Source organism: Petaurus breviceps, unplaced genomic scaffold (genome assembly GCF_028583685.1).
Source record: "Petaurus breviceps papuanus isolate PSGF00001 unplaced genomic scaffold, PetGlider_PUasm1.0 90734, whole genome shotgun sequence".
Lineage (NCBI taxonomy): Eukaryota > Metazoa > Chordata > Mammalia > Diprotodontia > Petauridae > Petaurus > Petaurus breviceps.
In genome coordinates this window covers 6,892,930-6,965,018 of record NW_027187327.1, presented here as the reverse complement: position 1 = coordinate 6,965,018, position 72,089 = coordinate 6,892,930, and positions in this window count along the sequence as shown.

Here is a 72,089-nt window from a genome sequence, read left to right as displayed (position 1 = left end):
ATTCACTAAATTGTGCATACGTATCTTTTGACATTGAGATACCACTAATAGGCATATATTTGAAATAGATCAAAAGAAAAGAGAATGGAACCATATTTTAAAAATATTCATGGCAACAGGTATTTGTTGTTGTTGAAGCAAAGAACTGGAAATTAAGTAGATGTCTCATCAGTTGAGAAATGATTGATAATATGAATGTAATGGAATATTGTTGCACAATAGGACATTGTAAAAATGGATTCATAAAAAAAACTGGTGAAGAATTGTATTAATTCATGCAGAGTGAAGTGGGAAGAACCAGAAAAATTTAGAAAACGACTAAAAGATAAATAACTTTGAAATATTTAAGAATTCTAATCAATGCAAAGATCGGCCATATTACCAGAAGAGTAATAATAGAATATGCTTTCATTCCCTTGGCAGAGAGGTATTAGACTAAAGGTTAAGAGTGAAATGTGGAGCTTTGGAAATAATCTGTTCAATTTGTTTTATAATTTTAAAAAAACTGTGTGAAATAGAAATTAATGGTTTCATATACAATTCTCTCTATTGACAGTGATAAGTTCAGTAACAAAAAAAAAGGAAAAAGAAAAAAGATGAAAAACATTTAGTTTTTCCTGTCATCTTAAATTTCAGACTGGAGTTTTCAGCTGTGATTAGAACAAAACATCTCATTACTTCAAAGTTCATTACTTAAGTCTGCTCATAGGTTTGGAGGTTTTAAGAGAATAATACCATTTTTCTATCCTCATAAGTAGAAGGGAAATAGTGACAAAGTATAGATAAGCATGATTGGGCAGGAGTAGAATAGTGAGAAGTTGATCTAGAATTATAAAATGTCAGAGTGGGAAAAGACTTTAGGTATCTTGTAGTTGGACACATATAAGGGCAGGAAGCCTCTCAATAACATCTTGTACCATTGGTCCTTTTGCCTCTGCTAAGAAAATCCACTTCTTGACGCAGCACATTCAATTTTGAGATAACTGTGATTGCTAGGAAATGTTTTTTCATTGAACTGAAATCTTCATCTTAGCCACTTCCACCTATTTTTCTTAGTCCCTCCTCCCACCCCACCATGGAGCCAAGAACAAGAAATCCAATCCCTCAGCCACATGGTAGACCTTCAAATAGACATCATGTTCTCCCTAAGACTTCTACTGTCCAAGCTAAATAAAAATCCCTATTTTTTTTTTCAACAGATTCTCATAAAGCAGTGTTTCCACTCCTTTGATTAATCCAGACCCTAGGTGCATCCTAGTTTTTCAATATTTTTTTTTCTCAAATGTGACGAAAAGAACTAAACACAAAATTGGAGATGAGTTCTAACCAAAGTGGAATGCAGTGAAATGGTTGCTAGACTTGCTCAGGATGCTCTGCTTCTATCAATAAAGCCAAAGCCATATTCATTTTTTTGACTGCCATGTGACATACATGGCTGATACATAACTACTGTGGTTGTAAGCTTGTAATCCGCTATAATCCTAGGGCTTTTCTCAATTGAATTGCTATCTAGCTCTGTCCTCCCCATCCTATACTTGTACTCCAACCTGTACTTGTTCCTTTTTAACTCAAACATAAAACTTTACATTTATCAATATTAAAATTCATCTTTATAGATTATCTTCTAGATCATCAAGGCTTTTCTGTTTGTTTTGGGTTTTTTTTTTTAGATCCCTTTTGTGTCTTCTGATATATAAACTGCTCCTTATAGCTTTATGCCACTAAAAGTTTTCCATCTGTTCATTCATTGACATCCCCGAGGGATGCCATCTCCAGTCATCCTGGTTCTGTGTCTTGCCACTGGACCCAGATGGTTCCAGAAGAGAAAGTGAGGTTGGTGACTTTGCACAACTCCCTCTCACTTAAATCTATTTCACTTACAAGTGATGGCATCAAGTTCCTGATGTCATGATTCTATTCGAGAATGAAGAACAAGCTATAGGCTGTGAGTAGTCTGAGTTGCCCCACTGGGCAAGTCCTTCCTTCCTTCCTTCCTTCCTTCCTTCCTTCCTTCCTTCCTTCCTTCCTTCCTTCCTTCCTTCCTCTCCCTTCCTTCCTCTCCCTTCCTTCCTTCCTTCCCTTCCCTCTTTCTTTCCCTCTGTTCACATAGGGTATCATATTGTGCTTTGCCCAAAGGATTGTAAATTGTCTCTGTTTTGGCCAGAAACCCTGAGGGTCTTCCCCTCCCAGATTGATTTTTTTTATTAGGTAAAAGAGACCAGAATTTTGAAAGACCTTAGCTTACAAAGGCCAAGATCTCCCACTGCATCAGTGACCATCTCCAGTCATCCTGATCTATATCTTGCCACTGGACCCAGATGACTCTGGAGGAGAAAGTAAAGCAGGTGACTTTGCACAACCCTCCATTAATTAAATTCTATTCACTTGCAAGTCACATTTTTGATGTCATGGTCCTCTTTGAGAACAAAGGACAAACAGCAATGAAATGTCTGATATAAAGTTTAATAGGATAAGGCCAAACACAGAGGCTTGCAATATTATTCTAATGATGCTTTCCTCCAAACTAACATCCCTGTTTTCCACTTCCTTTGGGTCTGGCCATTCAAGTAATTCTGAACATGACAAGCTCGAGCCTTCACTTTAGAAAAATCACTTTGGTGACTGAGTGGAGAATGAACTGGAAAGAGAAGAGACTTGTGGCAAGAAGGCCCATCAGTAAGCTACTCCAGTAGTCTAGAAATGAGGTAATAAAAATGAGCCAGAATGGTAGTGGTATCAGAGGATAGAAGAGGGAATATTGGACAGCTGTTGAAAAGGTAAAATCTATAATTGCTGGCAACAAATTGGATATTGAGGGCAAGGGGTGAGAGACAGTGAGGAATTGAGGATTTCATTTAGGTTGTGAGCTGGGGGAACTGGGAGTATGGTATTACCCTCTATAGGGGTAGGGAAGGTAGGATCAAGGGAAGGTTTAAGGGCAAAGATAATGAATTCAGTTTGAGATATGTTGAGTTTAAGACAGCTGCTGGACAAAGGTTAGTTAGAGATATGAGATTGAAGGTCAGTAGAGAGGTTGGAACTGGATGGGTGGATTTGGTAATTGTCATCATAGAGATAATAATGAATCCACAAGAGTTGATTGAGATCACCAAGTAAAATAGTATAGAAGAAGAAGGCCCAGGACAGTGCCTGTGGGATACTCATGGTTAGTGGGTATGACTGGATGAAGATCCAGCAAAAGAGACTGATATCAGATAAGTAAGAAGAGAACCAGGAGAGAATGATGTCCTGGGAAGAAGAAAGTATCAGGGAGAAGAGTGTGTATGACAGTGTCAAAGGCTGCAGAAAGGTCAAAAAGAATGAGGATTGAGAAAAGGCAAAAAGAAAAGTAATAGACAGTTAAGAGATAGTTGGTAACTTTGGAGAGAGAAATTTCTTAGCATAATGTTTGGCACCATAGTAGCAGGTTTACATGTTTATCGACTGACAGTTTTGGTGCAATAATGAGGTCAGAAGCTAGATTGTAGGGGATTAGGAAGAGAGTGAGATAAGAGGAAGTAGGGACATGTATTGTAAAAACCTTCCAAAGGAGTTTATCCACAAGGGGCAGAAGAGATAAAGGGCAAAACCTAGCAAGAATGGAAGTATTAAATAAGGGTTATTTCAGGACGTGGGATACTATTTTCCATGAAGTTTTGAAAATCATCGATACTGCTTTAAAATTCCTATTAGCAAGTTCTTTCAGCCCTGAAATACCATTTGTTCAGGCCTGGTAACTTGAGCTCATTGAAGTGCTTCTAGGACCCTCTGTACCATTTCCTCTTTTCTTTGGATATTCCTTCATTTGTTAAGAGGCTATGTCGCACCATTGATAGATTATCCTCAAATGTCCTCAAAGCCTGGGAGAGATCAATTTAATCCCTGCCTAATGCACCTTCCGTCTTTGTAACCCTAGGCTGGTCTCTTAAGGTTGTAGTCAGAAAACTTTCTAAAACTATAAGCTATATAGGTGCCATTTCTCATTGTTAGAGAGAGTTGCCTAAGTTGAGAATTCCAAAACCAGGTCTAGTTCTTATGCCTCTTATTCCCTGCAATCATTTTTGTTCATTACTTTCTGGTATATGCAAAGTAAGGGCTGGATGTGATCCTAGCTGTCCACAGGAGGGATCAAAATGACTCTATTTTCAAATATACCTTCATAAATAACATGACTGGCATTCTAGGACTATGAAAGTAATTAGATGTGTGGGTACACAGATAAAGGATTTCATGTAGTCCCTTACAGAAAATGAGAAAGCTCAAAAGCAGAGAAAACCCTAATAAGACAAGCTACACAGCATTCACAACAGAGCTCTTCATCTTAGCAACTATTTTCTTGTATTTCATAAGATCCTAGGATCCTAGATTTAGAGTTGGAAGGGACCTAAGAGGCTGAGTCTAAATCCTTCATTTATGGGAAAACTGATGAGGCCCAAACGTGCTAGTTGAAAATCTGTCTCCTACATGTAACTTGGAAGGTGACTTGAAGGGAGGCAGAATAGGCATTTCTGACCTGTTCTTTCTCTACCCTTCTCAAAGGGAGACCTTAATTCCTTCCAGGAGGGGAGATGAAAGGTTGGGGCCAGAAGCTTGGTCACTCTGCTCTCTTCAAAGAGAAGCAGTACCAGTCGAGGATTATTTTTGTTTCCTTAAATATAATTAGTTTAGGGAATGTGTTTTTTTTTCTGGTTCAAGCTAAACTTCTAATTGCTGTTTCTTAATGGGGGGAGCAGGACCCCAAGCTTCATATACAAAGCTTGAACTCTCTTCCCACTAAATACCAGTTTCATAATGAACATACATAACAATTAACAAAGAAATCCAATTATCCAAATCAATAGGAAAACAGAAGTCAGAGAATGTATAACATGGAATTTGTAATAGACAGTACAGAGTGAAGGAGCTCACCCTTTGCAAGTGAGGTAACTCAGCTCAACCAAGAGAGAGAGTCCCAGATTTTACCCAAGGGAAATTACCCAAAGCATCAAGTATAGCAATATGGGACTAGGGGTGTGATGGAGACTGCCAGTTCCTGCTATTCTGGCTTCTTCCCAGAGTCACATTTTCCCTTCAACAAACTGAACTGGGGTTGACATTATCCATGTTTCTCTCGAAACTGGGACCAAATGAGACTAAAGCCCAAAGTGACTCAAGAGCCTGAAGTAATGGAAGAAACTTCTGAAGAGTCTGACCCTTTCCTCCCCCTTTCATCAATTCCACCCCACCCCTCTTCCAGGTCCAGGATTTTTTCTCCTCCAATGAGAGACGCAGGTTACATTAGAAAGAGTTTGAGTCAAGATTTGAATCAGGTTTTCTTGACTCCAGATACAGTTTCCTATGCTGTGTTTTTTTCAGCAATTTCAATTATACAGAAGCCTTAGATTTTCCAAAGATAATTTAGACATTCTCCCCCTTCCCAGTCTCCTCTGTCTCATCAGGTATGTAGTGCTCTCCCTGGAAAGTCTGCAGGATCAGACATCTGCCAAACATAGGGCTAAGATTGTAGCACTGGCTGTCCTGAGGTCATACGGCTTTTGATCAAGGTTCTGTAACAGAAGGCATCTCAGGACAGCATGGAATGTGTGCATACTGTTTGGCAACAACATTTTTCAAAAATAATAGAAGCTGATTATAATTATCACCTGACCTGTGATTGCAGTGGCATTAGCTACTCCCAATAAGGAGGTCTCCCTCTGCCAACACAGATCAGCAGTTTAGTCTTTGAGTTACTTGGAGATCACTGAGAGGATAAATGACTTGACTAGAGTCACAAGGGCTGTTTAGGTCATGGTGGAAATTTGACTTTAGGTCTTCCTTACTCTGACACTGGCTTTCCATCTACTATGCCACACTGTCTATAACAATAAGCATTTAAGTACCTCTTATACTTTTGTCTATTAGAGATTACTATAAAGCAGTCAACTGATAGGTTGACTAAGTTTGCTTGTTTCAGTTTGGTTAAAATGCTTCAGAGGCATGCAACACCACCACCACCACCACCACCAAGAACAACTAATAATCACATAGTACTTTAAGGTTTTCAGAGTTCTTTATATTAGGAGGCAGCTAGGTGGCATCTATGTGGATAGAGTTTTTTTCTTGGAGGCAGGAATTTCTGAGTTCAAATGGAGCCTCAGTCACTTACTATCCATTTATTTGATTCTGGGAGTCACTTAACCTCTCTCAACCTGTTTCTTTATTCTGTAAAATGGGTATAATAATAACACCTACCTCACAGAGTTTCCATAGGAACCAAAGGAGATAGCATACATATAGTACTTTGTAAACCTTAAAGTGCCATGTAATTGCTAGATATTATTATTATCTTCTTGAAACCCCACAATAACCATTTGAGATAGTTAAAATAGAAAACAAATGTTATTGCCATTTAGCAGATGACAAAAGTGAGGCAGAAAGAAGAGTTAAGTAATTTTCCTGTGGTACATAGTAAGCATCAGGGGTGAGATTTGATGCTATCTTTCTGACTCTGAGTACAATGTTCTATCCAGTCTACCCCAAAATAGATATAATCTATAGTGCTCATCACCTGTGTTTACCAAAACATCTTTCTTACTCTTTTTTTCCCACTGAAGTTATTATAGTCTTAGGTTTTCTCATAGGTTTACAGATAAAGCTAGGTGGGGCCTTGGGTATTTGTTTTACCTAGAGAAGCTAACCCATCTGCCTAAAGTCACAAAAGTGAAAAGTGACAAATCTGTAGTTTAAACCCAGGTCCTTTCATTCTAAATTCGTTGCTTTTTCCATTTTACTGCCCTAAATTCCTCTTTGAATGCCCAAATCACCTAAAATGGAGGCAGCCACTTGGGAAACACCAGGAACCTGCTTCTAGGAAAAGACATATTGTGTTTCCCTACCACATGGGTGATTCTCACTCTTCCTGTCTCTGTCTATCTCTCCTTTCTTTTCCTCTCTTCTCCTTTTGTCTCTATTACTGTCTTCTCTTTCTCTATCTCTCTCTTTGTCTCTTCCCTTTCCATATTTCTCTATCTCTGTCTTATCTCTATTTCCTCTATTTCTATCTGTCTATCTTTTCTCACAGGTTGAGAGAGAATGAAAGTCATATTCATCTACAGTATGGGTATCATGACATGAAGGTGGTGAGGAGGGAAAAGCTAATTACATCCTCCTCCCCATTTTTTACCCTGTGGTCCCAAGAAATGAACTTGTAGTTTTGTTTTGGTTTGTTTCATTTGTACTTTCCAGTTCTAGGTGCAATTAGTGGAATTTCCACTGCATTTAGAATCAAGTGACCTTGGAGTCAGAATTCTAGGCCAGATGTGCAGCCAAAATCAGTAAGGAAGCCCTGAAAAGCCAGGGTACTGGTACTTGAACCCAAGGAGGAACTGTGTTATTATATAGGAACTGAGCTTTAAATTTTTTTCTCTTCTCCCCAGAGTATGTAGTGGTAAAGGAGGAGTATTACCTCCCAGGTGCTGTTGGGAATGTTTGCTTGTTTGTTTTTGCTACACCTTTGAAGTAAATATTACTCTGTAAAAGTTAATCTGACTTCTGAGTGGTTAAATGGAGCCAGAGTTGCAGGAGACCCCTATAATTTGGGGGCCACCATGAATGGGGCCTAGACATTTCCAAATTCCCTTATAGGTACTGTACTGGAGAACCTTGGGGCAGAGTTGCAGTGTAACTTCCCTGGTTGTTAGATGTGGGAACAAGAAAAGTCACTATTACCCAAGTGATGTGTGTTTTGTGGAAATCTGTATAGATTCAGAAAACAACTCAGGTCTTTTCAGAATTTATGGCCCCAGCCAGAAAGAATGAACAATCCTTTATCTAAGTGGTAGGTAGTTTTGCTTCTTTTCTCTGAATTTCAAAATCACTAAAGCAGAGTTTTCAAACCCTGCATATTTCGGAAGTACCTTTTAATGGGTTCATTTTTTCCCTTCTACTTAATATAAACCAGAGACCAGTAGATATTTATTTTATGAGTAGGTCTCTTTCAAAGTGAATTGATATTTCTGTTGAACAAACTTCATTTATCCATTCAAAGCTTGTAGAGCTAGTCTACAACTTGACAGATCTGATCAGGGGTCATAACTGATGAGCCAATTCCCTGGTACTTACAGAAATCCCCAGGGGAGAAACATATATGTGATGTGACCTTGATAATGAATTTTGACTGAAAATAAAAAATGCTTTAATTATGTGTGTGTTTGTGAGACTGCAAAGAAACAGGATGTTTTTATAATCTGAGTAATAGCTGATCTTAGTATTAGTAGTTTTCTGTATTTATATAACATAGGAAGGTTTCTTCTATGATAGATACCTTACAGACAGGAAGCAGACCACACCATTTTCAAAGAACTACAACATTTATTTTAGTGAGCAGACTTGAAGATAGTATCTTTAGCCATTGCATGTACCAAACACAATCGATCTAAGTACTGAGGTATGGAGATAGGGGATAGAAACTAGAACTCTAATTTAATGGGCATAGGGATTTCAAAAGTAGTAAACACCCTCCACCAGTATACTTTAGCACCTTACAGAATTATCTACAGCACTAAGAGGTTCAATGACTGGCCTGAGTTATCACTAGTATACATATCTGAGGAAGAATTTGAAGCCACTCTTTTCTTTCTTCAATGAGAACATCTATACTAGGCCACACTGACTGAGCTATATAGACACATGAATATTGCCACATTTCTTATCTATCAGTGGTAAAAGGCACTATTCAAACTTCTCTGCTTTATGTAATTGAATAAGGGAGAAAGAAATCAAATTATTTATTATGACAATCTTAATAATACATAGTCCAAATTAAAGACATCACTCCAAATTATAAAAAAAGGCTAAAAAGATATCTGAATTCCTGTCACAGTTGGCAGCACCAGATGGTTTAGATCAGAAAAAGCATTAACCTGGGAAGTCAGGATATTTGGTGGTCTTCCTGACCATTTTCCCACTTCTTATTATGAGACCTTGAGCAAGTCACTTCACCAATGGGCATCCAGTTGCTACAGTGGATAGAACACTGCACTTATAATCAGGAAGCCCAAAGTTCAGATCTGGCCTCCAGCACTTATACTTGCTCTGAAACTGTGGGTAAATAACTTTCTTGGCCTTGGTTTCCTAAACTATAAAATGGAGATAATAATAGCACCTACCCCCTTTTCCCCAGCGCTTAGTGCTGTGAGTGCAGAGTGTGTGCTCCGGACCTAGAACACACATTTATTATTTTAAAAAAATACAAAAAAATCTTTTAAAAAACCCACAAAAAAAATCGTAAAAAATCCGTGTCTCCCCCTCCGGAAACTTTTATTTTTTTTCCTCTTTTATAAAATAACCCAGTGAAGCAGCCGAGACCGACCCACAAAATGGAACCTCTGCTTCACTGAAGAAAATATCTAAACATCGAAAAACTTAAATATTGTGAAAAAACGTTGCAAAATATAAAACAAATTAAAAAAGGAAAGGAAACTTTGAACCTGATGTACCGAGTAAATGCCAAGGTCTAGCAAACTTAATGCTAGTCCTAGATTACTTATTGATTTAAAAACAAAAAAACAAGAAAAAAAAACCCAAATAGTAAAATACATAAAAACAAATTAATGTTTTATAGACCCAGGAGGAAAAGAATTTTCAGCAAAGTACAAAAATTTAAAGCATTACTTTCTTTAATTTTGTAATTCTTTACTGTGGAAAAGCTCAGAATATCATCACTGTTGTAGATAACAGAATTGATAGCTGAGCAAGGAAATGTAATTTGGATTATAAAATTCTTGCTTTAATAAAAATTCCTTAAACAATGAAAGAAAAAATAATAGCACCTACCTCCCAGAGTTGTGATGATCAAATGCGGTAGTACTTCTAATGTGCTTAGCAGAAGGCCCAGCACATAGTAGGTGCTAAATAAATACTTGTCGCCTTGCTTTACCCTTATGAACCTGAAGTTTCTAAGGAGCAAAAACTGGTCAGGGTTGAATTAAATGCTTCTTAAAGCCCCTTACAACTCTGTCCTCCGGTTCAATGTTTTGTCACAAAGCAAGAGGGATGTTCAGATGGACTACATAATGGTCCCCAATATACTACTACAGTTAGAAAACAATAAATTGATCCTCTGAAATTATTGAAGCACCCTGATTTTGTAGAACATTGGGACAGTGGCAGAGGGATTAGCATATAAATTCAAGCTGATGAAATTACTTTCTGAGCAGGGTTTTATAGGAATCTAAAATGAGAGGGGATTGGCTGTGAGCAGACGACTCCATCATTTACCATGAAATAAATGCATTCCAGCAAAGTTTACTGTACAGCAATTTCTCTTAAGCAAATACTATTTTCCCTTCTATCTCCATCAAGTCAGAGAGGCCTTGTACTGGCAGGAAAAATGGCCCTGAATATAATGAGATCCCATTGAAGAATATAGGAAACCATTTTTTATATCCCATATTTAAAGGAAAAAACCAGTAATACTTTGACTAAATATCAGCAATAATATCTCAAATCATTATAGTAAAAATATGTTGGACTCCAATTATTTATTCACTTTAACAAGCTCTTATTGTACTTCTCCTGTTTGCAAAGCATTGTGTTATACCCTGGAGTAAATACAAATTTTACATGATATGATCCCTGTTCTCTTGGGGCTTACAGGTTAGGAAGGGACTAAAACACAGTTATATTGCAAATTAAAAAGATCAAAACTAAAAGTATAGGCTGTTATTGAAACACGTATATGTATATTGCATATAGTTTATATGTTGCTGTTCAGTCACTTCAGTCATGTGTTACTGTGACCCTATTTGAGGTTTTCTTGGCAAAGATATTGCAGTGGTTTGCCATTTCCTCCTCCAGATCATTTTACGGATGAGAAAATTGAGGTAAACAGGGTTAAGTGACTTGCCCAGGGTCACACTAGTAAATATCTGAGGTCACATTTTAACTCGGGTCTTCCTGACTCCAGGCCTGGCACTCTATCCACTGCTCCATATAGCTGCCCATTTTATGTACACATATACATATATATATACATACATATATGTACATATGGATACATATACACAAACACACAAGCTACAGGTATCTGTTTTCAGAATTCTAGGGGATTCTGGTCCTTAACAGTTTTCGTTTCATTATTTTTAATAGTTGAAGTATACACGCATGTGCATATATACCTATATAAAGACATATTTATATACAAACACATTAAGTACATACACAATAGGTATATGTGATATGTGTGCAAACATGTATGTGCATACGTACATAAACGTGTATGAATTTCTCAACTTTTATAGTTCCTGGAATTTTCCTGGTTAGTAATTTCTCCCACCTAGGCCCATTTGACTTGAGACGAGGTAAAGAGATAAAAAAAAAAATTAACTAGCGTCAACTAATAAGTACTTGGCAGGTGACTAGCAACTTGCAAAAAAAAAAAAGTTATGGTTGACTCTTCAAGACCCTATTTGGGATTTTCCTTGGCAAAGGTACTAGGGTGGTTTGCCTTTCCTTCTGTAATTCATTTTATAGATGAATCAACGGAGACAGAGTTAAATGACTTGCTCAGGGTCATGCAACTTGTAATTGTCTAAGGTCAGAGTTGAACTCAGGAAAAAAAGTTTGACTCCAGGACTGGTGCTCTATCCACTGCACAACCTAGTTACCCTTAGAATAGGACACACACACACAATACACAGTGCATACATACACATGTTTATCTATTATCTTTCTAGGGTTTTATACAACGTCAGGGCAGGTAGTAAAAGGAACCTGTCAGGTGAGATTGCACAGACACTTTTTTTATTTTAGAGGTTAAGTAGGAACAGGTTATCAGGTGATTTGGGGATGGGGAGTGGGGAATGAACGTCAATTTTAGAGTAACCTTGGTTTCACCCAAGAACAGGTGGTATTGCTCAAGATCAGGTCTGTTCCAGTTGGGGTATTTCCCTATAGTTAATGTCATCAGACTATCTTAATGGAGTAGGTCTTTGGTTAATCTCATCAGAATGACTAAGTGGGACTACATTTCTACTAGGCTACATTTCTTCAACCTGGAAGGCTACTATTTCTAAGGCAATAGTTACTCACAAACTCATTGTACATTTTATTCATTTCCTCCATAATATAGTCATGCAATTTATAGCTCATCCCTATTTTAAAAGTGATATTACCTCAAGCTTTAGCAATTGGGCTGCCACAGTGCCCTGGTAATCCTAAATGCTCACTGAAAGGTTTTAAAAAAAATTTATGCAATTTTCTATTACTTGAAATTTTCAGGCATGTTCATCTAGTAATACTTGAACATTTGATAGCATCCTGTTTGGTAGATTGGAAAGGGAAGATAGCATGTAAAGCTAAGGACTAAAATCCCCAGTTTTTACTTAGCAATTGAGAATCTTCCCATATCTACACATAATTTCTGACAGACAGCTGAGGGACAATAATGATGCCCAATTTACAGTTAGTGTTCTCGAGGGAGCCCGTTAACACATCAAAATAGCTTTTGTTCATCCTTGCAAAATAGATATACAATAACTAGACAGTAGCAGATTGCCTAAGTTTATCCAGAACACATTCAGTAAGGGAAAAGAGGGACCCTATTCTCCTTAAATGCAACATGCAACGGTGTTTGAAGGTTTGCAACATAAGAAATGGGGTATTTTAATAAGAGAATTCTAAAGGATTTCAGAGAAAGTATTCATTGACTTTTCTTTTTTCAAAAAGAGCAGAAATCCCGTAAAATACAAGGCATGGTCTGATTGTAGTAGAATGTTGTATCAACCTAAAAGCATGATCTAAGGCAGGTTATGATTATGATGATGAAGGTGATGATAATGATAATGAGGATAAAATTATTGTTGTTTCAATAGGCATGATTTGACTGCTGGTGTATGTATATATATATATATTATACATGTATATGTATATATATATAAACAAGTTCTATCCTAATAGGGTTCTATGATACATTATTTCTGTTATTTGTCAAAAACAGATTATCCCTGAGCAAGTAATATCTGTCTCAAACTCCAAATTCTCATCTATAAAATTATGGTTTCGAATTGAATGATGTCTAATGTCTCTTCCAGCTCTAAATTCATAATTCTGATGGAATGACTGACTAGAAAAAGCTTTTTTTTTTTTTTAAATAGTGAAAGAAGCTAGAAACTGGAAAGATCGTAGTTATTAGGGGTGTTTTCATTGATGAATTCTCATCCCTTGAACTTTCCTTTCCTCTGCTTGGTTCAATAATGTCCTAGTTTAGTACAGGTCTGGTATAGGATGAATTATTTGAGTGATTAGTATGGTAACTTGAACAAGAAAGACTTGCTAGAAATTGATCTCTACCCCTTCCCCTGCCTCCACCCCTTCTACGTCTAGGCTCCGGGATTTTCCCCTTGCTTACAATTTTTGTTCAGCTTTTATATTTGCCATGTATATCAATATATACTTTATTGTTTATCTTATAGTCTACCCCTATGTTTACTTTATTTCTTTGCTCCATTTAAATGCCACTCGATGCTTATGTGTAAGATTATTTCTTTATAAGCCAGGAGTTGGTTGATTTGTTTTCTTCAAGTAGTAACACACTACAGACATCCATGTCCATTTGGACTAAGAAGTTTAGGAGATTCTGGTCCTTTACAATTTTCTTTTTATTTCTTTTTGAACAGAGAATGGGATGGAAAGATATTGGAGTTCTCTGCTTCTCTATGTTTCCTATATACCAAGTGCTACCGCTAAGTGAGGAGCTTTGGGACAGATCTTTAGGTAGACAGGTATCTTCTGTCTGGACTCCAATTTTCAAAAGGCTTTGGGGGATAAATAGTGCATTTATTGAGAGAAGGAATTGAAAGTGACTTCCCAAAAAGCCATTTTGTGAGATATGCATTTCCATCACTAGGCGCAGAGTTTTAAAGGACGAAAAAAGGAAGACAGAGAATTGGAACTTAATTGGTTGTAGTTCACATGCTGAAAGTATTTTGGGGGTAAAATAGTACAAACTTCAAGACCCCCACCCTATTACTTCTGGATATTCGTTATTGATGTAGCCATACTAATGTAGGAGTTGGACATCTCATCACTTCTGCTGATACCTGGCCTACAAACTCAAGGTATGGGGGAAGAGTAGGGGTGGGGGTGCGAAGTACAGAGTTCCTAGGTGGAGTTAAGTTCACAGTCATGGGTAGTGATTTCCTGGTCTGAAAACTTGTTCTTTCTGTGGTGATAGATAAGTTACTTTCCTAACATCGTGTTCCCCTTCATTGACCATTGACGGTCAGAGCAGGGCACCAGGGCCAGAAACTAGACTCATGCTTCTTTCTTCCTTGTGGAAGAGTGGAAGTGGGGTAGGCTGTTGGAATGGGATAAGGTGGCTTGCTTGGGCAGAAGGTGATATCTTGATATTAGTATGCATTTTTTTAATACTTCAATTGTTTTCTTATATAAAATCTTGTGGTTTGAGTGATCAAAATAACTCAGTCTACCTTAAAAAAAAAAGGAATTCCTGGTAGGCTGGTAAATGACAAGTAATGATTGATAGAGATTCCTAGATCAAAAGCCTAGGTTGTAACAATGAAAGGCAGAATTCTGAGTGACTGATAGTCATCTGTTCCAAGGAATTATGCAAGCAGAGGAAAGCAGATCACTTATAAAATCTATTCCATTCTATTCAATTCAACAAGTATTTATTGAGCATTTATTAATATGTAAGGTACTATGCTAGGTCATAAATATACAAAAAGATAAATGAAATAGTTTTTGTCCTCGAAGAGCTTACAGTCTGCTGTGGGTAGGAAAAAGGACTGCACATTACACTTACTAAAAAACATTGTTTTAATCATAAAACATATACCTGGAAGCCAGTGAATGTTCACATAAATGAATTCAGAGATGACTTCAGTAGCTTAGACTCATAAATTCATAACAGCTTCAATTGAGAAATGATTTTATATATTTAATATAGTTAATAAATTATATTCTGCATTTATCTCTGTGCAACTTCCACTCATTGCTCCTGCTTCTTCCTACAAGGACCAAGAAAAAGTCTAATCTGTTCTCTACATGAGAGCCTTTCAAATATTTAAAAACAGTTATGTCCTATCATGTTTTACTTTCTCCAGATGTTAGTTCCTTCTACTGATCCTCATAGGTCATGAACTTAAGACTGAATCATTCTGGTTGCCATCCCCTAAACAATCTCTAACATAACCATTTCTTTCTTATACCATGCTGCCAAGAATTTTTATTTGATTTAGAACCAAGAGTTACCTTATTGTTCCAACTTAGATCCTTCATTTTACAAATGAAGTCAAAGAACTCAAGCCCAGAGAAGCCAAATGACTTATACAAGGTGAACAACTTATACTAGTTGACATAGCTAGGTAGTGGCTGAGCAGCTTCTTGGACTCCCTTAGGCCCATACCCTCTCCAGGATATCAGTGCTGCTTCTTAAGGTAAGACCAATTATACCTTGAAAGCTGTGTGGTAATTCTACAGTTAAAACCTGTTTCTGTATAAAAGATTTTGATATTTTTTTTCTGGAAATCTACAGGGATCAATGCAATTTATTCTTCAAAAATTCCAGTGGTAAAGAAGCTGACAAAAGAAGAGTAACAAAACTTTTCAAGGAAAATGCAAACAATAAGACAAATCATCTACCAATTCTTCCCCTAGGTCCTAAGCCTAGGGTTTGTGTCAGCCCTGCTTGCTTTGACTTTTAATTTTATTGATCATTTTCAATATCAAGCAAACACATATTGATTACCTCTAATGGAAAATGTTTTATGTCGGGAGCTGAGAAGGAAACAAAGATGGCTAAGACCAGGTGACTTCACTTGAGATATTTACAATCTAGTCTTCAAAGAGCTAGAGGAGCAGCCAGGTAGCACAGCATGTAAGAGCACTGGCCCCAGAGTTGGGATAACCTGGGATTGAATCCAGGGCTCAGACACTTAGCACCCACCCAGAAACACCTGGCCGTGTAACCTTGAGCAAGTTACTTAACCCCAATTGCTTAGGGGTGGTCAGGTGGCACAGTGAGTAAGAGCACCAGACCCAGAGTCGGGATGACCTGGGATTGAATCCAGTCTCTGATACTTAGTACCAACCCAGAAATAGCTGGCTGTGTAACCTTAAACAAGTTACTTAACCCAAATTGCTTTAAAATAAAAAAAAAAGAGCTAGAGAACGATCCAAGCCAGGCCAAGTGTGATCCATTACTGCCATAGGATTTCAGAGAAGGAATATCACTTTTCTTTCAGTTTCCTCAAATGTTAAAAGAGGACAATGACAGTACCTGCCTCTCAAGGCTGCTGTACAGCTCAAACAAGATAATATTTGTAAAGCACTTATTTCAAAGCCTAGCACATTGAAGATGCTATATAAATGCTATTACTTTCCTCTCATCTTCCCTTTTCTCCTTCCCTCATCTGGTCACAGAAGTCTTCTCAGAGTATGTTGCCCTTAAAGATTGGTTCTTGATGATATGCTCTATGCCTGAGACATTAAAAATGAGGTGCTTCTTAGATGTAGCAACCCTGACAGGATTATGTACCTACTGCATGCAGCAAAGCAATCCTCAAACATTATTGATGACCTCTTTCTACTATTCCCTGGCAGCAAGTGTAGTATGGAATATATGATTATGATGCAAATTTAAACCATGCAGGCACTTCTCAATATTTCTTTATGTCTTGCAGATAAGTAAATCCATTGTGTGTAAGCATGTGCACATGTGTGTACATGTATGTATATGTACATGTGGCAAGAAAAAATACTCACAAAATTAATATACCTCAAGTTAAGAATACCTCAATTAGAGAAAAGGCATTTGATATACATATACATACAAATACACACTGTTTATATATATATAAACACACACACATACATGTATATGTATATGTATATATACACATATACATATAACTGATTCCTTTAAATATCATGTTTGAAATGTGAATTTATTCATTTTTACCTCCCAAAATGACATATTTATTCAGGACAATATTTTTTGTGCAAAGTCAGGAAAATCTACTTGCTGTTGTATGAGTTTCAATAATGCAGCAACCAAAGGAGAGCAGGACAAAGAGGAATCACTATGGGTTCTGAGTCAGAGGATCTGGGTTTAAATTGTAGCCATACCAGCAACTATTTGTGTGCCATGGGAAATACACTTAATCTCTGTGGGCCATGGTTTCCTCATGTATAAAATGAGAGAGCTAGATTAACTGAACTCTAAGGTATTTTCTAGCTCTAAACTGATATTTTTAGGTGGGTCATTTTTTCAGCCCTTTCTCCCCAATACATTTCAAGGAATTCATGGATATTTTCCAAAAGCTTTTGCAGATATTTAACCTCTTAGAACCAAATACATATTTCTTTTCTACCTGTAGATTTTTGGCACCAACAAGGATTTAGGAGTTAGATTAAGAAGTTCTAAAAGTGAGAGATGTAACAATTAGCCTGTCTATTGAATCCAGTTAAAATTTTAGGATACAAAAATATACCTTTTTTATTTAAGAAGATTATGAAGCAGATACATACTAAAATATGTTTCTGTGAGAAGAGCAAGTCTGAAGATTACCATTAGTGTTTTGACCATGAATGTGTTATGTACTTAAGAATGACAACCTCCAAAGTAGGGTCATAATATCATAGTTCTAGAGAGCCTCACAGCATGTGTTAGGCACTTATTAAGTGCCTAAGATTTATTGATAGAGCTAGAACAAACCTTAAAGGTTTAACTGAGAATTATCAAGTGTAATAGTCATGGAATATAAAGATCCTCCTGTATTGGCATGGTTTTTGGTTTGATTGTGTTAAAAACCCAGAGCTTGTTAATGCCACCTGTGGGATGGACTTGTTGACTTTAAAAGAGAGTGCTGAACTGGAAGGAGCTGGTGACATAGATTTGGAGAGACACAAGAGAGAGGCAGAAGAACTTTTTCGAAGCAGCACTCTCCTGGAGGCAGAGAGAGACTGAGAGGATTGCTGAGGGCCACTTTGAATTGCCCTGGACTTTTGAGACCTGCCCCTAGAGCTGCCAAGGACTGAGGAGACATGGCTGTTTTGCTGGTACTTTGTCTGTCTGTTTTGATGTTGTTTTGCCAGATTTGTCCACTGGTGAAAGACAGTCCTGTTGTTGCAGAAGTTCTGGAACCTGGCTGTTGGTTAAGAGCTCCTGAGACTGTTCTGCAGAGAGAGAGAGTGAATACTGTCCACTGGTGAAGGACAGTGCTGTTGCTGCAGGGGTCTGGGAACCTTTCTGTTGGTTCAGAAGCCCTGAAGAAGGAATTTCTTGTTGTATGTTTACAGAAATCCTGGGAGAGGGTTTTGCTAATGTTTTCAAGGGTCCTAGGACTGTTCTGCAGACAGAGGATGAATTAATGAAGAGACTGGCAATGTATCTTGTGGCCTTGCTAAGCTTTGTCTCCCCAGGAACAATAATTGCTGAGAACTTGCCTCATGTCAAGATGAAGAAAAGACCTCCATTTGGGTATTAAGTGCTGTGCTTAAACTTGTTGTAACTCTGGGGTAGATTCAATTGTGATCCAGGGGTGGGGAACTTTTGACCTTTTTGTGTTCTATGATTGAACAAATGAATGTACTTTACTTATGATTGGAAACTAATCTTCATTTGAGAAGAGGGGCTTTGTGGTGGACTAAATGAAGGTACAGCCTAGGGGTGGAGTAGTATTTAGAACAGGGACTTTGTAATTGATTGAATGAATGTAAGGTCCTGGGGTGGAGTAGTACTTGGAGATTATTTAATCACACTTAGTAAATGCTGTATTTTGAATGATGTCATATTTTGATTCCCTCTGTTCTTAATTTGTCACTGAATAAAATGGAGAGCACCTATGCTGGTATTCTGAACCTTGGGAAGTTGCCTTTCCTTGGCATTACATTACATCAAGGTGAAATGCCTTCTCCACATTCCCATAGGAAACAAGAGGAAGAGTTAGGATGTGAATTTAGCTTCTTTGACTTCAAATACACTTAGCATAACATTCATATTCCGGCTTTGTGAATGTACAGTTCTATAAAAGAGCACAAAAGTTGCAAAAGATTTCCAATTTGGCCAAATGATAATTACAAGAATGTACAACATCTTTCCAATTAGTCATTTGGAACACAGGGCACTCAAGACAGTATGAATTGTTTCTTGGAACTATTATGCATGTTGAAACAGGTGGGTATTGGGCAATTCTATCCACTACTCATCTCAGTGGTAAATATTATACATGGTATAATGATAAGAGTGCTAGATTTTGAATCAGAAAGACTTGAGTTCAAATCCATCCTCAGACACTGACTAGCCTTGCTACCATGGACAAGTCATTGGACCTTATTACCCTCATCTGTAAAATGGACATGATATTAGCACCCACCTCCTGGGATTGTTGGATTGTCTAAAATAATTTATGTGAAGCTCTTCATAAAACTTTTATTGTTATATAAAGGATTCTTCTTATTATTGTTTTTCCAAGTCTACAAAATAGAATCCAGTCTCTCGTGTAGGGAAATGAAAATGGGCGATTGCTTTCTCATTTTTAATTGGACTGATTTGGAAGTAACATTTTCAGCTGCACAGTGATTTCAATTGGCACAGAAATGAAAAGAAAAAAAACTGTTGAGTGTGAATCAATTCCTTTGACTTCTTATGTTTTATATTAACTATTAGTCAAATTATCTTCTGCTGTTTTTGGCAAAATAAAAATAAAGGCAATACTTTAATCCAAAATGAAATAAAAATCACCAGTGAAGCTTAACAACAGAGTGTTTGTGAACACTGGTGAACCAATTAAGTTCACACTTGCTATTGGATAGCCATAATCTGGATAATGATAAAAGACTGCTGAAAGATCACAAGAGCCACACCTCCATGGAGCATTAAACCAGATATTTTCCCATGAGAATCATTAATTTGTTTATATCTTTCTAGAAAATCAGTGTATGTAGTAACATCATTCATATACTGAAAAGGTCAAATTAGCTTTCTATGGTCTCTTCTGAAATATAGTCTCAAAACAATCCTCTGGAAATAGGATTCACAGAGTCATAGCATTTAGAGTTGACAGGGATCTCAACACCATCGCATCTCAATGTATATCTGAAATTATTCTCTACTATAAATGTAATTGACAAGTGTTCATCAGTCACTACTTGAAGACCTTCAGTGAGGGTGAACCCATTATCTCCTAAGGCAGGACAATCCAGTTTTGGATATCTCCAAATGATAGGAAGTTTTTCCTGATAGCAAGCCTAAATTTGTGTCTGCAATTTTTGCCCATTCTGCCTGGTTCTCCTGTTTGTGGCCAAAGAAAAAAAATTTAATCACTCTCCCAATTACTTTTATATACTTAAAGAAAACTCTGATGTACCTAAAACTCTTTTCTTTTCTAATACAAAAATCCTTACTTCACTCAACTCATTGTCTTATGACACAAACTAAAGGCTCTTTACTAAGTTCCCTTTCTCCTCCAAATCTGTTCAGTCTCCAGCTAATCCGTATTCTTCTTAAACTGTAGTATCCTGGACTGAACAAAATGCTTTTGAGCTGGTTTGTCTAAGGCAGAATACAGAGTGACCACATCCTTATTCTTGGAAACTACGTTATATTTCTCTTATTGCAGTTCAAGATCTCATTAGCTTTTGTAATTGCCACATCATACTGGTGATTCATATTCATACTTCAGAACATCAAAATCTTCAAATATTTTTCAGATATGCTGATGTCTAACCATGTGTCTCCTGTCCTCTATATGTAAAGTGATTTTTTGAACCAATAAATAAAACTTCACATTTATCCCTATTGAAATTAGTCTTCTTAGATTCAGCACAAGGCTCTAGTTTTTAATATCCTTTTAGATCATGATTCAGTCATCCAGTGTGTTAGTTTTCCATTCTAGCTTTTTTTTATTTTCAAATTTGATGTGTCCCTTATGCTTGTATCCAAGCCATTGATAAAAATGTTAAACTGGATGACTAGTAACTTCTCGTGCACATCCCTTTCTCTTTTCCACAAAAATAGTATGATTCTTTACCAAATACATTGCTAAAATTTCTTCAGTATGTGTGATTGGTAGATATTTTCCTTTAAGATTCCTTGCACATCGGGGGCAGCCAGGTAGCACAGCGAGTAAGAGCACCAGCTCCAGTGTTGGAATGACCTGGGGATTGAATCCAGGGCTCAGACACTTAGCACCCACCCAGAATCACCTGGCCGTGTAACCTTGAGCAAGTTACTTAACCCCAATTGCTTAGGGGTGGCCAGGTGGCTCAGCGAGTAAGAGTACCAGCTACAGTGTCAGGATGACCTGGGGATCAAATCTGGCCTGAGATACTCAGCACCACACCCAGAAATAACTGGCCATGTAACCTTGAGCAAGTTAATTAACCCTGATTGCTTAAAAAAAAAAAGATTCCTTGCACATTCTGGGCATCACTGAAACCTAACTTTCTCTTGAAGATACCATATCTTTTGACACTTTTTACAAGGCTCTTTGCTCCCCTCATGCCACCTCTACAACAGAGTAAGATAATCCCTGATTTCAAGAAGTTCTCATTCTAATGGAGGAGACAACACATATGGAAAACACATAAGGATTCAGCTGCAAATCAGATGGAAAAGTCCCATGGTCCTTAGGGTGTAGTGGCAAAGCAGATGTTGATGTCTTTTTTTCATATTATTTCCACCAAAAAAATCATACCAGTTCCCGATATTAAACCATTTGACAGCACCAAAGACTGTTGGCAAGAACTTCCCTTTCTGGATCTTCAATACCTCTGGCTATAGCACCTGCAGGAGTAGCAGCCAGGCTTCATTTCCACAGGGCTGGTTTCTTAGGATGATGTCTGAGAGCACTGAGCTGGAGGCAACACTATTCTTGGGCTCAGGGTCCTGAGCTGTCACCATTTGAATCTGAGGGGAGAGAATATCAAAGTAAATTCCACAATCTACTGTGCCTATCAGTGTGGAAGTATCTGTCAACATAGGGAATATTTGAACCCACCTCTTCCTGGATCCAAGCCCAGCACTTTCTCCATTATGCTAACTGCTTCTTAGTTCAATGGTAACAACCAATTAAAGCTTATTATTCAGCCCTGATGAATGCCTGGCCTAATAAATTCAGGAGAATATATGTTCTATTTTTAAACAGAGTCAAAAAATCTCTACATTAAAAGAAAAGTCCATAGTGTTCCCAACATGTGACAGCATTATTAAAATGGGTGTCACAAAGTTCTTGATGTCCTGTGCTTCCATTCTCTTGTTTCCTGAGATTGTCACTCTAGTATCTGATAGACAGTAGAAGAACAACCTTCTATTTGTGGGATTAGTTCCAGCCTAGGTGGGCAATCTCCTACGTGATCAAAGTGAACAGTATTTGAGGATGAAAAATAATATTCATCAGGCATATTTAGCTTCTGTGGGTTCAGTTATTAGTTCTGTTTATATGATCCTGACATGTTTTTTCAGTCCTAATTTTTCTCTCAACCTATAGAACTGGATGTTCTATAAATACCTAAAGCTCAATGTGTCTAAAACAGAACTAATTTCCCCTCAAACCCTACTCTCTTTGGGGGTCTATATACCAATATTCTCTCAATCACCAGAGTTCACAACTTTGATGCCAACCTTGACTTTTCACTCACACCTCACGTATCAAATCCATTGCCAAGTATTGTTATTTCTACCTCCACACCAATTCTTATATTCTTCCACTTTCCCCACCCTCATGGCTACCCCCCTGAAGTAGACTTTCAACATAACATACCTCAATTATTAAAATAAATTTCTGGTTGCTTTCTCTGACTCACATCTCATCCCCATTTGGTTTATCCTCCAACAGCTTCCAAAGTGATTTTCCTAAATTGCAAGTCTTAACATATCTTCTCCACAGCTTTGATTCATTTCTATTGGATCTATATTACCAGGATCAACTATATAATTCTCTGACTTTTGAAGCTTTCACAATTTAGATTCTTCCTATCTTTCCAGTTTTTTTTTACCTTTAATACCTTTGGCATATCTTCATACTGTCCAGCAAAACTAGCCTGCTTTCTGTTCTTTCCATGTTATATTCCATCTCCCAACTTGGGACTTTCCATTGGCTGTCTTCCATGCCTAGAATATCCTTTCTCTTCACCTCCTGGCTTCTTTGGCTTCCTTTAAGATTCAGCTCAAATACCACCTTCTGCAAGAGGTCTTCTTAGACTCATTTCCTCCCCATTGCTAACACTTTCCCTCTGAAGTTATTTACCATTTACATTGTATAAATCTTGTGTGTAGATAGTTGTTTGCATTCCACCTCTTCCCCCCAGGAGAATGGGATCTCCTTGAGAGCAAGGACTATATATTTGCCTTTTTTTTCATTTCTGCAGCACTTAGCTGAGTACCTAGTATATAGAGTAAGGGCTTGTTCATTGATAGATAAATAGCAACTACAAGAAATTGAGCATGGGCAGGTAGCATCTTATGGTGAAAAAAAGACATGGTCAAGGAATCATGAGTCTTGGGATTTAGGCTCTGCTCTGCTATTCCTAATTAATTGTCTGGTTTCAGGTGACCTATTTTCTGTAATGTCTGTGGATTAGATTAGATAATCACTAGGGTCCAGTCTAGTTCTAAAATTCTAAAATCAATATGAGTACTTTTTAAACTTAAAATATTAAAGTTATGGATTCTCATTTCAGTGTCAACTGGCAAAAGCAAGCAGAGTAGTTATTGGTACGCAGGTTGAATCTTAAATGTTATTGCCTGTCTTCTATTCCTGCGAAGGCATTTGCTCTTTCTCAAATAATTATAGCTCAAATAATTTATAATGAACGTGTTCATTCTCCACTGCCTTTAGAACTTCCTTTTATAAGGTTTTATGATCAACATCAAAATTAGATGCTTTACTCTTTTTTTTCTGCACAAAAGTTAGCTCAGTTATATAGTGAGGACCCATATGAAGTCAGTGTTTAATATAATTTTGATATATAGGTGAATGACAAATAGCTTGCTTGAAGAGAGTGCTTAAAGCAACATTTTGCTCTATCAAATCAAATGCCTTTTTTATAATCTGCAATAAGCATGGTGGGATTTTGTATTCTCTACAGATTTCAGTTAATTTTGTGATTGTAAAGATATGCTCCACAATAGAATACTGCCTGAGAACACCAACCCTAGCTCATGAGAGATGATATAGTTATCCTTTCCAAAGTCCCGAAGGGTTTTATGATGGATTTCATTTTTAACAAAGGATTCTATCCCACTATGAGTAGGGCAGAACCAAAGCTTCATCTTCAGAGGCTGAAATCTTGGTGCAAGGAAATCAAAGAAGAAATAATCCTTAAAGAGATTCAGCCATAGGGGGTGCGTGCATGGCTGCGTGCATGCGTGCCTGTGTGTGTGTGTGTTTCCTTTTGCAGGAAGCCTCTGGAAAAATACAACACAATATGGAACATCTACATAAAATTTTTGTCCTCTCTTTGTACCAGAGAAAAAGTCTGAATTTTTTTTCTCTTTTATGGGCTGTTTACAGTGCCTTATTGTAAATTTGGGTTGATGTTATACAGTACTATACACATAATTTATGCATTTCTGAGTCTTTAAACTTTCTTCTATTTCATCTACTGGCCTTTGCATGTTGTCTGCAGCTTCTGCAAAACTCCCCCCAAATTTCCATTTAATTTCTTATGCTGACCTGTGATTATAGAAACTGTGATGGGGGAAAGCTGTGCTGTGGAAGGGATATCTGTAATTAAATTTTCAGTGTGAGCATTTAAACCCTGGAAATCAGCAAATGCTTCAAATCAGGGATTGATTTATTGTTTTGATTGTATAGAATTAATAAAGTAATGGTTAAAATGTTAATAATGCCAAGTAAACTTAAAAGTGTGCTATATGTAATTTTTATGGGAGTTATTTGTTACATGTTTACCAGAACAACATTAATTCCTAACAATGAGGTTTTATGGCTCTAAATCATGGAATCCCAGTCTATAAAGAATTGAAGTTGATATCACCTAAAGGCAATGATGAAGCACATAGTGGATATAAACAGGCCATAACACATTACAAATGAGTAATTGTGCTGAGAAGTGGGGTAAAGAATGTCATCAAAGAAACATGACCAGAAAAAAAAATGAACCAGACACATAGTAAAAATGAGAGATGACTTAAAAGTAGCCTGCACATTCCTTGTGATGTCAGGTTAATGTAAGGCAAGTTCCTAGCATGAAGGTGATTTTATGAGAGGATATGGACAGAGTTGCACAGGAAAAGCAGATATGGAGGAGTTTTCATTTGCATTTTTAAGATGAAATCACAGATCTGTAGTATCAGAGGTATCAGAGGATTGAAATAACTGTGCTTTTTGACTGACCTTGAAATCAAATTTACTCTTCTATTATTAATCAATAAATACATTTATTAAACATCTACTTTATGCAAGAATTTGAAGGTGAAAACAATTGAAATAATCCTTGCCTTCAAGGGGTTTATAGTGTATTGGGGAGACAAGTACATTATCTTATATACAGAGAAAATATGAAGGAATAAATGAGAACACTGTTTTTACTTTTTCCCTTCTATTAGAATGTCTGAAAAAAAACCTAACTATATTCCTTTTGAGCATTCAAAATATGTCCAGTCATTCCCTAAGAAGCATCATTGTCATCCTGCCTCCCCACCTTGGCTACCTGCTTTTATGCTTCTGCTAGTGCAGAATTTCCAAACTAAAGAAGCCACACATCCCTCTAACCTTCTGCCAAACTTGAGTTTAGGGTGATAATGTAAATGTTGTATTTTTCCAGAGGCTTCCTGAACAAGAACATACACACACACACACATGCACGCATGCACACACTCCTTGTGACTGAATCTTTTAAAGAATTATTTCTTTTTTTTTTATTTCCTTGCACCAAGATCTCAGCTTCTGAAGGTGAAACTTTGGTTCTGGTCTCATAGGTAAGGCAGTATCATTTGTTAAAACTGAATTTTGCATGGAATTAAATGGTCCCTTATTTCTAGGGCATTTGTTTTCTTTTAGTTCAATAGTTTTAATTTGAATTGTCTCTGCTCTATTTCCCCTCCCCTCTCCACCAACTCACTTTTACTTCTGTTTGACAAGCTTCAGGTAGATTTAAAAGTTGGAAACCAATATACTTAAACTTTACAGTAATAAGAAAGGGAAATTGACTTTCTGCAGAATGCATCCTTGAAGCACCTTGCTCAGCATTGCCCTCTCTGTTTCCTATTAAAGTTTAGCAGCAAAGTTAAAGTAGTTGTTTAAGAAGAGAAGACTGAAAAACTGGGTAAATAACCAGAAACAGGCAACTAGGTGACAGAGTGGATAGAGTGCTCTGTCTGGAGTCAGGAAGATTCATCTTCCTGAGTTCAAATCTGGCCTTAGAAATTAACTGTGTGCCCCCTAGGCAAGTCACTTAGTTCTATGTGCCTCAGTTTCCTCATCTGTAAAATGAGCTGGAGAAATGGCACCACTCCAGTATCTTTGCCAAGAAAACCCCAAATGGGGACATGAAGTCACACACAACTGAAATGACTGAATAACAAGAATAATACAAGGAGATCACAAAAGGAAAGGAGGTGTTTTCAAAACAACAAAATGCTAACACACTGCTGGAATGTATCAAGCCAATGTTCCCACTATGATTAGCTTTGATGATCTACTATTAGAGCATAACCTCCAATTTTAGCTTTCACAGTTCAAGAGAGATATAAAGAAATTGGAGAGGATCCACAGAACTACCAAAATAATGAAAGACATAGAAATGTTCCTGTGAGGGAAGGTTAAAGGAGCTGGGATTATTTAACTTGGAGAAGAGCCTGAAGGATTGATTTAATAATGACTTTTTTATACGTGAAGTGGTATTCTAAAGAGGCTGATGACCAGCTGTCCTTCAGACCCACTAAGGACAGGACAAGAGACAATGGGCTGGCATTGCTGTTGCAATCATGCAGTCTAAGTGCTGGGAGAACTTTCCGGTTGGGAAGGGAGATTGTGAATTCTATTTAAATACCCTCACTGGTCTTCCTTGCTTCTTACTTCTCTTTCATTTCTTCTAAATCAATGAACACAATTTTCATTTTCTAAAATATTATGGGATTTATAGTTCAAAGTTCCTGTTTTTGTATACCTCACTCCCCGACACATACTCTTTGATCCAGCGACATGGGCCTCCTTTCTGTTTCATCAGCACCACACTTCATTTCTTGGCTCTGGGCATTTTATGTGGCTGTGCCCCATGCCTGGAACATTTTCCCTCCTCTGCTCTGACTACTGACCTCCCTGACTTCCTTTAAGGCCCAATTAAAATCTTGCCCTCTACAGCAAGCCTTCCTTAATAGTTCTTAATTTCATTGCCTTCCATCTATTAATTATTTCCTATTTAACTCTGTACATTAATTACTTTGTATATATTTGTTTGCATGCTGTCTTCCCTACTGAATTGTAAGCTCTTTGTGGGCAGGGATTGTCTTTTGTCTCTTTTTGCATCCTTAGCACTTAACACAGAGCCTGGTACATAGCAGGAACTTAATAAATGTTCATTGATTGATTGATTGGGAAAAAAAGGTAGTTCAAGCATCTTCTAATCCAACATTTTACAAATAAGGAAATGACCCCTCACAAGCAGAGTTCTAACTAGGTTGAGGAAAATGGGCCTTCTTTCCTCCCCCATAGTTGTTTAAATTTATGGTTGTGATAGTACTTCAAAAGAATGGAAATAACTTAGCTTAGACCTAGTAATCAAGGATAATTAGTTGAAATAGAAAGCTACTGGCAATATGCCTCCTCCTGCCTGATGAAGAGTCTAAATGAGCTCCTTCCATTTGCTCTGCCCACCTTCCCCTATCTACCCCACACCATAGAAGTCTTCTGTTGTTTCAAGGTTTCCATCCCATGTCCAATGGACAATGTCCAGGGATACATATTCTCAGTTTATTAAGTTTTTAAAAATTATTTTGAGGGCATTTTTCCTGTCACTGGCCCAAGCTGTATTCCATATTACTTGTTCCAGGTGCACAAATCACTAGTTATAGCTCTGTCAAGAGAGATTAAGTGATTTGCTCAGGTAACACAGGTAGTAAGTAGCAGCAGAACTATGATCTGAACCTCAGTCCTCTTTACAACGAGTGTGTCTTTTCATTATGGAATTAATCATATTTCTGTTCCAAACAGAAGGAAGGATGAGAGATAGGCAACACAGCATAAAGTTGGTGCTGTTGACATCCTGATCCTTTCATTTCCTTCTCCAGTGCTAAAGAGGGGATACAGCCATTATTGCCTTTTAGGGAACCATGAAAACCATCTCATTTAGTAGAAACCATGTCATGAAAGTGGTGATTCCTGCGTCTAGCTCGTGTTTGTTTACATCTGGAAAGACTAGGTTCTCTAGGTGTGGGAGTACCAGGATATTTATTAACAGTTATAATTCACATTAATATGGTAGTGTTAGTGTAAATGTTATCATCCCTTAGTCAGCTGTTATTCTTCCCTCTTGAAGAAGACCAAAATGACATCACTATGTTAGAATCAAGTTATAGTGTATACATTGTGGTTGACCAGACTCATATGAACTCAGAATGCTTTATCACAGGTGGGGCACAAATAGTCCATGTGAACATTTGGGGTGGATTCTCTAAATTCACAAATCTCTCATTTCGTTTTTGAGCAACTTCATTTCTTCTTTGCTCATAGAACACAGCAACTTTTCTGATGAGGACACTCCATGCTGAGTAGGCCTGTGCCTGTGTCTCCCATGTCACACAGTTAATTCCATAGTTCTTAAGAAAGACCTTGAGAGTGTCCTTATATCACTTTTTCCAATCATGTGAGCTCTTGCTCCAAGTGAGTTCTCCTTAAAGACTCTTTTTGGCAATTATATGTTTGGCATTTGAACAAGGTGGCAAAGAAGCAGTGAAGCAATGAATGATAGCTGACCTCAGAGTCAGGAAGTGAGGTCTGAATCCTACTTCTGATTCAAACTGGTCTATGTGTCCCTGAGCCACTTAAACTCTCAGTGCCAAAGGCAAGTCTCTAGGTGCCAGTCTGCATGGCTATGGGTCCCTCTTCACCCAGAGAGCCTTTGTTGATGAAATCACAGATCTTGTCAAACAAACAAACAAAAACTCCTCTATATTACAGATAAACAAACTGAATCTCAAGGAGCTAAATTGGCATACTCTAGCTATTTCATTTGGCCAAAGTCTTACAGCTTGTAAGTAGCACAACTGAAATCTCATCCCAGGAACTTTTTTGTCCTATCCAGAACTCTTTCCCTTTTACTAAATTGCTTCCAATTTGTATGTTTAATACAAGCAACCACCTATTCTGGTGATTTAGGAATAGTCCTGCCTGATAGCTGGAGGCAGTGAACAGAAGCAAAGTTGACAGTCACATGAGTCAACAAATAAAGTATCATAAATAGAGTAGATTCTGCCCTGATATTTAGGGCAGAAATACACTTTTTAAATGACCATTTGAAGGCTATCCTTTCTCCATCCCTAATGATTACTGTTCCCTTAAAAACTCTATGTTTGATTTCAATTTTCTAGTTCACTAAATATATCCTGGCATTTGTTATTCACTACCATCACCAGAGATGAAAAGCTTTATGTGTTGTCTGAGATATCTTTAGAGAACTAAAGTGAGTGCCAAGAAATTGCAGGGATAGGAAGAATAAATAGCAAGGGAGAAAAAAAAATGGCCTTAAATAAATTAATTGGAAACTTGGGGGACAGAGGGGAGAAAAGAAGGGAGTTTATTTTTGCATACTAATTACACTGTTTTGTAGGAATTATAAGACCATTCATTCCCCTGTGTCATCCTATTCCTGTTTCCCCCCCTCAGCATTTCTACTCTTACTCCAGAAAAAAAAATGACAATAAATGAAGTTTCATTTCCTGTTTTGTTACATGTGAACATGGGTCTTTTGAATGGGCTATTCCATCCTATGTCCTGCCTGCTATTGGTGATTAAAACAAAGCTCTCATCTATTAGAGAAATGAGGAGAAGCCAAATGAATGAAAAGCTTAATCATAAGTAAGTTTTTTTTTTCCCCCACTCCTGTACCCAGGGTAAAAACACTTGAGTGGGAAAAGGAAACAGAGACAGAGAGCAGGTGTCTGTGGTAAGGACCATCCAACCACAGGTACAGTCACTAGAGGGCTCACAGGCGAAGGAGGACTCCAAGAGATGGGCATCATAGGAATTTCTTATCTAAAGGGAATAGTAGAGCAGGATGACAGATGACTTTGTGAAAATAAAGGGTGCTGTGGGGAGAAGTATGTCATAGCTTGTGCTCTGCCTCAAGTAAATAACTCAACAAATGTTTGTGAAAGACTTATTATGCTTTCTCTTGATGATGCTTCTTCTACTATATATGTATTACCTTTGTTTTATCTATTCTAGGGAACATGACTAATACATGCTAGTTAAAGACACAAAGCACACCTTTGTCTAGTAACCTCTGGAGCATACTCAACTTTCTTCCATCTAGGCACTGAACTCTTTTTAAATACACAAAATCCACAGAAATATGAGGGTTCAGTACCTTGCTGTGATCGTGCAGGCAGAAGTACAATTGGCAAAAGTCTAGAGGAAGAAGGGATTTCTGAATAAGAGAGAGAAAATTAAGCACATCGATAGATCATTGGAATCTAGAGCAGAAAAGTATTTTAAAGATTATCTTCTGTAAATCTCTCCTTTAGTAGAAGGGGAAACAGAAGCTTAGGAATGTTCTATGACTTCCCTGAGGTCACAAGAAGTTACAGATCTGGGGTTTAAATTTAGGCCTTCTGACTCTGGACCAAGTGTCTTTTCTGTAATCTGCCTTCCATCCAAGCCTGGGGCAACCCAATTCTTTACTCTCTCAATATGGAGGGAAATATGACACACCCAATTAATTGCTGAATACAATGATACATACTTGCCTTAAGCATCTTAGTTCATTTGGTTCCAAACATTCTTCAAAAACAGACATGAACCCTCATGGGAATCAGTGGAGTGATAAAGACTTGTCTATGGCAGACTGGATTCTCCCTGAGCACTCCTTGAACATTGAGAGCTGGCTTCAACATTTTATTTGACCTTCAAAGCTTGTTTTATAATCAGGTTGCATTTTTATTGAACTAAATAGCAATGGTATTTCATTGTTATTCTGCTGAACAATTTTTTATGGATTGATTTTGAGTCCCAAGTATATTAAGCTGCCAGATTCCATGAAGTAACTTAGAATAGGACCAGAATTCTTCTGAGAGTGACTGTCCCAAGGTTTGTGGTTTCCAAATGTGGCTGTTATCAAAAAGTGGACATTCTTTTGCTAGGCTCTTCCATATTGAAACCTCCCTTGTGACAAAAGAAAGTAATTACTGAAAATCATCTGATGCAGAAATCTTGTCATATAATGCACATAATATTATGTTTTAGTATTCTTCCACCTCTCTACTGCTGGGGGAGAAGGAGGTGGTATTTTTTGTTATGTCATCTTTGGGACATTCACTAATTTTTCTATTACCCAAAATACAATTATCATTTCACTGACATAATTTTAGTCATTGTGTTTGTATTCTTTTTGGTTCTTCTGAATTTACTCTATGGCATTGTAAACAATTCTTCCCTTATTTCTCTGAATTCCTTTTGTCCATCATTTCTTGGGAGTACAATAATATTCCATTATTTTTGTATGTCAGCGAGGACTTTTTCCATAATATACTTTTTGCTAACATTACCAAGGGAGCCTGGCAACAATAGACAGGACCTCTCACCTCTAAGATGATGTTCTCACACTTGTTCAGCCTTTTCTTGGAAATAAATCTCCCTCCAATTCTCAAGCATGAGAAAGTAAACCTAGAAAAGAAATCCTTATTCCATAGCACATAAATGTTTGACTCCTCCTGACTTTTTTATTGGCATAAAATGTTTTTATGTGAAAATGGATTTTTTTGCCAACTGAAATCATTTCCACCAGACCACAATTCTACTTACAAAGTGTAGCCCACTTTACCAAAGGCATCTGAGTACAACACAGACAGATGCCTGCCAGGAAGGAAAGAAATCAACAGGGTTATTATTATCCAAGGATCATTGGGTCTCCTAGCTGCCCCAGTAAAAGGACAGTCCCCCTCTCCTTTCTTTATGAAGGGGAGACATAGCTAAAATATCTCCAGAGATCCAAAATGTTCAAGTACTAGAACCCCAGAGCCTTACATGGGGCAGTGGCAGTGTCAGCAGTGGCAACAACAGAGTTGGTGCTGAACATCAGCCAGTCTGTCATGGTCTTTCTTTCATGCTATTTTTCTTGTTAGTGCTGTAGCAGCATTGAATTGGCTCTTGACTACTCTTTTTAAAAAAATATTTTATTTTTAATTTATGGATTAAACAAGCATTTCTATAATATAATAAGAATGACTGTTATGTACAATTTGCTATTCCTTTTAAATATAAACTAAAGTTATCATGTCAATTTATTTTTTTTACTATTCTTTAGTATGCTTGAATATTTCTTGCTTTCAAAGATCTCAGCTATCCCCTCCTTTAGGAAGTGGGAAAAGGGTGATTTTACTAAGAGAGTCAGAGCCCCCAAAGGTCCTTGAATTAGAATATTAGTACTTTCCATCCTATCCTATTGATGACCATCTTAGCTGTACTATAACTCCTCTGGTATAGGAGGACATAAAGTAAAGAGGGATGTGAAAATAGTGAAATAGGAAGTGGGTGCTAAGAATTGTATTATTTTTAACCTATCCCAACTCTAAATGGGACCAGTTAACCAATACAATAGGTTACCCAAAAGACAATGGAGAAATATTTGGTGAGTATAAGTAGGTTATAATATATTACCAAAAAAGTAGTAATAATGGTAGTGATAATAATAAATAATATTTATGTGGCACTTACTATGTGTCAGGCACCATGCTAAATGTTTTACACCTATTACCTCATTTGGTCCTTAGGATTTGATACTTGCTTAGGATCAAATAACTTACTTAGAGGTAGGTACTTTTATTATCCCCATTTTACAGAAGAAGAAACTAAGGCAAACAGATTAAGTAACTTATTCAGGGTAACCCAGATAGTAAATGTCTGAGGCTGAATTTGACTGATCAGGTCTTCTTGACTACAGGCTTGATACTCTATTCACTATGCCACCAAGATGCCTCATTACACAAAAAAATAATAATAACAATAGTTAACATTTATATAGTCCTTACTATGTTCCAGGCACTGTGCCAAGTGCTTTACAAATATTATCTTATTTGGTTCTCACAACAACTCTGGGAGTTAGATGCTATTATTTTTTTTTAGTGGATGGGAATTTTTTTATTTGTTTAGTAATTTATTTTCCATAGTTACATGTAAAAACAATTTTTTAAATTTGTTTTTAAAATTTTGAGTTTCAAATTTTCTCTCTTTTTCCCTCCCCAACAATGAGAAGGCAAGCAATTCTATATAGGTCAGATATGTGTAGTCATGCAAAGCATTTCCTTAACAGTCATGTTGTGGAAGAAAACAGAGACCAAAAGAACAAAACAAAAATAAAACTCCAAACAAAAAATCCTCAAGAAAAACAAAGAAAGCAAATAAAGAATTCTTCAATCTGTTTTCAGGCATCATCAATTCCTTCTCTAGGGATGGATAATAGTATTTTCAAGGTAAGTCCTTCAGAGTTGTCTTGGATCATTGTTAGATGCTATTATTATCCCCATTTTACAGGTTAGAAAGCTAGAGGAAACAAAGATTAAATGACTTGCCTGTGTCACACAGCCAATAAATGTCTGAGGCAAGATTTGAACTCAGGTTACTGGAGAGATGTAGGTGCAGAAAAGGAGGTGGACTAGTTATCTATTGAGAAGAAGAAGCAACTGAAGGATGGTCTGCAAGTTTTTATTTTACTTTAAGAGTTCCAGAAGGCCTTTAGCAGATTGTGGACTGCCCATAGAAGATTTTTGGGAAGACAAGGATGAGAGACACCAAGAATAGGAATAGTTGTGGTTGCATAGTTAGAAGGCATATTCATATCAGTGAGCTCATTGAGCCATCAACATACCAAAGAAATGAAAAGAACTATGGGAAAGGTCTTAGGAACCTTGGGTTTCTATGCCAGATATGTTGTGTACAAGCTGTGTGACCACAGAAAAGACAATTCCATTCTCTGAGCCTCTATTTCTAGGTTCACACAACCTGCCTCTCAGGGATATTTTAAAGAAGGCACATTGAAAATGTCAAAGTGCTAAATAAATGTGAGTTGTTATTAATAATAACAGTGGATGGAATGTAGTAGAGCAAGGCAAAGCTCTTTTTCCCCCTAATACAGGTGTAGAGTACCCTTGAACTCCTTCCATTGAAGACTTTTCATTTTGTCAGAGACTGGGGACTTGGAACTTCCATGACTATTTCCCTGGAAGTACTTTGCATTTCACTCCATTTGAAAGGAAAAATAGCATGAAAGACATTTAGTCAATTTGGGCAAAGTTAATTCCTGCCTCCCTACCCCTGAGGAGTTTAATAGAGATTAGAAGATACTACAGTAGGAAGGACAAATGTAGAATGATTCTGACCCCAAATTGGGGAAGAAATATGAGAATATGAGAAAAGTCTTTCTCAGATTTATAAACTTACATTTGTTTTTGCACTTAAAATATTTTGACATCTTGGTAACAGCATGGGAATAAATCCAAACAGTTTCAATTTGCCAACTAACAGTTTCTCGGGAAATTTCCATGGGTCTCATTGACCTTGGCAGGATGTTAGGGATCATATTTTCATTGTTACCACTGTTTTTAAATAACATGATCATGGTGATGGTCATGATGATGATGATAATCACTACCTACCATGTAGCATTTGTCTGTAACAAGTACAAAGATTATTCATTTTTAAACAGATTTGTTTTATTTGTTTAGTAATTTATTTTCCATCGTTACATGTAAAAACAATTTTTACATGTAACAAGGAGGGCATTTCTCTGTTTGGCTTTTTAATAAAGCAATTTGAATTTGTCATTCTCTTACCCTCTTCAACAAAGCACAATTTGTGACAATTAGAATTTAGATAGCAGGAAGGGAGGAATGTAAGGCTGTTACATAGTGCAGGTTAGAATCTGCTATGTACAAATGCAGCTTTCAGTAAGCAGTGAGGTGGAAACTTATACAGAGGGTAAGATAATGAATTGAGCCCATGTGTAGAAATCAGAAGAAGCCAATTCATTATTTTTTTTGTGTGTTCTTTGGCATTAATTGAAGCTAAAATTGAGATAGGGATAATAGAAAGGAGAAAGGGTTTTGATGGAGACTGATTTAAAAGAGGAGGAAGGAACTTGGAAGACAGGCACTAAATTTAACCATCTGTCTTTTCTCAGCATGTAGATTACCTTTTTAAAAAAAGACTTTTATTATATACTCAAAGTAGGTACTTCTTACATTTTAAAATGTTTTCTTTTTTTTAAAAAACAAAAATCCTTCTATCATCTATTTGGCAAGGAATGTTTCCTTCTATTTTAATCACTTCATATGAGCTTATTCATTTATTAATGAAAAATATATTTAGCACCTGTTAGCATGCAGAGCAATGCACTAGGCCCTCTGAGGGAGTCAGGAAAAGATATTTTCTCAGAGTCACAGAATCTTAGAGTTGGAAGGGAATTTAGACATCTGTCTAATCCAGCCCCCACATTTTACAAATGAAGAGACTAAGTGGGGAAGTGAATTTACATACACAACAGTGAAAGAGCTAGGAGGCTGTGGGAAATAGTAGATAGGACACTGAACTTGAAATCAGCAGGACTTGAGTTCCAACCCAACATTTAAAGGTTGTCACCCTGGGTGAATCACTTTGCTTTCAGTTTCTTCATCTGTAAAATGAGAGGATTGAACTCCATGCCCTCTGGGTCCCTTCTAACTTTAAATATATATATATATATATATATATATATATATATATTTTTAATTAAATTTGAATTGAATATATATATATGTATATATATGTTGAATTCAAGTCTTCCAAATAAGATAAACAGTAGCTAAAGCTACAATCCTTTCACTTGAGGAACTTGAAGTTTAGTCTGACATATCCATCTATAATTCTCTGTCTCTCTCTGTTTCTGTCTCTATCTCTGTTTCTCTCTGTCTCTGTCTCTCTGTCTGTCTGTCTCCCTCCCTCTCTCTCTCTCTCTCTTTCCCTATCTAGAAATAGTATTGAATAATTCCAAGGCAACATAGAATCAAGTGTATGTCTAGATTCTGTACTTTTGAGGCCTGGGGGAAATCCAGAACAACTAAGGAGAAGATTATTGTATAGTGTGTTTTGTCACTAAATCAGTTTATCTTGGAGTACTCTCCACTTTCATTAAGATAATAAGCTTCATAAAGCCAAAAATGAAAACTCCTATGTAAGGTGGTAGTACCAGTGTCAAAAGGGCAGCTTCACACTTTATCATTGGTTTAATCCAGTGATCTTCTCCCCAGTCCACTGCTTAGGTTAATTTTTCATGGATGCAGCCATCCCCTCCTCCCCAAAAAAGGGAATAAACAGCATGTGTTGTCAGCAGAATAATCTGTCAATCACATAACAACACTTAGTCTTACCCTTTGCTAGGATTCTCTTAAGTTGGTCCACAAAAGAGTAATGGATATGGAGTCAACGTATGCTAGGTTCAAATCCTAGCTCTGCCGCTTACTGCCCAGTGTGTCATTGGGCAAGTCACGCTGGGCTCCAGTTTCCTCAACTCACAAAAAGGGCTTCTGAGGTCTCTTCTGGATTTAGAGCTATAATCCTATAATCCTATGACTAGATAGCATCTAAAGCCTTTTCCAACTCTAAATCTTTGATCATATATAAGTGGTACAAATTTTGTTTGGTTTTCTCCTTGAATCAAGGAGAATCTTTTATATGGAATCTTCATACTTTGGAACTTTGAATTGTGACAGCGAAATGAATGTAGGTGGGTGGGAGCGCTAGGAGTACAGTGGGGCTTGTAAGAAGGAGGGTACTTTAATTAGCAAGAATGATCTTTATGCTTCAGGTCCCGTTAGAGTTCTAACCTTGATTCATATTCTTTCTATATGCTATTGGCAGTAACCTACCTTCTCAAACGGAAATCATTTTGCTAAGTGTTTTTATTGCATAGAACTGCAGCAATAGGCTAAAGGTCTATCTTCAGGGGATAAATATGTAAGGTAGTGGAGTGAGTAGTCATTATGCATGTACAGTTCTAAAGGAGGCAGAATCAACATCTCTTCCCTCCACCCTACTCCAAGGGAAGCTTTCATTCTTGTCAAGAGTTTGGGGCCATAGGCCACTCTTCTCTCCTCAGTGAAAGGGGGATCCAAGAAGCTAGAAGCATATTGACCTACTTCTTTAAATGTTATTTGTCTGGAGAATATGGTTGTATTTCATCTTACTTTTAATTGCTTTGTCATTTTTATGAGATAAGGGTGATCCCAAGAACTATATGTAAGATTTAACCCCTTTCCCATTTAATACCAATTCTATATTAAACACACAGGTAATATCAAAAACAAACAAACAAAAAAATAACAAAAAGAAAAAAAAATTTATCTAAATCACAGCAAAACTGAAAGCAGAGCAGGTATACATAGGAGAATACATACCACAGAATGAAGGAGCTCTCCTATTGGGAGAGAAATAACTCAACTCAACCAAGAGAAAGTATTCTGAATCTCATCCAAGGGGAAGCATTTTCAAGTCTCTAGAGTATCAAGTTGGGAATGGGGAAATAATGAAAAGTACCAACTCTTCTCATATCTTCCCAGTGTCTTTTCCTTAATCAACATGAAGTGTGGTTGATCTCTTCCATCTTCTCTTTTGAAACTAGAAGTCAACTTGATGTTGCACATGGAGAAGACTTCCCTGGAGTGTTCATAAAGGGGACTCCCACTTAAAGAATTCCCAAAAGGAGGACTGGTGAAGACTGGAGCTCTCTCACTTCTCACCAATTCTACCCCCACCCACCATACATACCCAGGGCAGAGGATTTATCTGTACCAGTAAGGAGAGAGTCCCATACCAATGGGTTTATTGAGACAGAGGTTCTAAGTCTAATGAAGTTTAGAGAGGCTCATTCTAGAAGACTAGTTATCAGTTTAGCCAGATACTAATGAAGACGTTCTAAGGTGGAGAGATACTATATAAACATTAGGTTTGGGGAGAGTGGATATAAGCACTGATTAAATCAAGGATCTTTTGAAATAGTGAAGCTAGGGTCTATTTTATAGAATATTGAACTTCTATTTCTCTAAGATTCTTCTCCCAACTTGAAAAGGGTTCTTCAAATTGAGATAGTTTAAAAATTGACAGAATTATTTCAAGTGGTTTAATGACCCAAGCTACCAGGATTACAGAAATATGGTTACATGTCAGCATCTGTGTTCTCATTTGAAATGCACCATGTATGCTTGAAAATTACCATAAAAAGGGCATGTAATAGCCATTCAGCAATTTCACAATGATGGATTTCCACTGTGCCAGAAAAAAAAATATGATACATGGTAATGGGTAATAGTAGTTTGTGGTTGGAAATTACCTTTGGGTGTTTATATTACTATTAGGTCAAGAAAGTTGAGATAGATTTGGATTTCTCAATTGAAATTCTTAGAATATGCAGATTTATGGAGATAATTTAAGAGCATTATCCACCATTAAGAAAGTAAGAACTAGTTTAGACATAGAATCTTTGGAAGCCGGATGGAAAACTTGTCAAAGAGTGTTTGTACATGGTGTGTGTATATGTGTTGTGTATGTGGGATATGTGTATATATACAACAATAAACCCTGTGCCAAGATCATTGGCATCAATATTATTAAATAATCAAATTAAATAAATTAAATAATCAAAAGACCTTAGAGTATATTTTCAAGACCTCAAAGTATACAGATGTTTATTGACCAAATTACTTAGTAAATTAGTTTGAAGCACAAAAAATAAAACATGCGCCTGAACATTAATAGAACAAAAAACATCCAAGTAGTGCCTTAATTTTGAGTAAATCCCCCCATACAAAAGTACTTTTGCCCTTGGAATAGTGAAATGAAAGTCCCAATTGTCAGTCTTGGGAAGGATGTCTAAACTCCAAACAATGGCTCACTTTTTAAAAACACTATCCCTTGTAGGCACATCCCTGTATAACAAAGGAATTTAAATAGTCCATTATAATGCTCATAATAGGACATAGCCAGTATGTAAAAAGAGCCCCCAAATATTGTGTGGTGCATGACCGCCATCATGTGGCTGCTGAACTATTATATGATTCTCCTGGGCTTTGGTAGAGATAATTACAGCTTTGTGAACACTCTTAGATCATCTTAATTTCTTTCTATGTGAAGGAAACAGAAGTCAGCCAAGTTTTGGATTGGCCATTGTCTAAAAGAACAAATTTCCATGTTTTTACAAGCTATTAAGAGCCTGTGTTCCAAGGTCACCAATCAAAATTTGCCATCTCCTGACTCTCCTTAATTCAAAAAAGCAGAAATTTTAAAGAACTGGAATTATGACTTCTATACATTGAATTTTCTGAGAAAGTAGCAAATGTCCAAGAAAACAAGCTGATAACAGAGATTTAATACAGAAACAAGCAAACAAACAACAACAAAAAAAATGCTTAGGGTTATATCAGGACAATTTCAACTAAATCTCTTATACTTCCCATTATGCTAAGAATGTTAGTTGCAGTTTTCAGATTTAGTAGGGATGCAGGAAAATAGTCATTCATATATTATTGTTCAACTGTATATCAGTACAAACATTGTGGATGACAATCAGTATCAGTAAGAGTCGCAAAACTAGTTATACTGTTCAACCTGACAATTCTATTGCTGGGCCTATAGGGATAGGGTTGGGACCTGTGATTCCATTGGTACAGGAAAAAACATTCTATAAAATTTGATCCACAAATATAAGCAAATACTTCTGTAACTATTAGTTTTAGATCATCCTTAGCTTGGAGTTCATGGATACTCAAAAACATATGGCTAGCTTTAGGAGGTCTATGACTTTGGATGTATAAAAAATAGATCTTTATATCCAGTAAACTTTAAGAATGAAATTTCCTGCTTTGTTCAGTTACTCAAAACATCACTGGCTTTGCATCCATGCAATTTTCCCAACTGTCAATGAGGTCCATGAAACAAACAAATAAAAAAGGTTAAGGATCTCTGTTTTAAAGAATTGCCTAGAAGAAACATTAAGCAGCAGCCTCAGGTCATATAGCCAATATATGTCAAAAGCAAAGCTTGACCTAAAGTCTTCTGGGATATATGGCTGACTTTCTATTCATCATATCACATTGTCTCTCCTGCTAGGACTTTTCCCTCTAAAATATTACTAAAAAAGAATGAAGAGCCAACATGGACAAAACTAATCATAGCTTTTCTGGTTGTAATAGAAAAAAAAATGGAAACAGCAAATATTAAAGAAAAATTAGAGAAACGCAGACAGCACTGATCACAGCCTTTATGTATGTTCCAGGCAGTTGTCTGAGCTTCACAGAAGTTAAATTACTTTCCCAGAGTTATGTTGCTTGTTTTAGAGGTGGGATTTGAAGCAAGATCTTCCTTAATCCAAAACCTAGATCTCTTTACTACATTTTGTTGCTCCCTTTAATTATAAAGCATAATAGGATTGCCTCATGCCTTAAAAATTATACATTTGAAATATAAAAACATGTATGGAAAGTCATGTGAAAGGATATGAAGCAAGACTAAGAGAAACAGACATAAATACATATATTTTTTTTAAATTTATTTTTCTTTCTTACCAAACATCTAGAAAGGGAAGAGGATATTGCAAAAACCAGCATGGCTTTGTCAAGAAAAGGTTATATTAGAGGACCCTGAGTTTCTTTTATTTTTGTCAGGATTACTGAACTAATAATTGAGGGACTCATAGATGCTTTGGCTATATTTTCCCTAGAGTTTAGCAAAGCTTCTATTTATTCACTTATTTATTTATCTTCCTATCCACTTATCTATTCATTCAATCATTTATTTGTTTATATTTTTAGTTCTAAATCCTTTCCTCCACCCATTGAGAAGGCAAGAAATAAAATACCATGTATACACATAGATTTATGTAATTCGTGTTTAGCCACATTGTGAAAAAATGCATGAAAAATAAAGTGAAAAAATATGTTTCAATATGTAATCAGAGGTACATCAGTTCTCTCTATGGATGTGGATGGCATTTTTTAAATCATGAATCCTTTGGAATTGTTGTGGCTCATTGTATTGATCAAAGTAGCAAAGTCTTTCACACTTGATTTATCATTACTATGTACAATGTCGTCCTAGTTCCATTCGCTTCACATTGTATCAGTTCTTTTAAGTCTTCCCAGGTTTTTCTGAAATCATTCTTTCCATCTTTTCTTACAGTCAGATACTATAGGTTGTTGAGCCATTTCCAAATGGATGAGTATCCCTTCAGTCACCAGTTATTTTCATCTACAAAAAGAGCTACTGTAAATATTCTGTACATGTGAGTTCTTTTCCTTTCCTTTTTTAAAAATCTCTTTGGGATTCAGAACTAGTTAATGGTATTGCTCTATTAAAGGATATGTTGTTGCTGTTCAATTGTTTCCGACTCTTTGTGACCCAGTATGGGATTTTCTTGACAAAGGTCATAGAGTTGTTTACCATTTCTTTCTTCAGTGGATTAGGCAAAACAGGTTAAGTGACTTGCCCAGAATATGAGTGTCTGAACTCATTTTTGAACTCAGGTCTTCCTATCATTAGGCCCAGTGCTCTATCCACTGAGCCACCTAGCTATCAAAGGATATACATAGTTTTATATCTCTTTGGGCATAGTTCAAAATTAGAACTAAATACTTATTGACTATATCCTAAAGAAAGAAAATAAGGAAGAAAAAATTTAAAAAGGAAAGAAGGATAAAAGAAGGAAGGAAGGAAGTAAGGCAGGAAGGAAAGAAGGAAAAAAATCAAGATATGGTGGAACTGGAAATCTGAAAAGAGTACAGGGTGAAAAGCACTTTTTGAGTTATTTTTGTTAATTAATTTGATTCTATCTTGTTAAATGACAGGCTTTTATGGAAAATGATAATCTTTATTTCTATGTTCATTTAATTATTTTTATAATTATTACATTTATTATAATTTTTAAAAGAATTACTATACTGAATGCCCCTAATATCCTGAATTATTAAAGAAAGGTTAAGTTGTGTTCAGTGCAGATTTAGTGTTGAAAAGTCTAATTATTTTAAAATTGTTCATTAACATAATGGCTCACATTACCTGAACCTTCCTGGACCAGTTTTAAATTGTAGGGTAAGTTGTTCCTTTATGCATATTTCGTTCTGCTACATCTCACAGTGAGGAAATACTTTGACGTCTGATTTGTTCAAATGAAATACAGTAGATTAGGCCATGGATTCACTAATGATTTTGGCCATCTTTATGGCTACCTCAGATCACTGCATAGTTAGTGTGGATATTGGAAATTATTTACTACCAAAGTGCACATTTATAAGCATTAATCAATGGTACCACTATCAAATAAATGTATCAGGTTAAGCAAAAGTATTCATAGGATCATTAGTCTAGAGTTAGAAGAAAATTTAGAAGCCTAGTCCACCATTTCATTACCCTTCCTGTCTTCAAGATGAGCAAAAATGTCCAAAGACTTGCATAGCCTACCCAAAGTCACAAGGTAGTAAAGTGTCAGAGATAGGATTAAAACTCAGTTCCTGTAACTCAAATTCTGTACCCTTTCCACTCTGTCACATTGAATCCTTATTTTGTTATGATTTCATCAATACTTTAATAGGACTGCATCCTCATTGATGTGGATACTTCTTCCAATGATACACATCACAAGACAGTCATACCTTACGATCTTATGTAACTTGTCCTTCCATAAAGGCGATCTCCATAGGGGATCCACATGCCTTCTTCTAGATTTCTTGATGTTATTTGGATGCCAACTGAAACTGTTGATCAGTTATACTTTGTTCCATTATTAGTCCCTTTACTTTTCTGGTCATACATCTCTCTAATGACATGATTTATGCCACTTTCCCACTGTAATTTGTTGTTGTTAATATGATGCAGCCCACTCACGTTTATGACTTAAAAATAAATCATGGTAATGCTTTTCCTTATCACATTATTTTAGAACTGTTCTGTGGGGAGAACATTAAAAGGGTATTTTGAAAAGTGCTTCTTGTTCTATAGATAGAACTCTTTAATCAGCTAAGTTTGCATCTATTATTCCCTTCAATAAGGGCCCCATTTGCAGTTGATGAAGCAGATAGGACTGAGAACTAAAAGTTGTGTTTCAGTGTCCACTTTACCACTAGTGATAATGCACAAGTTGTTTAACCTCCATGTGCTTTAATTTCTGAAGCTGTCAAATATGAACCATAATCTCAGTCTTAAAACATAATTACTAGTAAGGAAAAATGCAATTAATATTACAAATTAATATTCCCCACTATACCCCATAATTCATCTTCAATTTCTTATTCAGTGGCTCTTTCCCCACTATTCATAATATGGTTGAGTTTATGTTATGCTTTAAAAGAATAATTACTTGACCCTGCCATCTCCTCAAGCTGTCCTTTATTTCTCATATATTTTGCTGACAAGATCCTAGAAAGAATTATATATACTCACTGATTACTTCCTTACCACTCATGCCTTTTTCAATCCTACCACATTTCTGAAACATCTCTCTTACCAGTAGCCTCTTAATTGCTAAATCTGACTGTTCTCATCATCCTATTCCTTTCAATCTCCTTACTGAGTTCATAATTTGTGCACTACTACCTAAGTGTTCATGTCATACAAGACTCCATCTTGGTCTATTTCCTCATCTCTATGTCTTCACTCTTTCCACTGGTAACCTCATTAGCCCCTCTGTGTTCAATTATCTTCTCTGTGGAGATGACTCCTGAGTCTCTCTATCCAAACCTAATCCCTCTCCTAAACTCCTACATCCCCGAAAGTCTGCCTGATACCTCCACTTGGATATCCTGTAGGCTTCTCAAAAGGCACAACCAAAGTAAGACTGACTATGTTCTCCCCTAAACTTAGCCCTAAACTTTCCTCTGTTGAGAGCATTACGAGTCTATCTGCATAAACCAATGATCACTCAACTCTTTCCTTTCTCTCAATCCCCATGTATAATCAGTTACCAAATCTTGTCGATTCTGCCTGTACAATACTTCCCAGTTTGTCTTATTTGCTTTACCTATAGTTACTCTAGTTCAGATCCTCATTGCTTTGTGCCTAAAGTATTATAATGGCATCCTAATTTGCTTCCCACCTTTCAGTTTTTTCCTACTCCAATTCATCCTCTACACTGCTGCCAAAGTTATCTTGCAAAAGAAAAAACCTGACCATTTGTCTTAGTCTGCTTCAGGCAATTTTATAATTAAATGAAAATTCATGAAAGAGAATAGCTAACAAACTCATTTTTAAGTTAAATATAATTCCAATACCTTAATTGGGAAAGGATATGGAAAAGAACGAAAAAAATGTAGCCCAATATCATTAATGAATATTAATACAATTTAAATATTATTATGGCAAAAATAAAACCTAAAGCAACTTGTAAAAAAAAAAATCATACCATACAATTAAGTTGAGTTTAAATCAGGACCACTGGGATGATTCAGCATAAGAAAAACAAGCAACACAATTTTAACAAAAACAAAAATATTTCAAATCATACAGTTATAGCAAAAGATGATGAAAAAATCAATAAAAAATTCAAATGCTCTTCTGTGTTAAAAAAACTTCAAAATGTAGGCATTGAACATTTTAGAATGATAAAATATATGTCAATAAAAATGTTAACATTATATGTGTTAGGGAAATACTAGGAAGCACTTATATTTATTAATAAATATAAGGAGTGAAGCAAGGATATCCTTATTCCTTGCTTTTATTTTGACATAGTTCTAGAAATTCCAACAGTAGCACTAAAACAAAAGAGAGAAATTGAAGCAAAATGCCAAAAGGAGACAAAACTATCTCTATTATGATGACATAATAATTTACACAGAAATTCCTAAAGAATTGGCAAAGAAACTAAAAAAAAATAGTAGCTTTAGTAAAGTATCTAAGATACAAAATAAATCCACAAAAATTAATAGCATTAATATGTAACAATAACAAAGTTCAGAAAATTATAATAGAAGAGGAAGAGTTATTCAAAATAACTACAAAATGAATAAACTATCTGGTAATCAATTTACCAAAACCTATTCAATATCCATATAAGTACAACAACAAAATATTCCTTAAAGAAATAAAGGGGAAACAAAAACAATAAATAACAAACAATATTCAATGTTCGTGACTGGGTTATGTCAATATATAAGCTGACAATACTATCAAAATAAGTTAATAGGTTTAATAATAGACCAATCAAAATTTTAAGCACATACTTCATAAAATTAAGCTAAATAATATTATAATTTGTTTGGAAGAATAAAAATAAAACCTAGACTATTAAAGGAGGCAATGAAAAAGTAAAAATGGATGATGAATAGCAAACCCAGATATCAAATTACATTCCAAAATAGTAAATATCAAAAGTACTTGATACTGGTTAAAAAATAGAAATATAGAACATTGGAATAGACTAGAAAATTAATCACTTTTCTTATACTTAGATAAAAATATACTATAATTAATATTGAATTACTATTGAGTATTTTTAGGATGATTACTTTTAAGGAAAATTATTTCACCAAGACATTTTTAGGATTGTGTATCTAGTATACTTCACCCTTCTGTGGATGCATTGATAAGCCCAAGAGTTGGGCTTATTAGTTTTGTGTGTCAGTGCAGGTCTTTCCTTGGAGTATAACAAATTGATCTTTGCAAACAGCAGCAGAATGCTATTCAGATTAATTCAATTTTTTAAATGACCCCTATTTTCTCACTAATTTTTAAAAATGAATAATCAAAATATGCATTTCTTCTCAAAATTGCCCAACAATATTTGTGGGTTATGAACGTCTAAGTCCAAAACAAAACATGAAACAACAATAATCATGATAGTAGAGACAAACTGAGAAGCCTATATAAGGTCCTTGATGACATGGACTTTTTTTTATTGGGTTTTGTACTACTCATAATGCCTCATCCAATGCTTTGTATATTCTAGGATTTTAATTTATACTTGATTAAACTGGATTTTATTAAATTCAATTGAAACAAAGTCCAATGTGTAGCAGTCAAAATTGAGTGGCATATTTTAGAGCAAATTCTTTGGGCTGAACCAGAGAATTGGCAGAATAATCATTATTCATCATAGTATTTTTTTTTACCTTGTACATGTTTGTGCATTCACACTTGTAAACAAGAATCTCAGAATCATAAACTTTGAGAATTTCAGATAATGATTGCCATTAATAGTATCATTTTTCTGATGAATATATTCAAGACTATGTAACAACTCAGAGGGAAAATAAATGTCAAGAAAGTTATACATTGCTGCCTATCTAACAAAAATAGAGATCTGAAGGAATTATTCTTCTTTCTTCATATAAAGTTGTTTTCCCTTGTCACCTTATAGCTTCAGCTGCCTGATCCCCAAACACTCACTCTACAGAGGAAATTTTCATCATTATATTGGAGAAAGGATTGGTGATAAGCTTACTTTTCAGAGGAAGATTTGTGTACTGTCAGTCAGACAGACAGGGAGGTAATAAATATTCCATGAGTTCTAATAGCAATATCAATGTTCTTGATACTTATATGAAATAAAAAAAAAATAAAGCAATTGGGGTTAAGTAACTTGCTCAAGGTTACATGGCCAGTTATTTCTGGGTGTGGTGCTAAGTATCTGAGCCCAGATTCGATCCCCCAGGTCATTCTGACACTGGGGCCGGTGCTCTTACTCTCTGAAAAAAAAATTTTTTTTGAAAAAAAACCAACCCTGTCATTTCCTGAGTTACATGTAACCAATATGTAACCAATTATTCATTATCTGTATCTGATTATATGTCTTGTTTTTAATCCAGGCTTCTACTTTGTCCCCTTTGTCTTGAATTTAGTACTCCTTTTTTTGGTCATTTCATGGCAATATGGGGACCAGGAGACAAGATAAAGCCTGAGTCAGTCAACTTTACCATTTAACAGCTGCAATCAAATATTTGGAAGGGCAGAAAGTTAAAAGATGCTACCAAAATGAAGTTTAGAGATTATCTGAAGATTTCATTATTAGATTTTTATTTTTTGAGGAATCATTCCATATGAGAAGATTTTATAGTCTAAAGAATTTTAGAGTGAAGCTAATTTGTTCATGCCATGGGTTCAAAAGACAGGAAAAATCTTAGCATATCCTCATATTAGGTAACTCTTATGTCATACAGTCAAATGTCATCAGAGGGCAAGGTATACTACAGGGGATTTTCTCAATATTTTCTCTTATAACCCCCACCCAGGCAACCTGGAGGAGAGCATGTTACTCTCCAGGACTTCAGGCTAGATGGACTACACTCTATCTTGGGGTGCCTGACCCCTGGAGAATGTCAGGTTCTCTTTCTGGATTTGCTTCTACCCTACAGTGATTCTAGTGAAATCTATAAAATGAAATAATTCATATTTAGGGTCTTCTCAAGATGTTAGTAACAGGGTCCCTTCTAGAAAAGGTACTCAGTGTAATAAGAACTGAATGTTGACATAGTCCTTTAAGGTCTGAAAACTACTTTACATGACAACTTTTTATAGTAGGTGCTATTATTATCCATGTTTTTACTAGTGAGGAAACAGAGAGAGTTTAAATGACTTGTCCACCATCACATAGCTAGCAAGAATAGGAGACAGAATTAAGATATAGAATTTCCTGATTCCATATCCAACACTCTATTCAATATAGTTACCTCAGTTTGACATCAGGTATAAGTCAGCTGTCCATTTCCTCCATGGCAGACACTACATGAGATACAAAAGGCATAGAAATAAATGCAAAAAAACATTAAAGCAACAATAGTTTGTTATGCTCATTATCCCCCTTCACATAATCACAGCTTTGATACTGATGAGCAAATATTTCCCATTCTCCTCTGATCTAACAATCTTCTGAGAAATCCACAAGGTCCAGAGCAGTCAACAAATATTTATTAAGCACCTATTATGTGCCAGACACTGAGCTAGGCTCAGGGATAAAGATATTAAAATATGAATCAATTTCTTTTTTCAAGTACCCAAAGTACTTGTAAAAGTAAAAAATTAATATATCCTGTTAAGGTGATGAATCCAAAGAATCACTAAAATCGTAAGAAAAATAGACAGTGTTCTCATCAGGGTACAGATTTCTGCTACGGTAAAAACTTTAAAAATTTCTTTCCATTACAGTATGAACCTTTTTTCCATTAAGAAATGTGTATTTGAAAAAAAAGTCCCAAAGGAGGAATTGAAGAAGTTAATAAAAAAGAAATTAAGGAAATCTAATAGTCCATCATATCAAGAATTCTTATTACTTTTGGTAGACTATAACACTGAGACTGACTCCCCAACTGTAAAGAAAAAGGGAAAAAAATTTAAAGGAGGAATTTTTATCTTCCTCCTCCTAATTTGAGAAGATAATATCCAGATTTTAAAAAGGCCCTTCTACTCAATTTCCTCCCATGTGGGAAGCTCCCATGTCAAAAACAAAAGGAACTCTTTAGACTTAGTCAGAGCATTTAGGTAAAAGGAGTGACTCTATAGGTCAAAGTAAAAAAGCTGCTTATACGTACATGCTTATATACTATACTACATACTTATACAGGGAAATGATATAAACTATCAGGACAAACAAGGGAATTGTAATCTTGTTATACCATCCTTCTTTTCTTAATTTGTTGCCCTTGTTCTCTTCCCTAGTGCCTTATTCTAGTTCAAAACTCTGGAGCAAACATTGTTTTCTGCTCAGCATTGAAACAGGAAAACCAAGCGAAGAGGAGAATATTAGGGCATATGCTACAACTGCATTAGTACCTTTCAAATGAGAGAATAGAGACAATGCACTTAGGAAAGAATCCCTAAATTATCAAATCATCAAGTATTTATGGAACAATTACTGTATCCTAAGCTTTGTCCTGGGTGTGGTTATTCTTTAAACATTTTGTAATTTCCTTGTTCCTATTTATGGCTGATTTTCCTTAAAACTTGCTTTTTTTAACATGAGTGCTGTAACTAAAATTTATAATAAAAAATGCTTGCAAAGCAGAAAATACTCGTCTTTTAAAATGTTATCTATAATGCCTGATTTCTGAATGCAGAAAATTCATTTTATATATTTATTTAGTAATTGAGATTTGAAGAATCTGGACTCTATGCATATTGGAATAGTAGAAAGACCTTTACTGAAATTCCTCTCTCTGTCTCTGTCTCTGTCCCTCTCTTTCTCTCTCTGCATTTGAATCTTTCTGTTTGTGTGTCTGTTTCTTCCCTCAAAAACCTCCTTTTTAACAGCAAGCTAAAGAATGAGCTGATAGATATCTGCTGCTCTTACATGGCATTTTGCCAGTATTCTCAAAGTCATTTGATTGTCTTTCATTTCATCTTATGAGCTTGTGGGGAGGAAATCTCAGGGAATAATGACCAAGTGTTATGTTTAGATTGTGTATATATGTATTTGTAGAATAGTGGGAGATGATGGGGAGGCGTGTGTTTTGAGGGGCTCTAAGTGGAGAGGGAGAAGTGAATTTGTAGAAAGTTTGCTTGGAAATGTTAGGCTTCTCTCTCAATTGAAAGTGGAGAATATAACCAACTTGGGTCATTTACCAAAGGCAAAATAAAAAAATAAAAAATATTCTTGATCTATTCATATATAGACTCTGTTTTATCTTAAAAATATCTTACTGATCCCAAAGGAATGCGTGTCCAACTGTCTGTTAATAACGAATAGTATGTTTCAGTTATTGTTTACTAATTACCAGAGCAAGGGTATAATTAAATGAGAATTACAAATTTTGTCCTCAGGTTACCACATAACTCCTATGAAAAACACAAACCTGTGTTCAAAAGAGGAAATCAGTCACATGATCTTGAGGTGCTGTGTCTAACAAAGACTTGAGAGTTTATACTAATTCTGCTCAATTGTGGAGTTATCCATCCATTTTCCTTTTTTAGTTTTCCCCTGCAGATATAGTATTTATGCTAAAAATCAGAATCTTGTGTTTCTAGTTCCTCTTCTACCGTTATCAATATTGACAGTTTGATGTTCATGAGGGTCCTGTATAGAATATTTATTTACATTTTTAGAGTGCTTTGAATATTTGTAGAAATTTGCAACAAAATTCTTTATTTTTAGCTTCTTGTGTTTATACTCCTTGTTTCTCCAAGAAGGTTAATATGTATTCATATAAATAGCATATGCAAAAGGCCTTGAGTGGAGGAATTATCATAGAAGATCTGCAAGTGCCAATGTGAGAAGGGAAAATAAGTGGGAGTGAGTCCCCAACCTAATAAATAAATAGGAAGATAATCAAACACTCAAATAAATACATAAAATGGAACATAGTCTCAGTCCCCTCTCCTATGATCTAATCCTTAAAGCAGAGAAAGAAAATATGCATCTCTGCTCATCATATCCACCTGATGGTTATCTCTTGGATAAAATTTAAAATCCTAGAGAGTACAGATTATTTCATTGTTTTTTTTTTATAATTATCTCATAGCACAGTGCTTGTTGATTATACTGATTGACTGAAAGAAAAAATGATGATTTTTCCAGTGCTTCACATTTGGAAAGTAATAAACAGAGATGTAACAGGAGACTGAGTTCTTCTGTTGTGGTTACTACTCTGGAAAACCAAAGAAAATATCTTGAGGAAGATGCTTCAGAAACGTTGGTGTTTGGTCCTGTCTGACCATTTGTGACCCCATTTGGGGTTTATTTGACTAAGATACTGATATGGTTTGCCATTTCCTTCTCCAGCTCATTTTACAGATGAGCAATTGAGGCAAACAGGGTTAAGTGACTTGCCCAGGCTCACATAGCTATTATGTGTCTGAGGCCATATTTGAACTCATGAAGATGAGTCTTCCTGATTCCAAGCCCAGTGCTCTATCCATTGTACCACCTACCAGACCTAGAGAACTACTCACATTCACATAGTGACAAAGACCAGTGGAAATCTCACAGCACATTCTTACAGGGACATACTCACCCCAAGATCTGTTCAAGCTACTTGGACACGAGCTACAGAAATTCATACAAGGAAATTACTGGCCTAATGACTATTATTAGCATGACAATACTCACATTTTCCCCTTTCTCTCTTTTATTCCACTCTTAACCCATAGTCTTTTGAAGAAGATGCACAATATCGGGCCATTGTAGTCACTGGAAGCTGTTTGCTACTGGAATTTACAAACCCTGCATGTTCCCAGGATCTTCCTTGTTGGTGTGGTAACCAGGTATCACATTTCTTAATGCTGTGAGGGGGATGTCCACCCTATGCATGAAAAGACTTCTGGCAGAATGAGTGGATGAGAACAAGTTGTACCAATGGCCACGAAGGTGCCTGAAGCAGGTGCTGTGAAGCATTAGAGCCTGGTCCGACTTCAAAGGTGCCGAGGTCATCCACTCTATCTAGAACTATCACCAGACATCTTGACTTTTGTCTTGCTACTGTACTTCAATGACTCTGGAAGAGAAAGTGAGGCTGGTGACTTTGTGCAACTCTGCCTCACTTAAATCCAATTCATGCTCAAGTCAAGACATCACCCATGATGTCACTGGTCTTTTTTTTGAAAATGAAGGACAAACAACATCCTTGAGCCTGTGGCTATGTGCTACACTGACACTTTATTGGTCTAAATGCTCCTCATCACCACTTTTTCTCCTGCTGAAAAATGGAATATTTTGTCCAATGTCTTTCAATTTATAGTCAGGCTTTTATCCAGATCTCTGTTGTCTCTACCAAACTTTCTGCTTGATGGATGACTATAATCTGTGTCTATAGACAGCATCATATACATCAGTCTCGTTCATAATGACATTTTGGAGAGAGAGTGGCTGTGTACAGGAGGCAAAATTCATTAATCTCACTAAGAGCACCTAGAAAAAGAGTTCCTTATAAATGTTTAAGTTCATGAAACAGTATTTAACATTAGCCAAGAAATAATAAGAAATGGTTAAATAAAATTGTTTCATAGAGTGCTAGTAACAAATTTGTTTTCATTTTTATTTTCATTGATGGAAGCTTGAAGGTTTAGTGTTACAAGTACATGCAGCTTGGTTTTCATTTGCAAACTATGATTTTGTGAGGTATAATAAAAAAGTATCTGTTCCCATTATTATAAAATGTTTTTCATGCTTCCAAACCTCAATTTTCTTTGCTATGACTGAGACCCATATAAAGAAAAATAAAATTGGTCACTTCAATGAAATATTTGTTTTAAAATATTTCTTAATGCAATATTGGAGGAATAGACTTTAAATATCAAAGAACTCAGTTTCTTTAAATAATAGAAACTTAGAATTGAGAGGAATCTTGGAGATTATCTTGAATAACTTCTTACCCATGTGTATACATACATATATTTATGTCTATAAAAGAAAAAAAATATTAAGCACTTTCTATATCCAGCCAATGTGTCACACACTGGAAATATAAAATATGACAGAACAAATCCCTGATCTCAAGGAGCTTACTTTTTAATAGGAGAAAAAATACATATTGGGCAGTTGTGTCAAGGAAGGAATGCTTTGGATATAGAATTGAAAAGGGAAAAGGAGCATGGCATGGCGATAAACAGACAGTGGTGTAGTGAGCCTGAGTCTGGGCAAGACAAAGTGAAATCTTATCATTCAGAAGACCAGGATCTCTAGGAGGGGAACTTGAATATTCAGATAAATCTAAATTTTGGATGGGATTGCTTCCTGTTTGTGTTTTCTTTCCTTTGAAAGGTAGCTGGTGCCTTACTCCTCTCCTGGACACTCAATCAGCACATTATTAGTTTCAGAAGTAGCAAAGGCAGATTACCTCAGAGGGGAAACATCCATAGTTTCCACAGATTGATTTCTTTCTTATATCTGAGCATCCAGCAAAGCACCTTCATTCTTTGAACTGTAGGTTCCCTCTAAGCTATTATATTTTGAATGGTATGTAACCCTTCTCCCACCAGTCCAAAACAAATTCTGTGGTTCCACAAAACCCCTTTACAATAATAGTTGGAAGATAAGAATAGAATTTATTTTAATGAGATTCTGAATTGTAGTGAAGGAGAAATGCATTATATAAATAAGATGATGTGTTTTGGCCTTCCTTGACATGGGCACTTTGTAATAAAGCTTCATTATTATGAGGACCATTTGTTTCCTCAGACCTAATATATATTAAATGATAATTTTACAAATTAAAAATCCATTTTATATAATCTTTTTATTTAGACTGACTTTAAATTTAAGTAGGATATTTTATATGTTCATTAAAATAAGTTATATCAATGACAGTGTGTTTGTAGTGAATAGAGAGTTTCTCTGGAAGCAGGAAGAGTTAGATTTAGGTTCTGCTTCTGAAAAATACTAGCTGGGTAACTGAGCAAATCAATTACACTTTCAGCACTTGAGGAAATTCTCTAAGACCATACATTGCAGGAAAATTGTCAGTCTGTATCAGTGGAGAGAGTTTCTAACACAGTATTTCCCTGCATTTATGAAATCATAAATATGAATATTTAAAATAATTATGATACTAACAGGTTGCTAGCAGTACTTCTAATTTCTCCCTTTCTTTTTCTCTCTCTTCCCACATATGTATGTATGTATGCATGTATGACACACATATATGTGATGCCCCATTGTCTGGGTGTGTCATATATACACATTTGGATATATGGCATGACTCATTCAGAATTGTTGGTAAATGCCTTCTACATAAAGGATTTTTTGATAACTGAATGAAGTAAATACCCATCAAAGTACAAATATGAGTGAGGGGATTAAAATACAGTGAGCATTTTGATTATTCAAAAAAATTTTTTATGCTTTCCTGTCTTCTTGAATAGAGGCCGCAGATCACAATTTGCCGTTTTCTTAATGACTTTGGTCTCAGGGTTATCATTATGAATATCCATTATTGTGCCATATAGTTATATATCTCCTTTTTTTGTTTGTTTTTGTATTTCCTCCCTTCGTCATCAGGTTGTGAACAAATATTACTATTGCTGTAATTTTATTGCTCCCAAAGAGAACTCCTAAACTCCTAACCTATATTCTAATTGACTTCTTATCTGCTATGGTCTAGGAATTTATGTTAACCTAGCTTGTTAAAACTATATGCTAATTGTGACACTAAGGCTCTGAGAGAACTTTTAAGGACTAACGTATGAAAATTTAGCGAAGTGGTTTTGCAGTTACTTTTACTGCCCTCAGCAACCTTTTCCCCTTATTTCTATATTTGAGGCCATATTCAGTATTTCAGAATTATCAGAAGACTGAGATACTGCTAAGTAGGGCACTACTGTGTATATACATGCATATGAATATGATATATTTATATCTACATCTATGAATGTATGTATGTATCTACCTATGTGTCTCTCTATGTATCTATTCATCTATCTATCTATCTGTCTGTCTATCTATCTGTCTATTATTTAAGTCTACAGGGAGTTGCAGAACTTCACCAGTCCCTCTTTTTTTTAGCCTTCCTAGTTTGCCTTTGGTTCTTTGCTTGGAGCTTTCCTGACTCCTCAATAAGAGATCAAGGCTCTTTCGTACTCCAATCATACCCTCACCCCAGATTCCTGAGGAACAATTATATTTTGGGCACTACTCTAAGGGATTATCCCCAAAAGACAGATAGGAAGTAAAAAAAAAAAGATATCCACAGTACAAATATGAATCAGATAGGAAAAGCTATTTTATTCCTATGATTATAATCAACTGAAAGTCTAATTTTTAAGACTCATTGGGACATTTGTAACATGGATGCTTATTAGCTGTTATATCTTTCACCTTCATTGAACTTCCATTGAACTCACTCAATTAATGCTAAGTGGGCTTTTTTCTTTCTGGTGCTTTCTTGATCTGAAGGTTGCTCCCTTTCACTCTCTTTGCTATTTCCAGCATCACTGCAGAAGCTAATGCTCTTGCATACCTTCCTCACACACCATTTATTTTGTATTTATTTTCTCTGTAAGGATGGGTGAATGACCAATGAGGGCTGAGTTCTGAGAACATAATCCATTAATGATCCTGCATCTGTAAATGTTGTTTTTCTATAAGTAGTTTTTTTCAACAATAAGATAAGAACCTATGGGGTATCATATAGTGAACAACATATGCATATGCTTAAAAAAACCTGATAAACATATGTAAAACCCTCTAATAAAAGACCGCCAATGAGAAAATAGTATTTTAACATTTTGTCTATATTTTTGAAGTAAAATTCTAATCAAATCAAAGTGGTTACAGCTTTAGCAAAAGCACAACCCTCTTGCTGATGCACCCTGCCAACATCCCAGACATCATCCTGTTGGTCTTGAGGTGGTCAGGCTCCTGACTGCTTGGCACTTGAGACTTGAGCAAGTTCATGTGTTTGGAGGGCAGTGCTGATTGCTTGACAGAGCTTTGGAGACTTGCCACAAGGCCATCCAGGTGAGAGACAAATGGCTTTCAGAAGAGGCTTAGGCTTTCTATGACTGTTTCTGGTTTGCTTATACATCTTTTGGTTGGCTGCTGAGCTGTAACTAAGAGTACTGCTAGAGACAAAATCACTAGAGATCTTGTGTCAGGAGTACATGACAGAATCTGGGGGCAACCAAGTGCAGTAACAAGGGCAACTTTAAGAAAGGTACTTGATCTGTACAGCAGTGGATCAAGGGTAGTCAAGAGAGATTGACTCCTCCATTGGCTTTTCATGTGAAAAAGAAAACAAATTATAGGGGAGAAAATGTACTAGTAATCTTTATATAATGAAATGATGAACCATTAACCTGCTTTCCTGGGAATCAGTCTATTCCTTGAGAAGAAAAAAAGATCTCCTGAGCATCAATTGGCTTAAGAGTTTTATTGTCTTGTGTGTCATTCAACCCTTTACATTTCTCTAGAGTGGGAACATCTGCAGTCTGCTTTCTCAGTCAAAATGAAGAGGATATTTGCAATAACTCCCCTACTCCAAATTTCAGTTTAGTTATTTTAAGCTCAAAACAGATATTTCTAGGTCCTCATATCAAAACCTCATTCAGGACAGAAACTGATAGGTATGAATGCTTTGTATCAACTGTTAGTTTGAGGTTGTTTTACCTAGGTATTGAAGACAGATAAGGATAAGTATATTCTTCAATTGGGGAGGGGTTATTTTTATTATTGTCATTTCTTCTTAGTAACTATCCTTTCATAAAAAGCAGTGGATATTAATTGGTTAAATGATATTGGGGTCCTAATCAGTGATAAAGAGGATATTATTATTAATAAGAACTATTCATATTTTTGCAGATATAACTAGATGATTAATATTGGGATGAATGCACCAAAATAAGGGCTCAGGGATATCTCTAGAACCCAGAGGAGGGAGATATAGCTAGTGTTGTTCTGTGGGGATCTGACTTGTCAGTGAGAAGGTGAGTTTGAATAATGACCCTGAGAGTTTTTATGGGCTCCACATATTTTAATTTACTTATTTATATTCATATGGTCTACCCCAATATAATGTAAGTTCTTGACAGCAAAGATTATTTCATTTTTGTCATTATATTCCTGTGCAATTACTAAATACTTGTTGACTGATCATTCCATTGTAGGTAATTCAACACAATACAAAATCAAGTCTGCACTCGTACACCTGTTTTAAACTTAAAATAGTTGGACTGACATTTAGGTGTGTATATGTGGGGAAGTGATCATTACAACACCTTATTCATTTTGACTAAGAAAGCAGACTGCAGATGTTGCCACTCTAGAGTAATGTAAAGGGCTGAAGTACACATGAGACAAAAAAATTGCTTGACACAATTGTTGTTCAGTAGACTTTTTCCCTGCTCAAGGAATAGACCATTTCTCAGGAAAGCAGTTTAATGTTTCATCATTTTATTATTTCAAGAATATTGGTACATATTCTTTTCTATTACTTGTATTTTTAAGTCAAAATCTCTCCTTCACATTTTCAGACAGAACACTTGCTGTCAGAATGCTTCTTTTGTTTAAATTTTTGAACATTTTTATGCTTGAAAAAGTAATAACAGGGCAGAACCAAGATGGCAGAGTGAAGGCAGGTAATCTCCTGAGCTTTCCCCCAAACCCCTCCAAATACCTGTAAAAAGTGTCTAAACCAATTCTAGAGCAGCAAAACCCACAAAAAGACAGAGTGAAACAAGTTTCTAGCCCAAGACATCCTGGAAGGTTGACAGGAAAGGTCTGTTGCACCAGACTGAGAGAGGAAAGTAGTCCAGCACAGGTCGTGCCAGCAGACTGGGCCCCAGCAAACCTGGAGCAGGCCTCAGAAGACTGAATCACTGGCAGCTGTGGTGATTTCCATACTTCTTAACATACAAATGCCAAAGACAACTTAGAAGGTCAGTAGGAAAGGTCTGTCAGACCTGGGTGAGAGAGAGAAGCACAGTCCAGTCCTGACCCCAGCAAACCAAGAGCAGGCCTTGGGAGTCACTGAATCAGGAGCAGTGGGGGCAGGGATGAGGAGGGGGAGGGGACAGCAGTAGTAGCAGCAGCTGCTTCCCAAGATCTCACCCCACAGTTGGTAAAGGGATAAAATAACTGCTCGGAAAGAGGTTACTGGAGACTCTTTGCTGGTACTGAGGCAAGACTCTGTTGTTTTGCTCATACTTGGTCTGGGTGGTAGTCCTGGGTCAAGGAGGAACATTGGCATAGCAGAGCTTGTGGCAGCAGTAGATAGGGAACCCTCCTCATAGTTCTAGGACAGAAAAGAATGTTTTGGTCACTCATAGACCAGGAGAGGAGTAAACACCCTCCTTAGATCAAACCACATGGGAAGAACTGAAAACTTATAGGTCCCTAGAAGTATCTCTGAAAATAGCTGCACAAAATCCCTGAAGCTTGGGCCAGTATGTCCTCCACACTGGAAGGAGAGCCCTACCTTAACTAAGAGTTAATAAATCAAGTAATAGGCTGGGGAAATGAGAAAACAATAGGAAAAAAACCTCAGACTACAGAAATTTACTTTAGTAACAAGGAAGATCCAAATATACACTCAGAAGACAACAAATTTCAAAGCCTCCAAGAGAAATATGAATTGGTCACAAGTCATGAAAGAGCTCAAAAAGAATTTTGAAAATCAAGTAAGAAAAGTAGAGGAAAAATTGGGAAGAGAAATGAGAGTGATGTATGAAAATCATGAAAAACAACTCAACAGCTTGCAAAGGAGACCCAAAAATATGCTGAAGAAAATAATGCCTTAAAAATAGACTAAACCAAATGGCAAAAGAGGTCTAAAAAAACCAACAAGGAGAGGAATGTCTTAAAAAGTAGAATCAGCCAAATGGAAAAGGAAGTCCACAAGCTCACTGAAGAAAATAATTCCTTAAAAATTAGAATGTATCAAATGGAAGCTAATGATTCTATGAGAAATCAAGAAATTATAAAACAAAACCAAAAGAATGAAATTAATAGATGGCAGTATGAAATATTTCATTGGAAAAACAACTGCCCTAGAAAATCAATCCAGGAGAGACTGTTTAAGAATTATTGGATTACTTGAAAGCAATGATCAAAAAATGAGCCTAGACATCATCTTTCTAGAAATTATCAAGGAAAACTGCTCTGATACTCTAGAACCAGAGGGTAAAATAGAAATGGAAAGAATCCACTGATCACCTCCTAAATGAGATCCCCAAAATAAAAAGTGCCAGGAATATTATAGCCAAATTCCAGAGTTCACAGGTCAAGGAGAAAACATTGCAAGCAGCCAGAAAGAAACAATTCAAGTATCATGGAACCATAATCAGGATAGTGAAAGATTTAGCAACTTCTACCTTAAAGGATTAGAGGACTTGGAATATGGTATTCCAGAGGTCAAAGGCACTAGGATTAAAACCAAGAATTACCTACCCAATAAAACTGAGTGTGATCCATGAGGGGAAAAATAAATATTCAATGAGGTAGAGGAATTTAAAATATTCTTGAGAAAAGAGCAGAATTAAATAGAAAATTTGACTTTCAAATATAAGACTCAAGAAAAGCATGAAAAGGTAAACAGGAAAGAGAAATCATAAAGAACTTATTAAAGTTGAACTGTTTATGTTCCTACATGGAAAGATGTATTTATAACTCATGAGACTGTTTTCATTATGATGGTAGTTGGAGGGAATATAGATATAGACAGAGAGCAGAGGGTGAGTTGAATAGGAAGGGATGATATCTAAAAAATAAAATTAAGGGGTGAGAGAGGAATGTGCTAGGAGAAGGAGAAAGGGAGAGATAGAATGGGGTAAGTCATCTTACATAAACCAGGCAAGAAAAAAGATTTTACTGGGGAGACTAAGAGGGGGGAGGTGAGAGAACAAGTGAACCTTACTCTCATTGGAATTGGCTTAAGGAGGGAATAATATACACACTCAATTGGGTGTGGATATCTTTCTTACCCTACAGGAAAGTAGTGGGGAAAAGGTAAAAGAGGGGTGGGTGAAAGAAGGGAGGGCAAATTGGGGGAAGGGGTGTTCAGAAGCAAAACACTTTTGAGGAGAGACAGGGTGAAAGGAGAAAGAATAAAATAAATGGGGATAAGGGCAATAGGATGGAGCTAAATATAGTAGGGAATAGTAATTGTGAAAAAAAAATCTAAAACAAGTTTCTCTGATAAAGGCCTAGTTTCTTTAACAAACAGAAAACTGTGTCAAATTTATAAAAATAAGAATCATTATACAATTATTGATAAATGATCAATAGATATAATCAGTTTTCAGATGCTTTAATTAAAGCTATCTATGGCCATATAAAAAATTCTAAATCACTATTGGTTGGAGAAATACATATTAAAACAATTCTGAGGTACTACCTCATACCTATTAGATTAGATAATAGCACAGAAAAGGTAAATGACAAATGTTGGAGGAGATGTGAGAAAAATGAAACATTATTATACTATTGCTGGAGTTGTAAATTGATTAAACCATTCTAAAGAACAATTTGGAGCTATGGCCAAAGTGCATACCCTTTGACATAGCAATACCACTACTAGGTCTTTATCCCAAAAGGAATAAAAAAGGAAAAGGACCTATATTTACAAAAATATTTATAATAGTTCTTTCCTGGAGGTAAAAATGAGAAATTGAAGTGCATCCCTTTAATTGGGAAATAGATGAATAAGATTTAGTATGTAAGTATGATGGAATACTATTATACTATAAGAAATGATGAACAGGATGCTCTCAGAAAAACCTGGAAAGACTTACATGGGTTGATGCAAAGTGAAATGTACCAGGCACAAAGTAACAGCAATATTGTAAGATGACCAGCTTTGAATGACTTAGCTATTGTCAGCAATACAATGATCCATGACAGCTCTGAAGGACTTAGGATGAAAAATGCTATCCAACCCCAGAAAAAGAACTGATAGTGTCTGAATATAAATTGAAACAACTTTTTTTCTCTTTATTTTTCTTGAGTCTTTTTTAGTTTGTTTCCTTTCACAACATGACTATTATGGATATGTTTTGCATGACTACACATATATAACCTAAATGGAATTTCTTGCCTTCCCAATGAGGGGCTGTGGGGAGGGATAAAGGGAGAGAATTTGGAACTCAAAGTTTTAGAAACAGTTGTTAAAAATTATTTTGCAAGTAACTAGGGGGAAATTGAATATTAAATAAATATAAAAAAGTGGTGACTCTCAGTGATTCTGGTGATTTTTCAAAAGTCCACATACCAATCTAATAGATGCTACATAGCAAGAGGAAGCTGGTGGTACAGAGGATAGAATGCTGCTTCTGGAATCAGAAAGAGCTGAGTTTATATTGGGTTTGCAACTTTCTGTGTCTATGTGATGCTGTGCACGTCACTTAACCTTACTCTTTGGGTTGTTGTGAGAATCAAATGAAATTATGTTTGTTGAAAGGACTTAACTAATTCCTTTCCCCCCTTTCCACTGGCAAAGATTCTGAAATTGATAAGACAGAGGCAGTCTGTTTCAAACATTTAGATGTTTGTATTATTGACCTCTTTAAGTACACTTGGAAAATGTAAAATTTTACGGTTTTATCTCCTGTCAAGAATCTTGAAGGACATGTAGGAAAGGAATTAGGCTTGATCTACTTGGTCCTTAGAGGTGGGACAAGCAAATAATTGCAAAGAAGCTTATTAATGGATTTTGTCTTCATATGTAAGAACAAAAAAAAACTTAAACATTAATCATTGTCCAAAGTAGATAATTTGCCTTGGGAGGTAGTGAGCTCTCCATTTCTTCATTCAGAGTGTGAATACTTGTCAAGAATGATAAAGAAGGAATACCTGTTTCATATATGGATTGGTTCTAATGACTTCTAAATCTAATAGTCTGATTTGATGTCAGTATTTTGATATTGTAACGGGTCTGTGATGTGTTTGCTCTCCTCAGTTTGGGTATGCTTACCGTTTGTGTTGCTTAAAATTCAGCATTCCTTCTTATACCATTAGATTCTAGTCAACATTTTCCCAAAGATCATAGATTCTCAGAATTTTAGAGGAAAAAGAGACCTTAATCCAGTCCATTACAATATGTTTGGCATGTAGTTATCTAGACTCTACCTGAAGAACTGTACTAAAAAACAAAAACAAAAACACACTACCTACTGATGAAGCCCTTTCTGTTTATAGCTCTAGTTGATAGGAACTTTCTGAAATCAATCTTGATTGCCTGGCGGCAATTTTCATCTGGTTCTTCTATATACATCCAAACTAAACAAAAAAAAAATCCCAATTCTTGAACTTTTACATGGTAGACCCCAAATATGTGAAGATAAATACCAATGTTTCCCCAAGGCTTCTTTGAGTATCATAAATGAAAATATTTAAAAGGCTAGTCATAGGAGATAAACATCAAAACAAGGTGGAATATTGTTTTTGCCGGACATCCCTTTCTGATACCATATGTCAGACAAACCTGTCTGCTCCCTCCCCTGCTCCTTTGCAACTCCTGCCAGCTACTCTCTTGTCTGCTACCCCTGCCTCACCTTCCCTACCCTCTGTACCCTCATCCTATTTTCCTCCTGAATTGCCTGGAGATTTAATTTCTCTAGGACACTGTAGTCCCATAACTGGTGTCTTTCCTCTTCAAGAAAGGCTCATGCTTAATTCATCACAGTCTGACCATGACCAGGAATCTTTAGTCTTTCAGTCCCTCTGATCTTTATACCTGGAGAAGAGACACTTTCAAATTTCATGACAATCCAGAAGCAGGTGTAATCAAATTTCAGTCTATCATTAGGGATTATATAAACAAACAAATATTAAAAAGGATTTTATTTTTCCATTTATATGTAAAGAAAATTTATAACATTACTTTTTAAAATAAATTTTTGAGTTCCAAATTTTCTCTTTCCCTCCCTACTTTCTCTCATTTCTCTCCCTCCTAAGATGGCAAGCAGTTTTGTATGTGTGTGTGTGTGTGTATGCACAATCATGTAAAACATGTTTCCATGTTAGGAATTGTTGTGAAAGAAGATTGTTAATGATTTCAAATAGTTTTTTTGAGTTGATTGTCTAAATATACCACCATATCATCTGTAAAGAGTTATAGTTTTATTTCCTCATTGAATTCCTTCAATTTATTTTTCTTTTCTTCTTGTTATCACATTTCTAGTACAATTTTAAATAATAGTGGTGATAGTAGGTAATCTTGCTTTCTCCCTGATCTTATTGGGAAGAATTCTAGCTTATCCTCAGTACCGATAATCCTTACTGATGCTTTAGATGAATACTTTTTATCATTTTGATGAAAAGTCCCTTTATTCCTATGCTCTCTTTTGTCAAAAGCTTTTTCTGCTTCTATGGAAACAATCATATGTTTTTTTTTTCTTTTTGAAGGGCAATTGGGGTTGTGACTTGCCCAAAGTCACACAGCTAGTAAGTGTGTCAAGTGCCTGAGGCAGGATTTGAACTCAGGTCCTCCTGACTCCAGGGCTGTTGCTCTATTCACTGCGCTACCTAGCCGACCCAATCATACAGTTTCTGTTGGTCTTCTTAGTGACATGGTTAATTACTCTGATAGTTTTCCTAATATTGAACCAACCCTGAATTCCTGGTATAAATCCCACCTGGTCGTAGTATATGATCTTTGTAATAAAGTGCTTTAATCTCCTTGCTAATATTTTATTTAAAATTTATGCATTAATATTCAATAGGGAATTTATCTTTGGTTTTCTTTCTCTGTTTTGGTTCTTCCTGGTTTAGGTATCAGCACTATCTTTGTGTCATAAGAAGAATTTCAAAGGACTCCTTCTTTACCTATTTTCCCAAAGAGTTTACATAGTATTGGAATTAATTGTTCTTTAAATGTTTGGTAGAATTCATTTGTGAATCTTTCTTTTCCTGGGGGTTTTTTTCTTAGAGAGTTCAATGATGGCTTATTCAATTTCTTTTTGTAAGATGGGGTTATTTAAGTATTGTATTTCCTTTTCTGTTAATCTGAGCAATTTATAGTTATGAAAATATTTATCATTCCACTTAGATTGTCAGATTTATTGACATAATTGGGCAAAATAGCTCCTAGTAATTGCTTTACGTTCCTCTTCATTGGTAGTGAGTTCATCTTTTTCATTTTTGGATACCAATAATTCGGTTTTCTTCTTTAAAAAAAATCAAATTAACCAGTGATTTGTCTGTTTTATTGATTTATGTCATGAAACCAGCTCCTAGTTTTATTTATTAATTCAATGATTTTCTTACTTTGAATTTTATTATTCTTTCCTTTGATTATCAGGATTTCCAATCTGATGTATTACTGGAGGTTTTTAATTTGTTCTTTTTCTAGTTTTTTTTTTTCAGTTGCATGCCCAATTTACTGATCTGCTCTTTTTCTATTTTATTGATATATTTAAAGATATAAAATTTCCCAATTATTTCTTTGGCTTCATCTCATCAATTTTGGTAGATTGTCTAATTGTTGTCATTCTCTTTAATGAAAGTATTGATTATTTCTATGATTTGTTCTTTGACCCACTCATTCTATAGGATTATATTGTTTGGTTTCCAATCAATTTTTAATCTATCTTTCCATAGCCCTTTAGTGAATGTACTTTTTATTGCATTATAATCTAAAAAGGATGCATTTAATATTTCTGCTTTTCTGCATTTGGTTATGAGGTTTTTATTCCCTAATACATGGTCAGTTTTTGTGTAGGCTGAGAAAAAAGGCATATTCCTTTCTTTTCCCATTCAGTTTTTTCCCAAGGTCTATCATAGCTAACTTTTCTAAAATTTTATTCATTTCCTTAACTTCTTTTTTGTTTATTTTTGGTTAGATTCATCTAGTTCTCAAAGGGGCAAGTTGAGGTCCCCAACTAATGTGGTTTTAGTGTCCATTTTATCATATTACTCCTTTGGCTTTTCCTTTAAGAATTTAGTTGCTATACTATTTGTTGCATAAATGTTTCATATTGATATCTTCATTGTCTGTCATACCTTTTAGCAAGATGTAGTTTCCCTGCTTATCTCTTTTAATTAGATCTTTTCTGCTTTTGCTTTGTTAGACATCATGATTGCTACTTCTGCTGTTTCAAATTCAGTTTTAATGAGTAAACCAGAATCTAATTGATGTCTATTGAATCTGTGAATGTTGTTGGTGTCTCAGAAAACCTCATAGTGTTACAAGATTGTCTCATCATATGGTATTCATTGGTCCTCTTTCTGTTGAACACTCCTTTCTCCTCATGCTCAAATCCTCAGTAAATTTGTTGGGACAAGATCTCCTTTGTAAACTGAGAGCCATTATTTCCTGTTCCTTTGAGGGATCTCTATTCCTGTAACACCTGGAAAAATCCCTCTCTTTGTTCCCTATGTTGATTGGTTCAGCATGCCCAAGAGTCCCCTGATTATGGTACAAGGATTCCATTTGGCATCCCTGATTCACTATGGGCAACTACATCCTTAGATGTGGAATTGTTAAAACCTGCTGTCTCTGTAACATTCAAGACTTAGAGAGGCCTTCTACCATCTGTTTCTCAATATCCTTTGTCCAGGGAGTTCATCAAAAGTATTTCGCCCATTATTGTTTCTCCGAGGAATCGAGTATTATTGTTCCATGTAAATCCTGTTGTAATACATCAATCTTCCCTGTTAAAAAAAAAAACAGTTCCAGATGGCAAAGCTGTTTATTACTTTGTACAGGATTTGAGCATGGTAAATTCTTATGTTATCCCCAGGTACCCAGTGGTGCCCAACCGTGCTACCACAATTTTTCAGTTCCTGTGAGGCCACCTGTTTTACTGTGATAGATTTTTCCTTGGCCTTTTTTAAAAGCATCATCATTCAACCAGACATCAATAACTATTTGCCTTTACCTGATAGAACAAGAGACTTAGACTCATTTACTTTGAGTACATAAAAAGTCCTATCCTGTTTTTTCAAATCTTACAGCAAGATTTAGTTTCCATCACTTTCAGGCACTCATATCTGATCCAGTATATTGATGATCTCTTACTCTTGGCCCCAAATGCCAAGATCTGTCAGGAAGACAGCCATCATCTTCTTCAATTCCATCAAAAGGGACATAAAGTCTCTAAGTAAAAATTCAGAGATGTCTCCCCCAGGTAGAGTATCTTGGTTTCATTCTGTCTGCTGGTGTCTGCTTTGTTTACTCTAAGTTTGTGCAGGATATGTGGAAACTTTCTATTGCTATGATCAAGAAACAATTGCATACTACCCTTGGGTTATCTGGTTATCATCTATAGTGGATCCCATCCTATGGTGAGATTATTAAACCCTTTGTTTCTTTGACTAAAGACTCTGTTACAGCTTTGCAGCTTAACTATCAAAAGCTCTTCTGCCCTTGCAGGTCTCAAGAAGACTCTTGTCATCTCCTGCCCTGGGATTCCCAGATTACATTAAGTTATACTTAAAAAAAATGCAGGGGAAATGGGGGATATGGTTACTTCTGGTGTCCTGACCCAAAACTTCAGGCTGATTAGAGACCAGTAACTTATTCTACTCAACTGGGTGTTTTGACTGCTGGCACTCTGCTGTGTCTGCCGACTGGCTGCCACTGCTCTTTTGATGGAGAAGGTTTATAATCTGATTCTGGAAGCTCCTTGGTGCAGTGTCCCCATGAGGATGAAGCTCTCTTACTTCACCACTGAACTCAGGCCTTTTCTGACCAGAGACATGCCAAGTACAAAATGACCTTACTGAGTAAAGAGAACATCACTCTCAAATTATGTGGCGTTCTAATTCCCACTACATTGTTTTCTGATTTGCCAGTTACAAGGGAGCTATTGTACCTCTACAGTGGACATGACTGAAAAACCTCATGATGATCTTTCTGCAACCCCCTTGTAAAATCCTGATTATATTTTGTATACTGACTGGTCTTTTATGAGAGATTGTGTTTGCTACACAGGTATTGCTGTGGTCTTTGACCATGACACTGGGTGGCCTCTCTGCCTTCTAACCTCAGCATCTAAGCTGCAAAGTCTCTGACTTTCACCCAAGAATATCACCTTGCCAACAGAAAGAAAAACCCGTAATTTATATTGACTCAAAAATATTCATTTGGGGTCTGTCATGATATTAGGATGCTTTGGTTGCAAGGGGGTTTCTTGACCATGTCTGGTAGGGTCATTACAAATTTAAATTTTATGAAAGATCTCTTGCCTGCTCTGATGCTTCCTGGTGGTAGGCTGGTGATGATAGGGCACTGGTAATTGTCCTGCCCACGTCAGTGGAACTGATCCTATTTCATGAAGGAGGCAATAACAGTGCTGATTCAGCTACAAAACTCACTGCCCTTGAGGGCCCTGTTCATGTGTTTTACCTTTTTTTCTATTAGTTAATGATGACCTGTGCCTTACAATGTCTCTGAAACTTCAAGATGGAAAGAATGTTTCCATGCCATCAACTAGAAGGGATCTGGGTAACTATGGAAAGCAAATCACTCCTTCTCCAGAGCCTCTATCACCAGGCTTGTCTGTCTGTTCATAATGGGGGCCATTTTGGTACACAAGGAATTGTGGACTCTGTTAGAAGTAACTGGGTGGCCAAAACTAATACTATAAAACATGACAATTCTTTGAAAAACTCTATGGTGGATATAAACTTTATCCTTCCAAAGTCTCATGGGGGTCTGATGAACCTAGGTAATTTTTTTTTAAATTTCTAATGATAAAGCCTACTCCTCTCTACCCCTCAATTGGTTTGGTGCCTGTGGAATTAGCTGTTTGGCTCTATCAGTTTCAGTCTTTAAGCATATCATAAGAATAGTAGGGAAAAAAATCTACCAGAAATCTAGGTGCATGATGACATAGGCATCAAAAAAGAGAAGAAACCCTAACTTCAATCTAAAGTCCTGTAAAACAACCCTGAAAATGGAATAAAATATCTTTGGTCCCTAATAGCATATATAGGGATTGCTGTACTAGAAGAAGCAGCTAGAAATCTCTCCCTTGAGATAGAGAAATTAAAACAGTTCACAAATTAATCTATCTTCTCTATAAAAACTCTTTTGCAGCTCTTTTATGTGAGGTAATTTTCCTTGTTCTATTTCTCCCTTTCCCCTTGTCCCTAGGCATCCCTCTTTCTCATTCACACATTTTAAAAAGCATAATGAACCCACTCCCATATCCTCTTTTTATGCAGAATCTTTCTAACTTCCAACATATTGATAAATTTGCTAAATAAATAATTAAATAATGATAAAAAGCATAGAAGACACTTTTATTATCTTCTCATATAGAAAGATAAGCAGTGTAACCTTAGTGAGTTCCTTGTGATTTCTCTTCCATATTTACCTTTCTATACTTCTCTTAAACCTTGTGTTTTAAAGTAAAATTTTCTCTTTAGATTTGGTCTTCTCATCAGGAAAGTTTAAAAGTTCTCAATTACATTAAATATCTATTTTCACCTGAAATATAATATTCAGTTTTGTTACATAATCCCAGCTTTTTTGCTTTCTGGAATGTAATATGCAAAGCCCTCTGATCCATTAATGTTGAAAATGTTAAATCTTATGCAATCCTAACTCTGGTTCCATGATATTAAAATAGTTTTTTTTCCAGTTGCTTGAAGCATTTTCTCTTTGACGTGAGACCACTCAAATTTGGCCTTGTTATTCCTAGGAACTTTTTGGGCATCTTCTTCAGGTGGTAATCAGTGGATTCTTTCAATTTCTATTTTATCCTCTGTTTCTAGTATATTATGGGAATTTCTCCTGATAATTTATTGAAATATAATTTATAGGCTCTTTTTTTTTGTTCATTGCTTATAGGTAATCCAATAATTCTTAAATTATCTATCCTAGATCTATTTTTCAGATCAGTTTTTTCCCTTTCATATGAGCTATTTCTCATTTCCTTCTATTTTTAAAATTCTTTTGACTTTGTTTTACTGTTTCTTGATATCTCATGGAGTCATTAGCTTCCCTTTGCACCATTTAAATTTTTTTTAATGATTTTCTTGGGTGAGCTTTTGTCATTCTCCCTAATGAAATTATTGATTTAAAAAAAAAATTCTTTGACCCACTCATTCTCTAGGATTAGATTATTTTGTTTCAAAATAACATTTTTTTGGAAGGGGGAAGGTAGGGCAATTGGGGTTAAGTGACTTGCCCAAGGTCACACAACTAGTTTTGTGTTAAGTGTTTGAGGCCAAATTTGAACTCAGGTCCTCATGACTCTAGGCCCGTGCTCTATTTACTGCACCACCTAGCTGCCCTGCCCAATTAACTTTTAATCTCTCCTTCTATAGCCTTTTATAAATGATAATTTTTATTGCATTATGATCTGAAAGGGTACATTTAATATTTTGCCTTTTTGCATTTGGTTGTGAAGTTTTTATGCCCTAAGACATGGTTGATTTTTGTGAAGATGGCATATACAACTAAGAAGAACTCTACTCCTATCTATTACCATCCAGTTTTCTCCAGAGGCTTATCATACAATTTTCTAAGATTCTATTCATTTCATTGTTTCTTGTTTTTTATGATTAAATGTATTTGGCTCTGAGAGGTCAAAGTTGAGGTCCTCTACTAGTATAGTTTTACTGTCTATTTCCTCCTATAATTGATTTAACTTTTTCTATAAGGATTTAGAAGCTATACCATTTGGCTTATATATGTTTTGAATTAATCTCACTTCACTCTCTGGAGTCCTTAGCAAGATGTGGTTTCCCTAGTTATCCCTTTTAACTAAATTTATTTTTGTTTTTGCTTTTCTGAGATTATGATTGGTACTCCTGCCTTTTTTTCTTTACTTCTGCTGAAGAATAACAGATTCTGCTTCAGCCCCTTATTCCATGGGTGTCTCTCTGTTTCAAGTGTTTTTATTTTAAACAACATGTTGTTGGATTGTGGTTTCTAATCCATTCTACAATTTACTTCTAAATGGGTGAGTTTTTTTTCCAGTCACATTCCTTTATGGTTACTTAGCTGTATGTTTCCCTTCATCCTCTTTTCTTCTGTTTATCTATCTTTATCCTGTCCCTCTCCTAAAGTCTGTTTTGCTTTTAACCACTGCCTTCTTTTATCCATCCTCCCTTTTATCACCCCTCCCTTTCTTTTATTCCCTACCTACTTCCCTGTTGGGTAAGATAGATTTTTATCACCAATTGTGTTTTTGTTTGTGTGTGTGTGTGTTCTTTCTTTGTACCAATTAATATGTGAATGAGATTCAAGCATTCCCCACCTGCCCCACCCCCACCATTTTTCTTTTCATTGCAAAAGTAAGGCAAAGGACTTTTATTATAACTCATGGTCACTGCTGACACTTTTCTTCATTCTTATCTAGGTTACTCCTCAGATAATAGAAAATATTTGCTGTCAAGATCACTTCAAATCTTTTAGAGGTTGGTACTGGAGCTTAGGTTCTTCTAAAATTGTTTTGAACAACCCAGGTTTCTTCATCCTCATGCCATGATAAGGCATTGAAATAAGTTTATTCAGTTTATGAGACTCAAAATTTATGATCTATAAGAAGAATGTGTTCTATTGTATTTTGAAGAAAGAAATAAATGGTGATATTTAGTGTAATAATAGCCACAATGCTAATACTTTGTGAAACTTTCAGGTAAATTATCAATTCAATAAACATTTATTAAGCATCAGATACCATGCCAGATGCCATGCAAAGCACAAGGAATGCAATTAGTAAAAAGAAAGATAGTTTTTGTCTCAAGGAATTTGCAATCTAATTGAGGGGGGAGAAAAAAAGATGGCAGGAAAAAGGGGTGATGGGACACCATGGCAAGAGAATCTTTTTTCTTAGGATTTAAATGAGGCAGTGCAGGAGATACAGAGTTGAATGAGCTAGAAAGTCCACTTTCTGCCTGCTAGAAAGAAAGGCATTTGGAAGAATTTGATATTCTTCCCTGCAACCTTCCAGACATAGGGGCAAGGAGGCTAACAGAGGTGGTGTCAATTAAGACTTGAATTATTAGCATAGAGTTGAAACCAGGTAGGGCAGAAGATGCAAAGTGGAGTGATTAATTAATTAATGATTATTAACAAGAAAAAAGCATATCACAGCATAGAAGAATCAATGGCTTTGCCTTGGACTAAGATTATCTACTGATCAATTATGTACCTAACTATACCAGTAAGAATGATGATTGAACTGAACAATTTGACCTTGTTGCATTCTAGATGTTTGGTCAAATCAAAACATAGCCAGGCACAAAGAGAAGTGGAAATTTAACAATTAGCCAATTACATTGATTGCTGTTTACTATACATCACATAATTAAACTTCCAAACTCAATTATTTTAATCTGAATCCTGAATTTTCTGACTTGACTGTCTATCTTGGTGAGATGAATTAGATCAATGTCAAGTTTCCACGTGATGGTTAACTTTCCAAGTTAACTTAATGTAACAGGTGTAGATATGATATATATAAAAAGTATAGATATGGATTTGAAAAGTGAAAAATAATTGCATCACAAATTCAATTCAATTAAACAAAACAAAACAAAACAACAAAAAAAGGGTTGGGCAGAAACCCTGACTCTTTCCGATTTATCCAGGAACTTACATATTGTGGTGGTATTTTTTTTTCTTCCTCAGAGGCCATTTTGGGCACACTCAGTTCCTTGGAGCCCACCCCAAATTCACTTGAGTTTACCAGATTCTGAGTCTACCATGGAATTTAGGGCCTCTGTTACTAACAAGCACTGTAAGACATTGTGAGAGACAGTCTCCTTGTAGCATTTTAAATAGTGTCACAGGAGGCTGACACCCTCATAGTTGTCACATTTGGACGTTTCCCTAGTAGATGTTAACACAGAATAGATTTGTTGATAATATTATTCTATGACATTTACAAAAAGCTGCCTGACTTTTGTGATTTATTTCTTTAAATCACTATAGAGTCAGAGTTTCTAAGTTTTGACAGGTTGTGTTATCTGTGAACAATTAAATAAGTTTTGTGATTTCAAGACTACAGAATCAATAATAACACCATCTGTACTATCATACTTCTTATAAACTATGTTTCTCATGATCAAAACATGCCATTTATTTTAAAAGATGCTTAAATGCTCCATTACTAGCTCATTTTAAACATATCAAGACAGAATTGTTCTTCCCTCCATGAGTCTTCCTCATCCTAAGCTTCTTCATCAGATGAAGGAGAGAGTAAACTTGTTTTATAATCCTCAGATGTCAAAATTAAGATTACTGGGTAGAAATTAGAGAAAGGAAGATTTTGGCTCAAAATGTGGAAACAACAATAACAACAACAACAAACTTTTTAGGAATTGAAGGAATTCTAAGGACTAGTCTTAACTAAGTGCAGAGAAGTTCACTTGGTAATGAGCTCTTTGGCCATGATGGGCCATGAAAAAATAAAAATATAAAATATGCTCATTTTCACTCTTCTACAGTAACAGTAATTGAGAGGCTGGAAAAACAAACAAAACAAAAAAAACAAAATAGAAGATGCTAAGAATCACACATTTTTATTCTATTATGAAGTAGAAGTACTATTGTACAGTAAGAAATAAAGAGAGTTTCAGAG